Source organism: Rhinolophus sinicus, chromosome 15 (genome assembly GCF_057876585.1).
Source record: "Rhinolophus sinicus isolate RSI-liver-muscle chromosome 15, RSI-T2T, whole genome shotgun sequence".
Taxonomy (NCBI): domain Eukaryota; kingdom Metazoa; phylum Chordata; class Mammalia; order Chiroptera; family Rhinolophidae; genus Rhinolophus; species Rhinolophus sinicus.
Window position 1 is genome coordinate 42631185 of NC_142515.1, and position 72089 is coordinate 42703273.

At 41.7% G+C, this 72089-nt stretch overlaps 2 protein-coding genes across 4 annotated transcripts; one reads left to right on the forward strand and one right to left on the reverse strand.

The window, feature by feature from the left end:
* Window positions 1-15342: 15342 nt before the first annotated feature.
* On the forward strand, window positions 15343-19745 carry ADO (2-aminoethanethiol dioxygenase). Its single transcript, XM_019731851.3, has one exon. It carries the CDS (start codon window positions 15704-15706, stop codon window positions 16514-16516), a length of 813 nt encoding a protein of 270 aa, XP_019587410.2. The 5' UTR covers window positions 15343-15703; the 3' UTR covers window positions 16517-19745.
* Window positions 19746-22178: 2433 nt separating this feature from the next.
* Window positions 22179-28869, reverse strand: EGR2 (early growth response 2). 3 transcript variants are annotated; one of them, XM_074339492.2, is made up of 3 exons: window positions 28649-28869; window positions 25994-26102; window positions 22179-24638 (listed from the first exon to the last, which is right to left on the reverse strand). In XM_074339492.2, the coding sequence occupies exons 1-3, from the start codon at window positions 28745-28747 to the stop codon at window positions 23386-23388; spliced, it is 1461 nt and encodes a 486-aa protein (XP_074195593.1). In that variant the 5' UTR covers window positions 28748-28869; the 3' UTR covers window positions 22179-23385. The 3 variants fall into 3 exon arrangements, with proteins under 3 accessions (XP_074195593.1, XP_019587474.1, XP_074195594.1); XM_019731915.3 differs by lacking the exon at window positions 28649-28869 and adding an exon at window positions 27991-28113; XM_074339493.2 differs by lacking the exon at window positions 28649-28869 and adding an exon at window positions 26203-26814.
* Between the last annotated feature and the right edge of the window lie 43220 nt (window positions 28870-72089).

A 72089-nucleotide genomic window follows, 5' to 3' on the forward strand; every position in this document is an offset into this window, starting at 1 on the left:
TACCAACAGTGTTTCTTGCTATCCCAAAGCGATTTTAACATACTAAAATCTGAGAAGGGTCCCAAATTCTACATCTCGAAGCACCAGAAGATTAGTGCTATATTAAGCTATTTTCCCACCAACAGTATTTCTTGCAATCCCAATGCGATTTTAACATACTAAAATCGTCACCTGCTAAAATGTGAAAATTCCACAACCAGTAAGAAATACCAAAAAGACTTTTCTTCACAGACAAAATAAACATTGCAGTATGAGGTGTACTTTAAATAATTAGAAACTGGATGCCAAAGGACCAAGATAAAAATAGTTGCATCCACCAGGCTTCCTAAATTCTTTAGGATAGACTAAATCATACAGTGGGACTATGGTTAAATGGAATATTCATTTTCACTAATCCTGTTCCTTTAGGCAGATAATTCTCTGTTGTAGCTTTAGACCAAAATAACCGCACCACCACCTGAAGACTATTTTGTACATTTTAAATAAAACGTGTCAGATACGGGTTTGCTGCCTGTCCCTGGCTTTCTGCTACAGTGCATAGCTGGGGACTTCCCCAAGCAGGAGAAGAAATGTGTGCATGGGAGAGAACACACACACGGCTGCTACATCCAGGGGAGAGGCCATAAAAGGAGAGACATTCTTGTTGGAAAGTTCAGACAGCATTACCACAAGGTTGGAGAGAAATGCATTTGGTAACGCAGACTCTGTGCCTCTGTGCACACTCGGCCAGACAAATGTGTGACTCTTCTGCAGATGCAGAAGTGGGAGAACACGGGCTGAGCCTTTGCTCTGTTTTACTTCCTGGAGCCCTCTGCTCAGTCCTCCCCATCAAGGTTTCTCCCCCTTCTTTCATGGAGACCTGGGCGAAGCTGCACCTCCTCAGAAAAGCCGTTTCTAACATACCTTGTGGAGGGTTGACTTGGATGTATTTTGTGAGCCTCTGCTTGTCTTTATGAATATGTAATGGGTGCTATTAGAAATCCCTGTCACCTGATTCTGTTCTCATTCTAGTGACCCTGCATGGCCTGTCTCAAGGCAGATTACAATCTCCCCATCAGCAGGGAGGTACGTCCGCTACTCTTCCCCCAGAGTTCAGCACAGTACTTTCACAAAATGGTTATTTAATAAAAGCTGGAGTAATGACTTAGCAAATTATATTCTCATAGAATTCATTCCTGAAAACCAGTGGGTCCTCACATAAGAATTGGAGTTTGGGGGACACTGAAATGTGATAGGAGGAACAAAAAGGATCAAATATATTAGGCTAAGAACGAAGAGGTAAATAACAACTGACATCCCCCCAGGAGAGGGCAAGGACCCTCCAGACCAAACATCACTGTCTAAGGGCTGAGCAGAGGAGAGGAAGCACCAACAGGACCCAGCAGGAGCAGATTCCTGTCAGGAGAGAAAGGTGGCAGCAAAATGGGCAGAGGCTGTGTCGTGTGGGAGACCCTGCTCGCTCCACCATTTGTCGTGCGGGGCGGCCTGCGGGGTCTCTGGTCCCGCTCCCCACATAAGAACGCAGGATATGGTGACGCCAAAAAGGAACACCCACAGAGCCGTAGGTAGGGGAGTCATACCACTATGGTCTCACTGGAGGCTGGGCCCACCGGACGCGTGACCTGCCGTCTGCCTTTCCGCCAACCGACCGACCGACAACTCTCCTCCACTCTCCCCGACTCTGTTCCTCTCTCTCGGCTCTCCTCTTCCGCTCTCTTCGGCTCTGCTCGGCTCGGCTCGGCTCCTCGGCAATCCTTCGTAGCCACAGCGGTTATACCGGCGGCCAATCGGCTAACTGGCCACAGCCGACAGCCAATCAGCCACAGCCGACGGCCATCTACCACCCGAGCCAGCACCCTTTCACGTGAGGCCGAGAGCCTGTAAACTACTCTCTGGGGCTCTGTCCCCACAGGCTGTCTAAAGGAAGTGCGCCAAATGTTGAGCCAAGAGTACGGTAAAATGCACACTGCTGCGTGTGTGTGTGTGTGTGTGTGTGTGTGTGTGTGTGTGTGTGTGTAGAGGGGGCACTAAGGTAGAGGAAAGGTGGAACAGGGGAATAGATCATACTTGTAGTCACAGCACAACCAAGTTCATTTGCTAGACACTGAAGGAGAAATGTTAGGCAAAGGTTGCCCCCAAACTCCTTTCTTGTCCCAAATGCAGTCCCACGGTGGTGTGTTCCCAAACTACACCCAGCTCTGATGATATGTGACAACTGAAACCTAGTGATTAAGGTATCATTTCCATGGTGATACTTTTTGTCACTTCACCTAATTCTCTTTTAAAGATAGAATAAGGACTAATTAGATAATTCCCTCTAGTTCCAAAGTCTCTCAGGAAATCAAAGTGTCATGGCTTGGCTCAATTCTCCCAGTGTCAGAGTCCACTACTGGCCACTCCAGAGCAGCCTTTCCAGACGACCTGACCTAATCAGTAGAGGGGCATAGCAGAGCACCCAGCTGCCCTGTGGGTCCGAAGGGACCAACAGAAAATATGAGACAGAAGGAGCCTCCTCCTAGGACCTTTTCCGGGCTTCAGGTAAAACTTGTCCCCTAGGCAGTAACACACATGGAGCAAGGGTGCTCTCTTCTTAGTCAATGTGTGTGTGCAGCCAGGGTCAGACGTGCTTCCTGGGGGGGGTTAGGGGGAGATCCTTTACCAGGGAAGGAAGAGGAGGGGAAGTGACAGTACCATCACTAATCACAAATTCTCAGATAGGCTTATTTTTTTTACAGTTCATTTTAATGCTTCACACCTGATGCTCAGAAATCTAAAATAAGACTGTTTTATCTCCACCCCACTCTTCTCTTAATGGAGACAAAAAAGAGGAAAGCGATTCAGAATCCATTCTTCCATCAATTGGGCAAATTACACATCTAAGCAGCAATTCTGCGCCAGATTTTCTTTCCTCCTCTGTAGTACTTTCCTCTCTTTCCCCAATTACCATTTCTTCTAGAAGTGTATTACAATATGTGCCCTGCTTGGAAGAGAGCGAATGGAGCAAGCCCCATAGTCACTAACATGTGATAAGATATTCATGGTATCATCCTTTGTTTTGCTAAAAAATACAACAATTAGATGTAGTCTTTGTCCTCGAGAAATGTCTAACCCAATACAAGAATCCCATCTCCCATCCCTGCCCCCAATGATGAGGAAATAGCCCAGGTGGCACTGTCTTGGATTCCCATACTCTGTCTGAACTCCAGGGCTTCTGCCATTTTACCTGTTATAGGTTTGGTGACCATATTCATCAACCCCAGTAAGACACGTAGCCTGAAACAAGAGTTTCTCAAGGAACTAAAGTGTGCGGGTTCATTTTTTGCAAGATTTTAAAGTAAATTTATCTCTGTCTTATGTTGCCTTGTAAAATGTTTGTAGGAAGTAACTTTGGTCAAGAATTTATTAAAGAAAGTACTTTATCAGTAATATTATGTAGGGAATTGCTGCAAAATCTATGGAGTTTCAAGACAGTAAGAGATCACTTTTTCTGGTCTATGGTATTTCATAATTGTTCTGTTGACCATACCAAATAATTTCTTTAAACACACTGTGTATGTTTAGAGAAGTGTAATCTAAGGAGAACTATATGGCATGATTCTGACTGCCCTGAATACAGTCAAGATGGCTTTATTTAATTTGGGTCACTAGCTTTCATATTCAGCCCCTGGATTTCTGTTCACCTTTTTTGTTGGTGGTAGTTTATAAATATCTATCTGAATAAATAAGGGCCAGGGTAGCCAATAGTAAACAATAAAAGGTAACTAAAAATGAATTCATAATAAGTAAGGATTTTTCCTAGTTACTATTCCTTTGGAACAATTTAAAATTGTATTCAGCGTTTTACCTTGTCTATAATTATCACTGTCACATGCATAGCTATTAGATTTGGAAAAGCCATAGTATATGTTCGGTATTGTTAAAAAAAACAAAAAAAAACAAAAAACACCTTAAGGGAAACAAGGAAAGCCGGACTGGGATCATTTTCACATTTTAAGGAGAAAAAAGGCTAAAGCAAATTATTAAATTTGGCCATCAGTATCAGTGTACTATTGTTACTGTTATCAATAATAAAACACTATTTATCAATAATAAAAAATTTTATGTGAAAGTTTGAGGGAAAGTCTGAGTTGAGAAAAGGTAAAAACATAATGCTAGATTGGAAAAACTTAGCAAGAGACAAGTGTGAAATCTGTCACTCAAGTATAATATTAAGACAATTACTTATATAATATATATAAGTCAAAACAAAAAAGGGGAACTATTTAGTTTACTTTGAGGCAATAAACCTATTAAAAAAAAAAAGTGTGGCCAATGCAGAATGTTAAACTATATGAGTATAGCTTGAAAGTAAGAACTGGTGAAACAAATAAGAAAGAATATTTTACTTTGTTCAGTTGGACTTTTGAAAACAGGCTCGATTAACCACTAAAAGATATAAGATCAATAACTAGTCAAGGGGTCCAAAATTTTACATAGTGAGTGGTGAAATGTTTACATAAATAAGTCAGATTCTGTGCAGGTCCCTGCAAAGGAGATGCCTGTTGTCTAAATTCAGCTGTGATCTGTGATGTATTTTGGCTCCCTTACTTTAGGAAGAAATCAGGAAATGAAGAGGCAAGTGACAATGGATGGGAAAAAGAAAAAGAAACAGAACCTATACTTAGAGGTTTGGTCACAGTATGAGTGCTGTGATACAGTAAGTCCATAAAAAAAAGCCAATCAGACAAAAACCCAGCATAAATAACTGAAATCACACAGTTATGTGGGAGCTCTGTGTGAGGAGCCTCTGAGGCCGTTATGAAAATATCATAGAACCAGGTTTGGCATGCTAACCATAGATCTTCATGTCTCTCCTATGTTTTAGAAAGTTCCTTTAACGGAGCATTATTTTAATCATTACAAAGTTTTTTCTTGATTGAATAGCATCCTGAACATCTTACTTATGAGAGGCTGTGAATTTCATAAGCTGGAAGATCCAGGCAGCCACTCGAGGTCTGAAGCTGACATGTTAGACAACAATGGAGGAAAAAGCAGACTCAGCACTGCTCAGACCTCCTCCATCAGCATGGATGACAGGCTAAGACATCAGGTAATCTAGTCAGTACTTATCTACGCTTTTAGATTTACCCGTAACTTTTGAAAATTAACTTGGGCAATTAACCTGGGGAAATCAACACCGAGTAGCAAAGAAATACATTAAAAAAACAATCTACTAGACTGTTTCCTGCTTTTAGAAAAAGAAAGAATAGGATTTAAAGATACAAGGAGTAGTAGAAAAAAAAAACATGGCAAGAACAACTCAGGCTGACTCATTAAAAATGTGGTCTAAAGGATCATTTCAGTGCTTTCCATCTCCCTTCCGTCATCCCTTTTCCCACACATGGTGCTTCTTTCCCATTCACCCACCAACTCTCAATTCCCAAAGTAATTCTCTTCTAGGTCCTCTTCCTGAAGGACTTTGTCATAAGTAAAAAAAAAAAAATAGGTATATGTTTACAACATGCTAGTTTTTAGCTGAAAACTATAGTTTCAGCTTTAGTGTAAAGGGATGCTCCTCTCAGGAATATTTTTGCATTTGAACAAAAGGAAAAAAATGTCTAAGGGTGCAAACTTCCAATGCTATAGCAAGCCATTTGGGAAAGTCAAGTAGAATTTGAGAGCAGGAGTGTTCTTGCAGTGACCCCCAAAATGACTCCAAACTGAAAGTGAGCAAGGCTCTGATTCAACTATTTCTATTAAGAGTTCTTATGAAAGACTTATGAAAGACTACGTAGACATCCAAACCCAACACATCTCTTTTTCTTCATACTGAAATGCTTTTAAAGGAAGAAATTACCAAGGTCTCATTCTATATTATTGAATATCAACCGGGGGTGATTTTGCCCCGCCCCACCCCCCCACCCCACCTGGGGACTTTTGTCAACATCTGGAGAAGTTCATGGTTGTCACAAGAGGATTGGGGATGGGGCGGCAGTTGATGCTACTGTCATCTAGTGGATAGAGGCTGGGAATGTTACTAGGCATCCTACAACGCACAGGACAGCCCCCACAGCAAGGATTAGCCAATCCAAAATGTCAATAGTGCCGAAGCTGAGAAACCCTGCTTTGTATGAACTAACTGTTATAACTCTTTTGCTGCGACATTCGGATATGTTTTTGTGTGGCTGGCTTGCACTATCAACAACAAAGATGTTTTGTATGCCATATTGTGTAACTGTAACATTTTGTAATAAATTTTTTATGTCATCAATGCCATTAGATTCTAATTTATCTATACTTTAATTGATGCCACTTAGTATGTTTTGAGTATTTTTTGCTAAAATTCAATATAATGGTAAATTTATTACCACATAACAAAGGCTTAAAATAAAAATAATGTCATTTATGTACAAAGCAGCTCAAAATGTTATTAAATGCATAAAATAGTCAAAATATCAACTTTTATTTTTTGTGAATTTTTGACACATTTTGAAAAAAACCTTGAAATCAATTAACACAGTGAAAGAGATAAAGTCAATGTTTGGATGATATAAACACTAATGCCAATAAAATGCCCCTGGTAAGAGTAAAAATGACCATAATTTGGAAGGATTTACACTATTTTCTTAATATTTTTGGAACATCTTAATTCTGGTTCTAAATTATTTAAATTACTATTTCAAAACAGTCAATCGAATAAAACAAAGAGGCTTTATATAGTTCATGTAAGTTATGTTGGAAATGAGAGTTTTGATTAAAATTGGCATTTCTGAAACTCTAATTGTTAGCTATTGCTGGGGGTAAAAAAAGAAAAATAAATATTTCTAAGACCAGCAAGATGGGAAGTGTCAAGATAAGAAATTATAAGCCAATGTTCATATTCCAATCAGAAGAAAATGTGTTTATACATTTTTAATTCTACTTAAATAGTAAACAACACATTTTTTAATTTCTAAACTGCTATAAATTGGCTAATTTTCTAACAAATCTCATTAGGTTATTAATAAGTAAAACAGAATTTTTTAAGAATACTCTGTATATTAAGGACTCTAAATTTTATTGGAATCTAACTGGTTTCTGATATGGAAAATGATATCTCTTGTAGCTACATAATCTGTAGAAACTTAAAATATTCAGTTTTTCAAACCCATTTCTGATTAAAATATAATGAAATGTTTCGGTTTATATGCCCAGAACCAGAGCAACACAAATGTCTTCTTGAAATTAACACTTAATAACATTAAGTCATAGGAACGTGACCTCCGCGTCTTTGGTAACTTCTTCTCTTTCACATCTGAAAGCTCTCCCTCCTCCCTTTACAACTATCCTCTTCTTTCTTTTCTCTTCTGCCATTTCCCCCACAAGAAATGGCAGATGGATGGGAAAGACTCACAGTGGAGGGATGTGAGGAAACATAATGGTTCTTGCAAATATCCATGAACTGGAAACTGTCCCCAAACAGGAAAAGTGCCCAAGTGAGGGCTTTCACTTACTAAAATTTATCTCAAGCCCTTCCAAACATAAGAATCTTCAAGCTACACATGCAAAAAAAAAAGCCTCTCTTTTGAGGGTCTTGCTTTTGGTACATTTATGGAACTGTTTCCTTTTATTCAAGTCTGCTAAAAGCCACTGAGAAAGAACTCCAAATTGAGGTACATCTCTTGCATGTTGCTTGGGTTTGACAAATAAAGCAATCATCAAAATCAAGCAGTGTGCACTGCTTTTTAAAGCCCTATTTGTCTGATATAATATAGCAGTGGGATGGCTAGGCAATTAATGGCATTACTTAACATAATCACTTAATGTTGTGTAACTAATGTCAGGTCTCATTGCTTTATCGCTTGCAAAGAGTTTGATGATAATAAAGTTGATTATTAGTGTGAAGATATAAATTGTTCAGTAGTTAGAGTTGTTAATGAAAGCAAAGGAATACAAAAGAGAAAAAATAGGTTTTAGCAGCCCAAATTCATTGCTAATTGTTTGTGCATTCATTATAGGCTGACCATGGCTAATTATCTAATTAAACTAAAGTTCTGCTGCTTTAGAGGAATTTCTCGGAGCTCCAATGTTGGTTGTCAATTACCTCAGCAGGTCCTATTGAAATGTGTAGTTAACTCAAGGCATGTTTTGCTTTTCCTTACAGCAATACATGGCACTCTTGTTACATGATAATTTATGCTTAGAATGAAAAAAAAAAAGCTTTTCCTTAAAAAGTAATGTGGAAACTTAATAATAATGGTAAACATTATTTTAAACAAGAGCTCTTGCTCATTTTGTTCAATGATTTATATTCAGGAAATGTCAATATAATCTGCTTTATGTAGAAACAACACAAACGCAAAAGAGAAATCAAATACCATTGTATTCACGTTACGGAGTGTTCTCTTCACATCTTGTTTTTAAAAATACATTTAAAAAGTGTCTTTTGTGATGTTTTGCAGTAGTTCACAGTATCAAATTATATTACTTAATGTCATATAACTACAATTTTTTAAATTCATAATTTTTTTTCAAAAAGCTGAAAGGAAATTAGTACACTATCTAGACTAAACTCTTTATAAGTAAGGGAACTGAGGTTCTAGGAATTGAAATGACTTACTCAAAGTCATACAGCAGGTTCCTTGAACCAGGAGTAAAACTGGAATCCTCTCAGTCGATTGTTCTTTCTTCCCTAATTCCTGCTGTTCCACTTTCAAATTGTATTGTCATTTATCATGTTCCCTCTAAAGTGCTGTAACAGAGCATCTAGTTGGACAAGGTTTTTTTATTTTTTTTCCCCAAAGAAGGCTTTGATTAGTAGCATTTCACTCCTTCCAAGGAAACAGGCATAGTACTGCCCCTATCTATTTCAAGTCAGTCAAATGCCCCATGATGTATTCTAAGATATACAAGGGAGCAGATTAAAAAAAAAAAAGGCATCATTACCTTGTACAGCTAAAAAGGAAAATATGATAAACTTATAGTGTATTTTTATTAATCAGAGTGTTCAAGCAATTAAATTGCAACCTGCTATTTTGTTCCTGAGGAATTTGATCCTAAATTGGTAGACCATAAACCATCAAGCAATATTTACTAAGCATCCCTTGAGAAAGGCATATACTAAGAAAACACAATTTCATTCTGAAGAGTTTTTCCCATCTTTACTTCCTGTGACCCTGGAATATGGTATCTGTTCCCCGCAAGGACACAGATTCTGGAAACTTCCTCTGCCCCTTTGGCAGTCATTTTTCAGGCAGACACCAGCAATGAGCATACAGTTCTTTTCTGCCAAGTTAAAAAAGATGATTTTTCCTTTCACTGCCTCTTAAAGATGAACATCAACTGTTTCACCACTTGTAATTCAAATCCATTAATTAAAATAAATATAAAATAAAAATCTTCCCACCAAGAGGACAAGGACAGATGGAGAAGCGGAGGAGGTGGAGAGCGCTGATGTCTTCTTAAAGAAAAGAAAAAGAAGAAGCATGAAATTGGGGCCGGGGGGAAGTTAATTAAGAGAGGTAAAGGGTGTTTGGATTTAATTTACAGTTCAGAACTATTTTGGGTCTCATAATAATTGCACGACTTAAAGGAGAACAGGGAAACCTCTACCACCAAATTAGTAGGAAAGTGTTAGAATCAAATCACCTCTCAAAATGGTAATACCTGGCCTTTGGCAGTGCTTTAGACCCAGCATAGCAAAAGCTTCTCTTCACTGCTGGCTTATGAAAGCTACACCATTTTTTCCCCCTCAACCTCCCCTGCATGTTCCTAATTTTTAATTTCTTCCTCCCTTGCCTGAAATAAGACACTGGCAAGAAAGAGAAAGAAGAAAGCAACTGAAGTCCTTCTCTATCCCAACCCTACACGTATGGGTACATAGTTTAAAAAAAAGACACAGTTAAAAAAACAATGTCTGCAGCTTATATCACACAACACAACCTCTGCAATTTCTTGGTGCAGTGGGTACATCGAAAATCTAACTTGAACACTAAAAATTCCTGCGCTTAGCATATTTAACTGAATAGCCCGTACACCAAAGTAATTTGATTTCAGATAACCATAAAAGTTAAATCAGAGTAGAGTGGAGCAGAGTTACTTTATAAGATCTTAGTGGAGACAGAGCTAAGAGTCATGGTGAATAATTTGAGGTAGGAGAAAATCCATGTTTTGTTTTGTCTGAATTCTCCTTATAATTGTCTCCATTATCCATACTGGCTATGAGATGCTGGAAGGAATCTTAGAGATCGTCTCCCTGAACCATGAAGAAACTGGTTTCTAGTGAAGTCAAGTGATTTGCTCAATAACACACAGCTAGTTAGTGACAAAGCCATGCCTGGAACCAGCTCTTTTGCCTATGCAACTATTTATTTTACTCTTATAACTTGACATTCATTCACGATAATGGATGTATAGAAATACATGCTAACTTCTTTTAAAACTGAAAGGAAATCCACAATATAATCCCAAAATATTTCAAAGTTAGTCTAAAAGTAGGAAAAACTTTTTTTTATCAATTTATTTACCATGTTCTATACTAACATGAAAGGCAGATACAGGAAGGAGTAAGGTGGCAAGAGCTATTAGGAAAAAAGAAAAATTCCTGCCTACTTAAAAAACAAACAAAACAACACTACAAGTTAGTAATCCTGAGCATTAGAGAACATCAATACTTTCGTATTGGGTCCCAGTGTGATCAAAAGAGATGGACAAAAGGAATTCTGAAGAAAGATTTGAGAAAGAGTCAGATGGTAATCTAGCTTGTGAATTAAGAAAAATATAATAAGTCCTCATAAAGAGGAGTGCCAGGGGGAAAAAGGTGAAAGCCTATTTCCCAAAGAATAAAGAAATCATATAAATGAGCAACTGGAGTTCAATATATATGAGATGTGATCAAAACATACAGTGAATGCTGCTACCGAGTGCCATCCAACGGAAAGGTAGGGATCTTCAATACAGGAAGTAGCGTGCCGAACCTTAGGAATAGTGTGTGACAAGTTTCAACTTGTTTGGTGCAGTCAGTGGGGTACGAGCTACAATTGAGAGAAGGTGTGTTTTAAAGTGTGCCGTAAATTATCCTCCATCATGACAATACTCCGTGTCACACATCACTTCTGGTATATGGCAATTTCTGCCCAATAAAAATATTACAGTGTGTCTTCATCCACCTTATTCACTGGATCTGGCACCATGAGACTTCTGGCTATTCCCCCAAGTCAAAATGACCATAAAAGGTAAATGTTTTCAATCGATTCAGAACACAGAGGCACCCACAACAGCACAACTAAAGACACTCACAAAAGAGGACTTCCAGAACTGCTTCAGAAAGTGGCAAGAACGATGGGATAAGTGTGTTCAAAGTGACAGGGAGTATTTTGAGGGGGATTAATGACAATGTGTCTTTTACTGTAATAATTTTTTTTTAATTTAAACATTCATCGTATTTTTTTTATCACACCTCATATATACCGGAGTGCCAAAGAAATGTATACACGTGACTTGTATTTATCTTTTCTTATTGATATATATTCAGTATTACAATTTTAATACAGTTTTTTTCCTTCTTAAAATGTGTATTTTAAGAAAGTACTAAATGTATTTTTAAATGTATTTTTTCTGGCACCCTCTCTCTCTCTCTCTCTCTCTCTCTCTATATATATATATATATATATATATATATACATACATATATACCGTGTTTCCCCGAAAATAGGACCCAGCTGGACAATCCGCTCTAATGCGTCTTTTGGGGGAAAAATTAATGTAAGACCCGGTCTTATTTTACTACAATATAAGACTGGGTCTTACGTTAATTTTTCCTCCAAAAGATGCATTAGAGCGGATTGTCCGGCGGGGTCAATTGTCCGGCTGGTTATTTTCGGGGAAACACAATATATATACATATACACACACACACACACACACACACACACACAAATATACAATATGTATATATATGTATATGTGTATGTGTGTGTGTGTATATATATATATATATATATATATATATATATATGCTGGCGGCGCTTCCAGTTATTCTTGGTTCATGGTCAATTAAGCCACTAATAAAATAAATCTCAGTTTTACTCAAACTTCTGTGTTTCCCCCATTCCTAAATTTAATAGTTAGATGTGAGGTTGAGATTTAAGCTTTATCAGTCTTACCTATCTCCACATACCTGTCAACTTATGAAAATGAAAATGTTGATAGCCAAAAAATAGCTCATCAGCAAGCCCTGTCAGCTCCACCTATAAAACAGATTCCTAATTTTTATACTAGTCCTTTTTTCTTTCCTCTGGATTACTGCCTCCAATCAGGGTTTCTCTGCTGTTACACACCCCCACCACCATTTCTGAAAAATGTATAACAAACATATCAAGACATTCTCCTGCCTATGGAGAAGCTCTCCAAAGCTTCTCACTGCACTTATAAAATCCAACTGCCTACAATGACCCTCAACTCCCTTTAACCTCCTACCCATGGCCTATAAGGCCTATATAATATGGCCCTTGCCTACCTTCCCCACTTCATCTCCCTCCAGGAACTCTGAGGGTCCCTGTATACTCCAACCCCACAGGCCTTCATTCTGGTCCTTATACCAAGGAGCTTATAGCAAGCTCCTTCCCACCTGGTCAAAGTAACAGTATCCAATACCCTGTTTAACAACCTTAGGGCTGTTTCCTGGACTAGGAAGGCTCTGACCCCAGATTTTTCCATAGCTGACTCCTTAATATTCAGTAGCAGCTCGGGGCGGCCAGTTAGCTCAGTTGGTTAGAGAGCGATGCTCTTAACAAGGTTGCCGGTTCAATCCCTACATGGGCCATTGTGAGCTGCGCCCTCCACAACTAGATTGAAACAACTACTTGACTTGGAGCTGATGGTCTTGGAAAAACACACTTAAAATAAATAAAAGTTAAAAAAAAAAAAGCAGCTCAAATGTCACCCCTGACAACCCCATTTAAAAGACCACACACACACACACACACACACACACACACACACACACACATTCTTTGGAAATGTGGATACTCCTTGCCTAGATATCCCCAAAGCTTAGAACAGTGCCTGGTACCTAGTGGATACTCACTATTTACTGAATGATAGAGTCACTGAATGATAGATAGAGTTCATCTATCCCAAACTTTCCCAAATCTTGTTTCTGCCTTGTATTTCTAGCACTTGTTCACTATCACTTTTCTTTGGTCTGTTCCCTTTTCTGAATTTCTTTTGGTCTTCATTCTGCTTACTGTAACACAGAGGACAACAGAACAAGGAGCATAAAAAAAAAAAAGACGTTAATGGGCATAGAAATCTACTCAGCCTATGCCACTGGCAGTGGGGCAGAAGACCAAGTAAAGTACTTCTTAAGGGCAAAGCCCTTAGGAATGATCTCATCCATTAGTGCAGCTCTGAAGGGCAGCATCAAAAGGAATTATGGATGTAGCCTGTCTGTGGCCTAAAAAAAGTACTACATGCCCTGTGGATACTCAGCAGTTCTTAAACACTTTAACGAGCAAAAGATTCAGATGCAGTAGGTTTCAACATGATCTGGGAATCTGTACTTTCAACAAACACCCCCCAGGTGGTTCTGATACAGGCAGTCTTTGGAAACTTTGAAGTCTTTGGCCAAACAAAGAATAGCAAGGACCCGAGGGATGGTATTACCAGATAGATAGTTTAACAAACAAAACCTTGTTTTTATCTCTACCTTGAAACTGATTCTCAAAATGAGTCAAGTTCCATTTTAATTTTTGCTGAATATTATTTAAATTCATAGGTCTTTACAGCTTTTAGCCGTTTTAAAACTATAATAATAGCTACTATAATAGGACAACTGCTATATTCTACATGCTATCATCAGTGTTTTACCCATGTATCTTATTATCCCATTTATAGATGAGCTTCAGTTAAATAAGCAGACAATTACTAAGAAGTGACAGATTCAGAAATCAAACACATCTGTATGTGTAAAGTCTGTTCCATGGAGTCTATACTTCCCACTAATTATACCTTAGAAGTAAAACCAATAAATAGAAATCCAGATTTGTAAAAGAAGAGAGGGGATTTTCTCTTAAATAGTCTTCACTTTAGAAAAAGATTGCCTGGGATTTCATTATATGGTGAACTTTGACAGTATATTTAAATACCTTAACAATGGTATGGCAACCTCTGAAAATGAATTAATCTTTACGACTGTTTTTCAAAAACAAATAATCAATCAAAATTACCAAATATTAAAACTCGTTCACTATTTATAGATCTAGCGTTGGTTCTCAAACTGGTCTGATAATCAAGAATCATCTGAGGAGCAGCTTAAAAACAAAAATTCTAGGCTTCACATCAGTTCTGAATCAGAATCTCTGCGGTGTGACCCCCAAATCTTTATTTTTATAAGGCTCCCATGGGTTTCTGATTAGTAACCAGGGTTCACAAAGACTGTTACCCTAACCCCAGTGTTCTACAAGTGAATAAACGAGGACCTTAGAAGAGTAGCATCTGTCTAAAGACATAAAGCAGCGCAATAGGGTGGAAAAACAATATCTTCCACATTTGTGCGTTTAACACCAAGCTGTTTTTGATAAAACTGTTCTTATTTATGCTCTGCTGTTTATGACCCGCCAATTGCAATCCTCCTGCAACTTATTCCCGCATCTGAAAACTGGGAATAATAGTACCTAACTCATAGGAGTTGCTGAGGATTAAATAGTTTAGTATCTATAAGGTAATGTACTTAACACAGTGCATATACTTTGTGTTCATTATATACTATACAGAATCCGTGACCACAGCAAATGGCCTCTCAAGTCCCAGCAAAAAACTATTGTATTCTGTAACGAGAAGAGCCGCGTCACCAGACCCTGATGCAAACAACAGCTGGGGACGGCTGTGCAAAGCAGTCGTTGTGATCACCAGGGAAGGCCTCGAACCTCTCATCTCCTAAAATACTTTAAAAATTATGAAAGCGCCTCCCACAATCCCCATGGCAAACAGTGCTGCCTAGGAGGCCACAAGGCGCTAAAGTTAAGTCAACAGTCTCCTTCCCAGGGGTGAGGCCAGAGGAAAACGACCCTGTATAGCTAACCACGCCAAACCGGCGCCAAAGGTTAATGACCCTCTTGCCCTGTTCCTTGTGATGGTCAAAATCTTCCACCATACCACAGGTCAGCTGCCGGAAGTGCGTCACCCAAGCCTGCTGGGGATGCCGGGAGTTGTAGTTAATTGGCTATTTCTCTTGTGCCCCAATTCGCCTTTTGTCAAATAAGTGAACACCTTGGAACCGTAATAAAGGTCTCTTTATGGCCAACAAATCTTATCCTTCCCTTTTCCAGCTGACAAAGCGATCTCTCAGAGAGCATGCAAAATATTGGACTACAAGTCCCAGCATGCTATGCACCGCGGCCAGAGCGTCCGAACACCATCGTAGGTGCGGGCCGCATGAATGGAGTGTCGAGCGTAAGGCAAAACCTGCCACGGTCCATACAGCCTGTACCTGCTCCCGGAGCGTAAGTGCGGAGTGTGGGCCGTGCGCGTGCGCGCTCGGAGGGGGCGTGTGGCAAACGCGCCGGGCCGTTGTGGGCGCGTGAGTGCTGAGTTTGGCGGTAGCGGTGCCGCGCGCCCGACTGGCCGGTAATTGCGGGGCCTCCCGCCTCGCCCGGGGCTGCGCGCAGCGGTGGCGGCCGCGGGAGACCGTAAGGGGCGGAGGAAAGGAGGGGGCCGGCCTCGGCATGCGGAGGAACGTCCGAGCATGCTCGGAGAGAACATGGCCTCCCTGATCCAACGGATCGCCCGCCAGGCGTGCCTCACCTTCCGGGGCAGCGGGGGCGGCCGCGGCGCTTCCGACCGCTGCGCGCTGCCAGACCCTGAGGCGCCGATGCCGCAGGGCTTCCCGGAGAACTTGAGCAAGCTGAAGAGTCTGCTGACCCAGGTCCGCGCCGAGGACCTGAACATCGTCCCGCGCAAGGCCACGCTGCAGCCGCTGCCGCCCAACCTGCCACCCGTTACCTACATGCACATATACGAGACGGATGGCTTTAGCCTTGGCGTGTTCCTGCTCAAGAGCGGCACATCCATTCCGCTGCACGACCACCCGGGCATGCACGGCATGCTCAAGGTGCTCTACGGCACCGTTCGCATCAGCTGCATGGACAAGCTGGAGGCGGGAGGCGGGCAACGGCCGCGAGCCCCACCGCCAGAGCAGCAGTTCGAGCCGCCGCTGCAGGCCCGGGAGCGGGACGCCGTGCGGCCCGGCGTGCTGCGCTCGCGGGCCGAGTACACCGAGGCCAGTGGCCCCTGTGTCCTCACGCCACACCGGGACAACCTGCACCAGATCGACGCTGTGGACGGGCCCGCCGCCTTCCTGGACATCCTGGCCCCGCCCTACGACCCCGATGACGGCCGGGACTGCCACTATTACCGGGTGCTGGAACCCGTCAGGGCCAAGGAGGCCTCCGGATCGACCTGTGACCTTCCCCGAGAGGTGTGGCTCCTGGAGACCCCGCAGGCCGATGACTTCTGGTGCGAGGGGGAACCTTATCCAGGTCCCAAGGTCTTCCCTTGAAGCCGCAGGCGCCGGGGAGTGGTAGGCCAAAGACGTGCCCAACTCAGATCTGGGCCTGGCTGCCAGCGACCCACCACAAGGGCTCTCTCCCTACCCTCAGTCAGGCCTGGGCATTGGATCTACTAGAATGGGTTGTAGCTGTTTCTTCGAGAGCCTTGGGAAGCGCGGGCGAATGGACTGCAGCCACCGGGCACGGTTATGGGGGCGGGATAGGCGGGGAGGCTAGGTTGTTTCCTGACTCTGTCACTGCCACCAGAGTTTTGATTTGAGAGGAGGGGATCGGGACTATCTGAAGCGCTTCCATCCTAAAGCCATAAAGAAAATATTCGTTCCTCTGTTTCCCATCCTATACAAAATAAACTGAAAGGTTTTCTCACCCCCACCCACCCCGCCTTGGGTAAATAGGGTTTGTTCTGCACTTACATCCTTATGCCCTTTTATTCCTTATAGTTTTAACTTAATGACTGTGCATGATCCAGTGGTTTGAATTGTTTTTAGTTCAAGTCATTGGTAAAAACTAGATTTAAAGAGATGAGCTACTGTTTAAAGTGAGCTGTTCTGCCTGATTAATTTGTTTGAAAAATTAAATCATTTTTTCCAGAGTTAGGAGTTCACCCCCAAAACATAACTATGCATGTAGAGGACAAGATTTATTTCCTTTCCTCCCCTTGCCCAGTAACCACTTCTGGTTTATTCGGACAGCATCTACTGAGAAATTCACACCTGCATAGCTCAGTGACAAATAATCACACAGAGCTTCTTTTCCCCATGAGTCTCCAGATCTGTGGGTTGAGCAGATTTGTTTTCGTAGATTCACCTTTAATGCAAAAACTATATTCTCCTCAAGTGACTCTTTTTGTCTTACGGTACTGTAAGAGGTGATAGGGTGATTCTGTATTGTCTAACCAGGAGAGTCAGAGGGGCTGAATCAGCATGCTTCCAAACAACTGAATGTAAAACACCCCTAGCCAGCTGTTGAGTTCCATGTCCCTATTTACTTCCAGCATTTTTCTGCAAAAGGAGAGAAAATGTTGATGACTGTTTCAAATTCTCTCCGCTCTGATATGCCAGAGGGCTGGTGGTTCCAGCTGTGTTGTTGGTGGCACTGTTCTCAGAACCCTCCCTCAAACAGAAGAGAGCCAGTGCTTCGTCTAGTGTGGTTTTCTATAGGAAGAAAGAGAAGGCACTGGTGATCAAGGCTAGAGAATTGAGAATTAACAATACTAGGGCACCAAAACTTGGGACAGAACACTTCCCACTCCCGGCCTCTCCAAATAACAGTTGTGCTATCTATGACTAGTTTTATTTTTGTCCTTTTAATAGGCTGAACAGCTTGACCTTGTTTACAGAGGCATTGACACCATTTGCTTCAGGCCTTGGAACACTATTGTTTCCCCTTTTATTATTTATAAGATTCCTTTTTTCACAAACTTTCAATAAAAACAAACTAGAAATAAACACATTAAAATTTTCCCAGCTGTTGTCTAAGCCCTCTTGATTGACTTGCCCATGTGGCAGTCGAGTTCCAATATCTGCAATAAAGGGAGAATTTGCTATTGGTGGAAAGTGTCGACCCTGTAGGGAAACGGTATGTGTCTTTGCCTCTGTGCACACTGGGTTTCAGAGGCCCAGAGTGAAGGAATATTTGTTCCCAATTTTTAAAATAGAATGAAAAAGCAAATTCTTGGTTGTTTTTTTTTTCTTTTTACTAAAATGATGCTTATTCAACGTGTAAATGCCACTATTTATAAAACCTGACAGGCATAATACCAAGCATTTAACTTGCATTGATTTATTGTAGCTTCATGTTCTGGTGTGGTTTAATTTACCTTGGAGGCAGTTTAAAGCAGTCTTTCATGCCATTCAGTTTGAAAATAAGTTCTAGATATGCAAATGATTATTTTCTTAGAAAAGTGTTCACCAAATGGGTTTTCCTCTAACACCGTCATGAATGTGTATGGTTATCAATCACGTATCTATCTACCTGTTTTGAAATTGTACCAAAAAGTTGATTAACTTATGAAGATTGTCAATGATGTGTATAACAACCTGGAGTACGTTAAACTAACCTATGAAAACTCTGGCACTAGGACAGAAATAAAGGAGGAATTGTTTTTCCGCATTTCATTATGAAAAGTTTTAAAGTTCTCAAGTACAAGCAAGTTGAATGAACGCAACTAAGGTGCTTTTCAAAAGAATAAGTGAAATTGTCGCAGGCCAAAAGAGCAATATAATATCTTGCTAGTTCAATGAGAATAGTGAAACTTTTGGTTCACGAATAAATTCTGAATAACTTAATGGTGAATCCTGTTTTAGTGAGCCACTGAGGAAAGAATATTAACTACAAAGGTAAACGTAGTACAGAAAACCTTACGCCTTTCTGCATAAACTTAATCACGACCATGTGCTGCTATTGTGTTTCCTTATATTCTGGCAATATAGACGGTGTTTTAGTAACAACTGTGGGAAAAAGTTGTCTTCCCCTACAAAGGCTAATGAGCACAATGATACTAATCACTTAATTTTTCTGTTGAATAACAAATGCAATAATTGCCACTCATGGGTGAGAGTTGTCTAAATACTTCTAAAGCTTTTTAATTCTCTGGTTATATCAAAGGCCACTTATATCAATGGAGAGTATTGTGTACCTACCTACCTACTATTTTATGAGAATTGAATTTTTACTAAGCCTGATTTTAATGGATTGAGTTTATACCAATTGATGTTTATTAATGAAAATGGTGGCTCTATTTTTAAAGTAATACGTGTTTGTCAACAGGAGTGGGTCGTCTGACCTTTTAACATAGCCCTTAACTTCTCCCTAAATCCACAACTTTCATTCCTCCCTTTGCATTGTCCCCTTGTCAGGTGCCTCAGTCTTGGCATCTCAGGACTCTGTCATCACTCATCTGTTCCAAATGATTTCGAATTTTGTGCTATGGCTCTACTGCTCAATGAAGAAGCAATATATCTTTAATTCAGGGCTCTGCCCAGTGCTATTCAACTCTAACCTGAGGGCAGTAACACTCATGTAACTCCTGGTCTGAATTCAGAACTTCTGGTTACAAACAAGCTGACCACTGACCACTTCAGTGCAATGCAGCATCTACTGTCAAGGAAATAATTTGTTAGTACCCCATAAAGATACTGAATCTTCAGGTCCAGGGATGTTTACATTTCTGGATTAAAGTCATTGTACTTATGGAAAATAAAGGCATGTTTGAAATTGTTTAGAGGTAAATCTTATTTGATTATTGCAAAATGGAGAAGGAAAATATTGTTATAATGATTGCATTTTAATTACTGTTAAAGGTTCACTCTATATTGTAAGATTTATGTTGTACTAAAAACTGGTTGCCTTCTGCAGATTCTAAAATGCAGTAATAATATAAACTTAAAAGTTTTTTCCTTGAAAGTGAGTTTTGAAACAGTCTGATTAAAAACACATCTGAAACTGTTTAATCATACTATTTTGCTACAAAAAAAATATCTTTTATTTTTTAATAATAAGGAAAATAAGCTAGTGCAAGAAAAACAAAAATACTTTCATCCACAATAGAAAGACTCTTTGGACTTAAAGTATTTTCTTGTCTTTCCTTTTTCTATAAAATTTGTTTAATTGTTTGGACTAGAGGCATATTAGTCACTTGTGATGATGCTGACCATTCTTTCACACACACACACACACAAAATTATATTGGACTCACTACAGCCATTTTTAATATATATACCAAACAATTTCATTAGCAATTAAAATATTGAAATTAGCCTAGTTTATGAATAATTGAAAACCTTAAGAGGTTTAATATAATAGACCTGTTTTTAATGTGTACTAAACCACTTCAAATGCATTATGTTCTTTAAGGAATTTACTCTCCAGAAGTTTAATAAGAATTCCCAGTAGCAGCTGAAACATCAGTATTATTCAATAAAGCATACTGAATATAAGGAGCAGACTTGGTTTCAAATGCTTTATTTCTTGAGCAAAGTAAAAAATGAGACACCTGTGAAAAGTACCTGAATGTTTCAAGCAGAGAGTAAAATCTGATTAGAGATATACCTAACATATTGAGATCAAGAAGTAAAACCCAGAAAGTTGACTGAAAAAACACCGAGGTGGGTTTCTTATGAGTTATACCACTGTCAAGATGTAAGTGATTATGTAACCAATTAGACTATTTCATAAAATTTAATCTTACTCTAAAAACTTTTAAAAACTTTTTTAGTTGGTTGCTTCGTAAAAAATCTTTTACATTGTCTTGATTGAAAGTGCTCTGAAATTTAAAATTTGGCAAGACAATTGTAGGTCTTACAAAACTTAGGTGTACTATATTTTAATATAATGAAATTTTGGTAGGAGGAAAGTATTCATTAAAAACAATTATCAAAATGTGGTATTGTTTTATATGTATTAAATTGGCCAAGCAAGAATAGTATGCTGACAAGCTAGGAAATATGAATCCAATGGAATAACACCAGTCACTAGAACAATCTGAAGCTAAAGTTTAGAAACTCTTATCTTGTAGTTATAGAAAGAGGTATTCTGCATCTTTGAAATTTGGACAGTAAGAAATAAAAGGGTTAATTATCTCCACAAATTAGATCTCAAACTCTTAATTTGCTGGTTAAGGGCAAAAAGTAGTTTCCAGGAGTAGCTGTCGCTGTCTGCTAAAATACAGGCCATTAATTATCCGCCAGGACAAACACGACAGGGTTTTCACATGGTGTAAATAGTGCAGGCTCCAACATGTTACACTTGTAAGGATCCAAAAGCATTGGGTGAACTTAAACATTTAGGCCCCATTTTAGAGGAAAGAAAACTTCACAGAGACACAATCATTTGCTCTGTATGATAGGTAGGTAACTACTTTTTGAATTTATATTTTTAAATCACTACCAAAGGCTCTCATAAAATGTATTTACTCTTGAAACCATTATCCAATACCGTAGAGAACTATCTGCCTATTTCAAATCGTCTTTCTGTGAGATTTTAAGGCTAGTGTACACTGTCTTAATGAGCTGGGTATTTTGATGTTCTCTAGACATCTATGGCAGATTAATGATCTTTCTGAATAGGGGCAATTGGGGAGAGAAGGCAGGAGAGAAATGAGTCCTGGGGTAATTCCTTTGGCAACCCATTAATGCTGTCATCAGCAGTGTCTGAATGCATTTTTGATTTGAAGAGGTGATAGCGCTTTTCAAAAAGTTTTCTGTGGTCATGAGACTAATCTTGGAACCTGAAAGTCATTTCCAGCTTGACCAAGCCACCACACTTTCCACAAAGCCACATCTCCACTAAGTTCCTGGCCCTGGTCAGGGTTCTAAAAGGAGCCGCAAATGTGTAGTCTCCGAGTGGGCACTTGTTTGTAAGTGTTTATTTTCCGGAGCCCACTCAGGAACGGAGAGAAGCTATAGGCTGTTACAGAGGACGGAACAATGAGTCAAAACAACGCCTCCCCATTTTTACACTAATGCCTGGGGGAAATCCCCGGAACACTACAGTTTGACTATCAATGGAGATTTCTTTGGGGTGAGAGGGTTGGTGCTGCGAGACTTAGCAAAGAAAACTTGGAGATCCTGGCTTGGTCAAAGCACTAAAAACCACTGGATGACTTGAATTCCCACCCAGTAAACCTTTCAGAAATGATTTCTGCTGCAAAAGTATTGTTGGAAAGTTTATTTACACTACAGTCATAAACCATCAATTATCTGAACTTCAGTTAGTGGTGTTGTGTTAGAATAAATCATTTGTATTTCCACAACTATTAAGAGCTAATAACCAAACAAGTCAGCTCCAGTAACATTATTTACATTCTTATCTGCAATTTGACTACAAAGGTAACACTTAAGTCACAAAACAGAGCATACAAAAATATACTTTCTAAAAAAAATTCCAAATATTAATAGGCAGAAATATACAGCTATACTAAACCAAGGGAGTGATTTTTTTTTTCCATAGTAAGGCAACCCATTTACATGCAGACCCTGTAACATTGTCTACATCACACAAGGCACCAAGGACACTTCCATCACAATTGCATGCATCCTAGTTTCAGAGAATATGTACATCCCCTTTTAAATAAGTTAACCTCTGACTCATGTCAAGAGATCATAAATGCTTTACTTTTTTTTTTTCCCAAAGGTTCAGAACTTGGAGAACAGTGCACATCAAAAATACACAAAATCTGAGTGGATATACACTGCAAAAATAGTCTTTACGTTTCTCAACTCATAAAGGAGCAGATATTGTTACGTCCCTCCCATCACATTGCACTTCTGTTCTCTGAGTTTATAATACATATTGCTTAAAGGGTTGAGACGACTAGATAAGCTTTGATTCACTGTTCTAGGGCCACAGAATGCAGCATAAAGACCATGCTTCATTCACTATACAGTGTCCCCCAAATGAGCCCCAAGCCATAAAGTGCACATCAGTTTCACCTCTGTCTTTGCTGTCCCCACCTGAAGGGATCAGCGTCTCCCAACCTACTGTAGAAAAAGTCTCAGATCAACTCTGACATTCAAAGTCAAAAACGTGTAATTGGTCAAAGTAACGGGGTGGGGAGCAAAACCTAGTCAAACAACCCTTTAAAGCAGGGTCAGGACGCAGCCCTCTAGGCCAGGGACCCCCACCCAACCCCCTACAGAACCACCCCATTACCCTGGGGTGACAGTCAACTCACCAGAGAACCTAAGGTGGGCTAACTTAGGAAGGACCTGCTTCTAAGTGTAAAGGGGGCAGTGCTGGGCTCCACCAAGACCCTATGCCCAATGGAGAGAGGGGCAGGAAAGGGTGGTAGTGTTTGTTGTGCAGCTCCAGTGGACATAGGGCCTCCTCAAGGAGCTGGTGTGTCAGCCTGAGTCTCATCTCAAGGTGTCCGGGTCCTAGAAGAGCAAGGGGCCAGGGACCCTCCACCAATAGTGCTGCTGTTGCTGCTGCACAAGGGCACCCCAGCCTGCGTGCCCCCCGTGCATGAGGCCGTAGAGGCTGCTGGCACAGATGAGGAGGGGGCACTGCTTTTGCGCTCCTTCTGTCTCAGGTGGATCTTGGTGTGGCGCTTCCTCTCATCACTCCGGGCAAACTTGCGGCCGCAGTAGTCACAGGCAAAGGGCTTCTCACCAGTGTGGGTGCGGATGTGGGTAGTGAGGTGGTCACTACGGCTGAAGTTGCGCATGCAAATCCGACACTGGAAGGGCTTGTGCCCCGTGTGGATTCGGATGTGCCGTGTCAGCTCGTCAGAGCGAGAAAAGCGCCGGTCACAGCCTTCTGCTGGGCACGGATAGGGCCTCTCATGCACAGGTGTCTTGCTAGGCCTGTTGGGGTACTTGCGAGGCCTCAGGATGGGCCGCAGCGGCAGGTGGTGGGGGTTATAGGCAGCAGCAGCTGCTGCTACTGAGCTGCTGCCAGGCAGCCGGGGTCCCTCGCTGCCTCCACTGGCCCCTGGCCCTGTGGCCCCAGCACTGGGGCCCCCCAGGGTAAAGTTGCGGATAGTGGAGAGTGGAGTGAGTGGAGGGGGGACTCGCAGGGAGTCTAGGGGGCAGGGGAAGGGCTTGCGGTCGGGACCAGCTGTACCATGTAGGTCTCTCTGGCACTGTGATGGAAAAAATCCAGGATAGTCTGGTATCATGGGGAAGAGACCTGGGTCCGTTGCTGGCTTGGGGGACGGGTAGGAAGGAGGTGGTGGGTAGGCCAGAGAGGAGGAGGTGGAGGTGGTGGCTGCCGACAGGAAGGCTGAGGGGTCCTGGTAGAGGTCTCCTGCACAGCCAGAATAAGGAGGAGGTGGCGGCGGTGGAGAGTAGAGGTGGTCCAGGTCAGGCTGGGTCTGGGACATGGTGCACACACCCAGCGGTCCTGTGGCCAGTGGGTTGGGGGAGGCAGAGGTGACGCTGGATGAGGCTGTGGTTGAAGCTGGGGAAGTGACCCCTTGCAGGATGCCTGCACTCACAATATTGATGATGCCTTCTGGGTAGCAGCTGGCACCAGCGTATTGAGGGTCAATGGAGAACTTGCCCATGTAAGTGAAGGTCTGGTTTCGGGGTGCAGAGACAGGAGCAAAGCTGCTGGGATATGGGAGATCCAAGGACCTCTTCTCTCCAGTCATGTCAATGTTGATCATGCCATCTGAGGAGGGAGAAGGAAGAATGGATGTGGAGCAATGTGAATGCAGCCAAGAATCCCTTCTCACCATTTCTCACGTGGGTCCATTCCCAAGGCCCACGATGCTAGCACTTTAAGGCTAGGGCAGAGTCCAATTGGTGGAGAAATCACTGCCCAGAGACAGTAAGAAGAGGCTAGCCCAAGATCTTACTGTGGCAGCCAGCACAGTCTGGGATTCAAACTATCTCCAGGAAAGCAGGATGAGCTACTCCAAACCCCCACACACAGCCATCTGTGACTCTAGTCCCCAATAAAAACACCCAATAATAGCAACAACATTAAAAATTCCCGAATCTACCCGAAACTTTTCTCCCTCTCCTTTGTCTGGGGGTCCCACGGCTGGGGCGACCTATCCCAGCCAGTGCCACAAAGGTGCCAGGCCCTAGAGGGAAGCCCGAGGAAGGGGTCTGAGATACCGGCTGTTCCCCCATCTCCGGTGCCTTCCCTCCCTCCCTCTTTCGCTGCGCTTCTGCTGATGGCTGCTTGAGGGAATCCAGCGCTGCGCGGAGGTGTGAGTTTATAGTAGGTTTCCTTTCCCTCCCAACCTTCTCAGCTTTGCCCCATACCCGCGCGTCCTCATCCCAGCCCAAGGCCAGTGGCAGGGCTTCGAGGAAGGCGCTGGGGCCGCGGGAAATCCCTTTCCACCTCATCGCCAAGAAAACCAGCGGCACTGATGCCCCCGCGGGCCTCCCTCCGCATCCAACGAGCCGCTTCCCGCAGCGGCCCGCCCTCCTCCTCCTCCTTCTCCTCCTACTCCGCGCATCGATAACCCCCTCAACTTCGCGGAGGGCGCACAGGTGGGGGCGCTCCTTCAGGCAGCACTGGTTGCGCGTTCGAGACTTTCTCCGGGTCTACTCTGCCCGGGAAGGGGCTGGGGGCGCTTTCCTTTGGAGCTTTGCTGCCGCTCGGCTCTCCAGACGCGCAGCTCTCCGACAGAGCCCCGAACTTTCCTGTCACTTTGCCCTTACCCCAGGAGGGGGGAGCCCGGGGTACCGCCGGCTGAAGGGTTCGCACAAGCCCCGAAGCCTGTTGGTACACCTCTTCTACTTTCATTCCCGCTCTCGTCAGAGGCTGGGCACGCGCGGCGCACGCACGCCGGCTCGCTAGCGACCTGGTGCATCTGCCCGCGCGCCCAGCTCGAGTGTCCGGGTCCCAGCTCCCGCGGGCTCCTCCTGCACCCGATTCCAGTCTTCAAAGCCAGTCAACACCATCCACCTCGCGCCCCAGCCCTCTCCTCCAAGTCTTGCACACACACCGCACCCCACCCACAACCTCGGAGCGGCGTTGGTCCCTGCCAGCTAAGGGAGCGCGCAGCTTACCTCCGGCCACTCCATTCATCTGGTCAAAGGGGCCTCCCAGTTCGGCATTGGGAAAGATGGTCACCGACGTGGCGGCGAAGTCCTCCACCGGGTAGATGTTGTCAGACAGCTGGTGCACAAAACCACTGAGAGTTACTGGGATTTTGTCTACGGCCTTGGCGGTCATCATTTGCTCCTCGCACAACCTGGAGACCCAACTCCCTCGCTACCTGGAGTGTCAGAGAAGCCGTTTTGGAGAGGGATTGGACTGAGCCTAGGTTGGTATCTCCTTTTGCCCTCCACACTTAAAAACCACCAAAAAAAAAAAAAAAGAAATAAAAAAATCCAACAGAAATAAAACTAGCAAACAAGTTGCTATATTTTTAAGAAAGAAGAAAAATGGCTATTTGCCACTGACTCTCTCCTGTGTTCCGGCTGGGAAGCCAGGAGTTGCTGGTGTAGTGTTATTATAACAGTCAGTGTGTCCCCTTGCCGAGCTATTAATCAATTGCTGCTCTCTCGGTTAGACGGAAAGTGTTGCTCTAAGTATTTATGGACAGGTCCTCAATGCCCGTGACGTCGCTGCCCATATAAGGAGTAAGGAACAGGGCTGGGCCAGGCGGCTTTTGCCGTCACATGGCCGATTTGCATACGGGCTCGGCTGCGCGGGCTCCGCCGGGCTCGCGATCCCTGCTCGCAACCTGCATGGATCCGCGAGGATCTGGGGCGCGCGGCCCGAGCCACAGCTTGGGTCCAGGGCGCAGGGTGCGGCGGGAAGGGGGACAACCGCGGGTCCGGCTCAGGCCACTACGTAGAGGGAGCCGGTTGCGGCTGCTACGCGGCCTCCCGGGGCGGGGAGGAATTCCGGTTCTCCCGGACTTTCCAAAAAAGGCGAAGATCCGGTGCCGGCGGCTCCGCCTCCCCAGCCCTTGTTTGGGAGCCATTCCGGAAAATTAAACTTCGGAAAGAAACCGAGCGGAGCCGAGACACTACAGTCAAACCCCTACTCACTTTCTTGGCAGCTCAAAACCGCAACCAAAAGAAGGCAGCAAAGAGAAAAAAAAAGCTGCATGCATTCACGGAAGCTGACTGCTTTTTTCTGAATTACTTGGTGGAAAGAAGTAGCTGATGATAAGAGTGAATGCGGTATTGCTTTTTTGGAAAGTCTGTTCTATTTATACAGGAGCGAAAACGGAACAGGTTTGGGGTTGTTTGTTTGTTTAAGTATTCTGGGCACCCAGGGGCTAAGGGGCAGACCCTAGAAGAAGCAGAATAACTGCGAGAGCTTCAAGAGAAATCCTCAGCCGGAGACACCCCCCCTTCCTCTGCCCGCGCGCTCCCCGCCCCACTTCAGCTGCCGAGCGAAGTGGGCGCCCTTCCCGGCGTGTCTGGGCGGTCGACTGTGTGGGGGCGTCCAGATGGAGTCTTGGACACTCACTCTGCCCCGCCACACACACACGCGCGCGCGCGCGCGCTCCACTTCCGCTACACACACTCCCGCCCCCGCTGCCTACTTCACACACCCACTTGCACACCTTACGCTACACACACCTCTCTGTTGACTGCGAGCCCTTGCGCCCGCCTCACCAACAGTGCCCTGCCAGCAGAGCGGGAGCCGGGGCTTGCTGGACAGAGTGCTCTTCAAAGACACCCATCCTCACCTTACTGCCTGTACCAAGCGACCGCCACGGCAGTCCCTTACCCCAGAGAGCATACATTCAGGTGGTGTACCCTGTCCGCACCCGAGCCCTACTCCATAACACAAATACTAGAAGAAATATTCTTCCTTTCCTTCGTCAAGAGCCACCTTGGTGAGCTCAGAAAGGTCCTGAATGACCGCAAATAACGTGGCTAATGCCAGTTTGGAGCTACCATCACCCCACACGCGTTTCCCTTTGCGAGTTAAAACACTGATCCCGATGTAAACCTTTCTGTTTAGTTCCCAAAACAATTTTTTTAAACTTTTCAGAGGTCCAGATAACGGCAGGTTTCTGGCTTGCTGAACGCACCGCTCCTACCTGCCGGCGCGCCCTGGCCCGCACCGCGAGGGCTCCAGGCGTGGCCCGGGCCCCGCGGAAGGCTTGTCCCAAGTGCTGAAGCCTGGCGCGCCGCTGCCTGCTTGGCCCCTTCCCGCGCCAATGCAGCCAAGGCCTGGCGTGGAGTGCGGGGGCAGCCTCTAGGGCCGGGGCCGGCCCTTTCCCGCCCCCGGTCGGGGACTGCACCAGCTTCTTGGGGTCCCGGCGGGCGAGAGCCACGGCGCCACGCCGTGGAAGAAGCGCGGCGCTGCAGGCGGCTCTCCGGCCGCTCACCTGCCCCGGCCGCAGCGAGCCTGCTCCTTCCTGGCCCCTCGCGCGGAGGTCAGGGTCCCGAGGCGGCCGGGGGCTGTCTGGAGCGCCCTCCGCTCCTCCACCCGAGCGCCATTTCTCCCCCTGCCCGCCGTGATATCTGTTCTTCGGAGGCCGGCCATATTCCTGACTTCAAACGCCCATAGAAATTTTGGGAAAGTTTCTCGCTCGCGCTGCGCGCTCTTTTCCAATTGGAGATAAAAATAAAAGGGAAACGGAAGGAAATCGCAGCAAGGTTAGCCCCCTTCTAGGTACCCCACCCTCGGCAAAAACGTGCAAAGTCCCGTTTCTAAAAAAAAGAGAAAGGATGGAAATAAAACCGCGTTCTTACCACGTGCGTCAGCCCGCTCCGCCTGCGGTCCGGCGGGTCTCGCGGCCCCCGCGCTGACCACCGGCAAGATGATGCCTCGGAGGGGATCCCGACTCGCATCTCCAGCCCTGAGTCCGAAAAAGAGAGCGCGGGAAGACCGAGTTATGCAAATGTAAGTCGTGGCAGTGGGGCTCGGGTTACGGCCCCCGCCAGCCTCCGAGGTGAGGCACCCACCCGCGGCAAGCGCGGGCGCGGCGACTGCTAGCGCTTCGTTCCTCTTCATGCACGTGGGCGGGCAGGCAGGCGAGTCGCAGGGGCCGCCCCGCGGCGGGCGCTGCTACCAACCCCGCCGGCCGCCACAGCGCGCTGTCCTGAGAGGGAGCTCCTGGACGCCCCGCATGCAGGGAATAGCAGGGCGCACAGGGCAGGACGCAGGCTGGGGACGACCGGGGCGCGCGGGAGCCGCGCGTCTTCTACTGCTACCCTTCCGGAAGGAGGAGGCTGAGTGGGGGTCAAATGGGGCAAGAATCCCCACCGAGTACAGGCTGACTTGCCTGTTTCGTCTGAAAAGCAAGTTGGAGTAAATGGGAGTGACTGACCCTCCGGAATTATTTGGAGCTTTCCAACAACTCACACACCTCCCCTAAGAGATGCGCCTGGTCAAGCCCACCTTATGCCGGGGTGGGTTGGGTGCAGGGGCAACTAACAGCTTCAGGGAGGCTATGCGGGATCCCAGGAGGGTGCCTGGGGCCAGTCCTGGGAGGCCTTCCCCAATCTCCGCTGGAAACGGGTCAGTAAAGACTTCCTGTTGTCTCCTCCTCCTCCTTCTTTCTTCTCCTTCTCCTCCTCCTCCTCCCCCTTTCCTGCTCCTTTTCCTTCTTCTTTCTCTTCTTTTTTTTAAGAGTGTAGTGGAACAACGTATAGGCACACTCATTTCAAGCCAGCCACCCTGTGGGTAGGTAATAAGTTCAGAAAGCTAAAGTGACTTGCCTAAAGTCACAGGGCTGATTAGTGGCAGTGTCCAAATTCGCAACCAGATCTTCTGAATCCAAGTACAGAGCTCTGGTGGCTACATCTTTCTCTTAGATGAGAAAGATCTTGAAATGGAACAGTTCTTTGAGGATTGGGAGCCTGGCTCAGCCCACTAGGGAAGAAACACGTCACCTTCGCCAACTTCGTCTCTTTTCTTTGGCATTTCTGAAGAGAGGAAAGCTGAGGTCAGGGCTTTCAAAGGGCAAGGGACTCACACACACACACAGTGGGAAGGGAGAATTAGAATTTTGGGGCTCTCCAGATCTATGTTATGGATGGGGTGACCAGGTTGGCACAAAGCCAGCATACTAATAAGCCCTGTAATAAGAGAAGCCAACCCCACAGTATCCTTCCTGAAGTGATCAAAGAAATAAAGACAGATAAAAACTCCAAAGGTTTTTACAAAGTAAGATCCCCGTACTGTGCTGGGGAGGGGATTGGGAGAGGAAGGGGGATCTGGTAGTTGAATATAGAGACGTACCATGGTCTCTACTTTCAGGCACTTGAACTTATTCTGATCAAAAACGGAACAAATAAATGCCTTTCTTTAAAATAGAGTTGTCAAAATGCCCAAATAAATGGGGGCACTCCAAGAAGTATCAGGGTTATTAAAAGAATAGCTCATTGATGCCAGATTCTGATTTGCTTTGTCCTGATTCCAGCCAAGAAAGCAGAAGAGGAAGGAAGCAGAGGAGCCCTTTAGTAGGCTTGCCCCTGCAGGTGGGGGATTAGATGGGGGTGAGGTCCTCGCTGGCCCTCAGAGTCCCTTTTCTGAGTGGTTTTCAGTTTTTTCTCCCACCGCAGGGACTGAGAATCACAATCAGCCATGAGGCATGTACAAATAATTTGTTAATATTATTAAGAAACATTTTGAACATCATTATAGACTATTCCTATTGTAATGTCATTTTCACCTACTTCTATTCTAATGCTGCTACTGGAGTGGGAAACAAAGGAGTGTCAGAATTTCCTTAACTGTGGACACATACTTGAGGGTGTGGATCCTGTACTCGAATGACATAGGACATGTGCATCTCAGTAAGAATCCGGCTAATTGCCAACCATGCCATAAGCAAAGCCTTTCTTAAAGGCGCTCCTGTGTGCTGAGAAAAATGATCAATGGTTCCCTACATTCAGCATCTCACTACAAACCTGGTAATTCCAGAGGCTATAAACCAAGCCCAGATTATGCCAATCAAAGTTGTTGTGAAGCCTGAAAGAAGCATTGCTTAACACCAGGCGAATGAGCAACCAGTCATGTTTCATTGGCACAAATAATCTGGGAGGGAGGAAATAAGACCCCATGATCTTATTTTGTAGCAGCAGCAGCATGGGCCTAAGCAAAGGGTGCCTTGGTTCCCTTTAAGGTGAACTATCATTAAGTCAATAGATACTTCTTGAGCATCTACTATGTGTCAAGCACTGCACCAAACCTTGGGCATTCAGTGGTGCCTAAAACAAGGCCTGGTTCCTGTCCCCATGGAGTATGTAGTCAGTGACACAAATACACAATTGCAAACAATGGCAATGTTTGATCCCAATGAAGGAAAAAGACAAAGGGCCCAGTCGAGTCTAGGGAATTGAGGAAGACGTCTCTAAGCAGACAGAAATCTGAAGGATGTACAAGGATTGGGGGCAAGTCAGTGGATAGGACATTCCAGGGAGAAAGAGCAGGTGTGGAAAGGCCCCAAAGTGGGAGGACGCAAAGTGCATTCCTTGAATAAAGAAAGTGCAGTGTGGGTGGAAACCTCCAGGCCGCCTGCCATGCCTAGTGCACTGGGGCTGAGGGTAGCAGTATAGGCAGCCTCCTTGGTAGCATTGAGCCTGACCCACCTCCCAAGAGATTTCAACCTCTATGACTCTCCGTTTTCTCTGTCATTATCTTTTCTGGCTAAGGACAATGGCATTATAATTTTTACATTTAAGGTTTTTGTTTTGTTTTGTTTTTACCACTTAGCTTCTGAGAACACTCCAACAAGATTTCAGCAAGAAGAGAACATACACAAATATGCTTATTGACTTCAGCATTGTGTTTCAGTGACAGTCTTAATGAAATAACATTCCTTAGTTGTCTATTTCTCAATAAGGAAATAACAATGTGAATTTTGTCCCGTTTAAAATGGATAGAGAAACACGGCTTTCTAGTAGAAACTTATCATGTAAAGCCTACAGATCGCTTTACCATTGCTGACAAAAAATAAAAGGTAAATCACTGCGTCATTTTCCACTATTGTTTAAGACAAGGTACATATCAACCTGGTGTCTGTAAGTGATAATCTGTCAGGCTGGTCATAAAGGTTTGCAGCAAAATATCCATTGCAAATCACACCTTTCTGTGCCTTTAAATTTTAAATCTTTCAAGCCATACATTTAACTTACGCAAAATGAAATTCACCATAACTAGGGAATTCTTGGATTTTTTTTAATGTACATATCACTAGCCTGCTTACACTACCAGATTTCAGGAAGTCATTTTTCTTTTTCAAAATAATATCAGACGTCCTATAGAAGCTTTGTTTTTTATTTAGAAAAGGATGGGGACAGTCAGTGTATCCAGTCGTCAGAGCAGCATTTAAAGAAAAAAGAAAAAAAAATCATATATTTCGTATTTCAACCAAATAATCTTGATCAGAATAGTCACCATTTTTGTGATTAAGATTATGAGCTCTGGAGGCCCATATGGCCTGGGGTTCAAATCCTAATCCTGACACTACCTAGCTGTGTATTCTTAAACAAGTTATAAAGCTTCTCTGTGTATCTATGAAGTGTGCGAACTGACTATACATATCTCATAGGGTGTAATGAGGATTAAATATAGTGATACATGTAAAGCACACAGCATACTATTTGGTACATAGTAAGTATTCACTAACTGTTAGCTATTAAATTGTCACTATTACTGAATCCCCTCTTTGAAGACCAACATTATACTGTTTCTCTGGGTTCAATGTTTTATACCTGAAAACCACCTTGAAAAAGGGGGCCGTTAATTCCTATTTTAAAGATGAGGGAACTGAGGCTCAGAAAAGATACAGAGCTTACCCAAATTCACACAGCTAGAAAGTTGCAGGGCCAGACTATGAGCTTTTATTCTCTCAATTGCCAAAGCCCACATCTTTCAAGTACATCATGTGATGCAGAGCAACCTAGAGCAGATAAAAGCAAAAGAGTAGCTGTACTTCAAATATTAATATATGAAGTATTCATAATATTTATTCCCTAATTCTGAGTTTCAGCTTCCAAGAATAATGATTATAGTACTACTGAGGAGGCTCAGGTTTAGATTGTAAGAAGAAAAGCTAATCCAGAAAACAGTGGTTATTTGCATGTAATTTATAACAGGCTATATCCTTGTGGAAAATGTCATTTAAACTTTGAAAGCCAAGCTCCACAATAATAATAATAATCTAATTGACATAACACCTTATTTTCCCAGAAAGATCAAAATGCATAACGATAATACTGTTGTTTTTCTAAAGAGGTTTGAAAATGTGGAATAGAAATTGAAAATTTAGGAAGAATGGGTTAGTAAGTGGCCTGCAAAATCTGGAGACAGTGCTCTATAAGAGACTTTTTTAGCCTTAGCGTAACCCATTTAGGGGACTTGCCTTCTATTAATACTATTGTCTCACATAGTCTCTATGCCAGTATTTTTTTCAACTCCATTATACATTCCCTCAATGCACGGTCCTAGAAGTATGATTCCTGTTTGTAGCCCCGCAAGCAAAGTTCTAGATAGGAACCCAATATACATCTGCCCAGCAGTGAGACAGAATAAGGCCTGACCCATCTGAGATTTTCATATGCTACCTTGTCAGAGAACTCCTAAGTAATTAGTTCTACCCAGACCACAGCATATTATGTCTAATGATTTCTCCAGGAGATGTTGGATTTCAGAGCAAGGTCACAGACCCCAGAAAACATCCTCCGAAGGACTTGTCTTAAGATATGCCCTTTTTTGGAGATTTTAATCATGAAATTCTGAGCTGCCACCCTCTGCTCTTAGCATAGCCAGTGCCACTGAGGTCGTGGCAGCCAGCAGTGAGGACTACTACAGAGATACCGTGTTTCCCCGAAAATAAGACCTAGCCAGACAACCAGCTCTAATGTGTCTTTTGGAGCAAAAATTAACATAAGACCCCGTCTTATTTTACCATAATATAAGACCTGGTCTTTAATATAATATAATATAATATAATATAATATAATATAATATAATACCTGGTATAATATAATATAATTAATATAATACCAGGTCTTATAAGACCTGGTCTTATTTTACATAAGACCTAGTCGTATAATATAATATAGTATGATATAATATGATAATATAATATAATATAATACTGCATTAGAGCTGATTGTCTGGCTAGGTCTTCTTTTCGGGGAAACATGGTATCTACCTGGAAGCCCTATTTGGGCCACCTCTCCCTCCTTCTTGACTCTTCCTCCAGCATACTACTGGTCACAGATACAGAGCAATGCAAGCAGCTGAGTAATGGAAAGGACTCAGGGCAAGGAGCCCCAAGACCCCCTTTTCAGTTCTTTCTCTGTTACTGATTGAGGATATTATCTTGGGCTGGCAGTTAATTCTGGGAGGAACCAGCTGTGCTTTTTACACTCACATCACTCAAGTCTTTGGTGGCAGCCTTTGGAGACAGGCTATTCTTTCCCCATATGTGACGATAGTTCTTAACTATATGCCACAAAGATATAGAGACATCATGTCCCCTCATGCCTGCCCAGAATTTTAGATGGCAGCCGAAAAGGCCACAATGTTTAGAAAGAGAGTTTAAGTCTTCACTATTTTGAATGAGAGAGATGGTCAGGGCAGAGGGGAAAAATTGGGTAGAAGGAAAATGCCAGAACCCAGTGCTGGGTGCAGCCTTTGTAGTGGGAAAAGCGCTAGATCAGAAATCAGGGTCAATGGTATCTCCCCTAATAATAATTTTTAATAATAATTATGTCTAATATTTATTGAGCATTTAAGAGTACTAAGCACTCACTCTGCTGACTATGTTGCCTTATCTCTTCGTCTACCAAGCACCCAATGAAACAGATTTCATTAGTTTTTACACTTTACAGATGAGGAAACAGAATCACCAAAGCCCAAGTCACAGAGCTAATTAAGTGGAAGTGCCAAGATGTGAAGCTAAGCCGTCTGACTTCATTGCTTGTGCTTTCAGTATCTCCCCAAGCCTGTGGAACTAGATAAGCCACTTCACCTCTGTGAGCTTCAGTTTCTTCATCTTTATGATGGGGCCGGATATGTCTGCCTTTGGCCAGAGTATTGTGATGAATCAAAAGAAAAGGATTAAGAACATGGTCTGAAAAGCAAGACACGCACTGCAAATCTTATTGTCTCTCAGAGCAATTGTTTGGGTTACTGGACCTTCAGCAACAGCAGTGAATGTAGATTGGGATAGGAAAGGAGGCGACGTTTATGATTCCAGGACAGGGACAAGGCATCAACAATTGAACTGAATGTCTAATCTGTTTGCTTGCTGACCAACCCTAAGGCCCTTCAAAATGGTCTCTTTCCCCCACCTCACACCAGAGGGTGGTCCAGGTCAGTGTACTCCTTTTCATCTGGTGATGGGTTTGGGGAAGGTGTCCTCCAGAGGCTTGGGGCCTTTAGAACAAGCCCTTGGCAGGTCTGCTTCTCCTGATGCTAATAACAGACCTAGACACATGGTCGCACTCCTTCTTGAATCCACATAATTAACTAGAATGCGTGTTTCTGCTCAAGGGCTGTTGTACCTGAGAGAATATTGTGGTTGCAATGCAATCACCACTATGTAACAGAACAATTTCAATCAATGGCCTTGTAAGCACACAATCAGAGCCCTCCTCAGAGACCTGGCAACTCCCACCCTTTTAGAATTTGAAAGTTTGCTTTTTAAAAATATTATTATTTAGGCAACAGCCTGTGGAAACTTCAAAAAGAGGAAAACTAGAACAATTTAGATCCTTTCTTCTCTCTGACTGGATTTTATGAAACAAGAGACACCAAAGACATGACCAAAATGACCATTTTAGTCCCTTCATCTGTTACTCAGAAATCTTAGCGATGGAAGTTGCCTTCACAAGACACGTTTTTTCCTTGCCTTTCCTGTGTTTCAGGCTTTTCATCACAAAGCTCTCTCATATAATGGCAACTTGAGTGGAATGTTACCTAAAAAATGAAAAACAGTATCTAGAAGCCCATTATGTATATATATTAGGTAAAAGTGTATGGCTCCAGTTAAACGAAAGTAGGCTTGACTCCCTCCCTTGACTCCATGAAAATTCCCTGGGGTCTGGAAGCCACTGCTATAATTTATGGAGCAAGCTCATAGCATGCTGTGGCCGTGGCTGGGGCTGCCTAGGTAGTAGAACCAGAGAGCAAGTGAATACATAGGGATGGGCCTGCCTGCCTCACTTCCAAATGCCAGGACAAGCTCATGATATTCTGTTAATCCATTTAGAGAATATTTATTAAGTACCTACTACATACCAGGTACTGTGTTAGGTGCTTGGGATGCATCAGGGAGCAAAACTCCCTGTCTTCATGTAGCTTACAGCCTGGAAATTCTTGTAAATTTAATTCTAAGAACCACAAACAGGGAAAGTCAGTGTAGTATCTCCCCTTGTCCTCGGGCAGAATCACTTTTAAGCCACCCCCTCTGATGTACGCATCTCTCCTAAGGTCATTATAGAGGCAATGCTAAGCTTGCTTTAGTAACACACTCGGGTGTTTAATACTCTTGCAAGACATTCTTCAGAGAGAGGAAACACCCTTTTTTTATGTATTTTATTGATTTTTGTTTTTTGGTGTTTTTTTCCCCCTCAAAACACATGAAAGAAGTTAGTCATGATGTTCTGAGTAAGAACCAGTCCCAGGCCGGAATATACCCTCAACTTTTTCTGTTTAATGCGGAAAAATCTCAGTTCCTGCAGCCTGACCTTCGAATTCTTACCTTTTGCTCCTTTCACCATCCATGTCAGCTCTTTGAGGAACTTCCTAATTCCTCACACTTCCACAGTGCTGGTAAAGCCTAATAAGACAGTTTTATGTTGCACTCAATCCCTTTCCAAGTCCCTTTTACACACATTACTTCCTTTGGACTTAAAACCCCGTGATGCTGGCAAGGCCACATTCACCTTTCCCACTGCCTGCAGAAGCCAAGTGAGACCCAGAGAGGCCAAGTAACTTACCTAAGTTCACATGGCTATCAAGGAGGCAAAGCTGGCATCCCTAGCCAAGTCGCCCAAGTGCTGATGTTGAGAGCTCTGTCGTTTCTAATGTGAGCCTCAACTACTGGTTGGGATGGCTCAGGCATGTGAATGCTTGTGAAATCTCTAAGACACTTTGATGGCTGATGGCCAGTTAACATTTAGGTCATGCATTTTCTTCCCCAGGTGTGTGCTGACCCTGTTCTGTACCCTCATGGTTTTACCCCAATGGATAAAGACTGGTAGCATAAAGTTAAACAACAACAACCAACTAGCCAGACCCCAGCCTTCTAGGTCATCAACATAAATTTGGGGCCACCAGTCCCAGGTCCGTTCCTTATAGTCCTCATCTGTCCCATTTCTGTGAGGTTGGCACTGACTCACTGATTACCATTTTCCGGGTTATCAGCCTCTGGTGCAATCAGAAGAGATTCTCATCTGTGTGGGGTGGCTTAAGTGCAGTTGGGTCTACCCTCCTGGGGTGACCAGCCTGGCCAGGGGGAGGAAACAAATTCACCAGCTTCACCTGAAGGCCTTGAGGGTTTTGTTTTTTCCAAACTTAGCTAACCTATGCCATAGTCTGCTAAAAGACGATCACAATAGAATTTTTAGGTGAAATCTTTTGTGTTTGTGGCCAATTTTAACTTGTTTGTCTAATGGGTAACACCGCCCTGGCTTTCATTCTTGCCCAGAAGGTTGCCAGAGGGTAGTTAATACAATGGAAGGAGCTGAACTGCAGACCCAGGAACTGGCCAGTAACCATGCTGGTCCATCTTCAGATCTGACTCATCGGAATCTTATTAAAACAATAACAACAAAGAAAATGCCCTTTTAAAAAGTTAAATTTGATGATGAGCTGACTGGCTTTTATATGTATATATATTTTAAATCTAGACTCCGTACCACAATCTGTAAGTGTTCACATGACCTGGTCTTGTCTTATCCCTCCCACCACAGCTCTTCCCTCTTCCCCCATGTCACCAAGCTCAGCCCACCCATGTCTTAAACATCTCAAGCTCCTTTTCATCTCAGAGCCTGTGTGCCGCTCACTACTTCCTTAGAATGATCTAGAATGGTTCCTGTCCTGACCTTTTGATCATCCCATGTCTAGACCTCCTATAGACCAAATGTTTGTGCCTCCACCCCCAAAATGCATATGTTGAAACCTAATGCCTAATGTGATCGTATTAGGGGGTGGCGCTTTGGGGTGGTGATTAGATCATGAGGGTGGAGCCCTCGTGAACAGGATTCGTGCCTTTATAAAAGAGAGCCCAGAGCGCTACCATGCCCCTTCTGCCATGTGAGAGTACAGTGAAAAGATAGCTGTCTGTAAACCAGAAAGCAGGCCCTCATCAGACACCGAATCTGATGGTGACTTGATCCTGGACTTGCCAGCCTCCAGAACAGTGAGAAATAAACTTCTGTTGTTTATTAAGTACCCAGTTTGTGGTATTCTGTTATAGCAGCCCAAATGGACATCTTATTCAGCTCTCAGTGCAGGCCTTTCCATCCTGGTTCTTCCCACTCTTCCCTGATCACCCTGTCCATTCCTATGCTTAATTTTCTTATATAAGCTAGTATGGTTAGTGAGTAGAGGTGCCACAAGGGTAGGGACCTCACTGTATGCCCAGTACCAAGAACAGTGCTGGCATAGAGGAGTGTGCAGTAAGCATTTGTTGAATGAATGGAGTGAATGAACAATGACCAGCCAAGTTTGGGACCCACTATGGGTTCCTTTTCCTCCCTGGGTCCCAGTTGACTCATTTGTAAAATAAGGGTATTCGCCTATGTGCCATCTAAGGCCCCACAAAGCTTTGACAGTCTGTTATTAACTGGCCCTGAGGACCCATGAGGAGCCCAAGGGCTGCAGCGTCATCACCCCCAAAAAGGACTGTGATTTTCTAGGTAAGGCAGCATCTCAAGTCGTGATAAAGCAAAACAGATTAGGCCCGTAGAAGGGACCTTCCACCTTCTACAAAGAAAAAATCAGCCAATGCTTTTTCCTAAGAAAAGATCAGATAATTCTGATAAGAATTGTTCTCCATGAAATCTTTTTGATTGAATCCTGTTGCCTTACAAATGGATGGGGCAAATCAATTTTCAGATATAAACATGAGTTATGCTTAGAAGATACCCTTAACTAAGTCTGCAGTTATTGGAATCTTTCTTTATTTTTATAAATAAAGGTGATTTATCCATTTTCAATCTCCAGGTAAGACCCCAGGATTCTATTAATTCTTTCAAATGGATGTTCTGCTTAAAATAAGATGGAATATAATAGAAAAGACACAGTTAATAAGAGTAAAAGAAATTATTTTTCTACCTGATTAGAGTACAGAAACCTAAAGTAAGTTGTATTCTTTGGTCTGAGGCAATTAAGGCGGCACGTTGTTTTTGAATGAATACTGCTAAATTTCAGTAAGTAAATACTATTATTATCAACATTTGGCTTTGAATACACTAATGGCACTCCTGTAGGCTTACTTTAATTTCAACGATGTATTTTAATTTGGGCTATAGAAATGAAACTATAGTTTATGTAATTTTTAGAAAATCAAGAATAAGTCGATCAAGAATCATTTGACTTAATTGGGGCCAGTTTATTTTAAAACACACACACACACAAAACAATAAATTATATAAAGAGAAAAACATATGTACAAAGAAAGAAGTGAAAAAGGTTTATTGTCGTGTTTCAAAAGAATAAAAATGTCAGGTATAAATTATAACTGACAATTATACAAATATCATCTGTTAGAATTGGGGAGGGAAGCAATGCTGACAAAATAATCTGCCAAGTATTTTTGAGACATGTGGGTGCTAGGCCCCATGCCAGAGGTTATAGAGAATGGAAGATAAATTAGATAGAGTCCTTGCCTCTTGGAACAGGTAGTCCAGGAAGGCGGTAAGGCAAGTGCACAAATAAATAGAGTGCATGAAGGACATGGTAAGTATTATCAGACATGTTCCAAAATGTTGCTATGAGGTCCCAAGAAGAGGAAGAACAGTCACAAGTATGGTTGGTACTGGGGATCAAATGAGGCAAAGCACATGAAGGTCACTCAGTTTTCAGATTTAGGTAGAGTCGTGTCCTTCCTTGCTCAGTATACCTGTCTACCTTACACCTAGTTCAGTGGCATGGCTGTGGGAAATAACCAATAAACATGGATAGATTGATAGATTGACACTCAAGAAAAGACAAAGGAAACATATTCCAAACATATACTATACCAGTCAATTGGTAAAATTAATGGATCCTGGGGACTTACTTGAAGATTGATATAAAATTTGGCTACTGTACTTGCAGACCTATAAAACATAAGTTCTGGATGAATTTATCATTTTTAGTTTTCTGGGCAAAGATTATTGAACCCAACCAAGAAAGGAGAAATATGCATTTGTGCAGCCTACTCAAAAACGAAGAAGGTTTCATCTAGCAGCAGCTAAACTTTCTTTTCCCCTCAGAATGCTCTGAGAATTACTTCACAGGTACCTCACCAAAAAGTGGTTATGTGGCTCTGTGAGGGGAGGAGGTGGGCCCTGAATTGTGCCAGCTTGGTTTTATATGATATATAGATAGAAATAAAAGTTAGCTTCTGGTGCAGAGCTGGCAGCCTAGAGGACACTCCCACCTCAAATATACATATGGCAGGCCCCTAAAGACACCAACCTTAAGCCTCGGTCCCTGAACCCTCCACAGTTGCTCTCCCCGTCAGCCGATCGGCTACAGTCTGTGTGCGCTGTGCAGACAGCTCCCAGGATCCACAGCCCCCACTAAAAATGAGCCACGAGAAACAACCTGCACATTTTACTTTGTCACCACTGCTTGTACATCCGCAGGGCTCCAGGATGGAATGGGAAGTGAGAACTCACTTGAGCTGCAGCCACTGAATTTGAAGATCCAGGGGGAAGCCCATTTCATAGTAGGTAGCCCTTTACATTAGGATGAGGGACCAGAAATCAGGAACTCAGGGGACACAGGGACTTAGCTCCTACCTCACCACTGAGTCTCATGTAGACTCTGTGGCAGTGAGAGCCAGGGGAAGTTTAGCAATGAGTCTCATGATACGGCAGTTGACAGGAAAAAAAAGAAATGTGTCTCTGGCCCTGGCTCTCAAAGTTTCCATTTGGAATAAATTTTCAAAATGGAATATTGACTATTTAAACTTCAGTGAATTAAAAAAAAAAAAAAAAAAAGGAATGGACTTCTGCTGGTTCTGTCTTAATGATGTTAATTAACTTTCAGAAGTCTAGAGCAATAATTGTTACCTGTGATGCATTATAGATAAAATTTGATGGGCATAGATAAAATTAAATGTTAATTGGCGTAATTACCCAGTTAATATTTTAAGATTTGTTATATACATTTCTCTGCTTTTGCTTTACTGTACATGGCAGCTCAATATAAAGATTTTAAAAACAAAAACTTTCTCTTTATCTCCACTGAGTTATTTTTCACTTTGAGTTCGCTAGTTATTAGTCAGAGATGATAATAATAATTTTTCTTAAAGCACAGGCTGAAGCTGAGAATTTCCAAATTTCAGTGAGTCACCTCTGGAGAAGTCAAGTCATTTATCCCCAGACCTCAGACTCAGACGTTGTGCCCGGAAGGGGATTCAGGATTCCCCAAGCATCAGTACCATGATCCCCCTTGCCATGTGGGGTGACTGTCCTTGGCTAATCAGTGTGAACTTCTGTGGTCCCTGCAAGCAGCAGGCCTCTGAGAAGGTCTCTAACTTTCATGTCCCTCAAACCAGTAGCTCCCATGTTCACTGCCGTAGCTTCATTGGACGCAAGATGCCCCACACCTACGTCTTATTGCCAAATAGTCACAGACATTCATTAGTTACACAGGAAAATCTGTACAGGTTACTCTTCAGAAAAGGCCAGGAGAGGAGCCTAGACCATTAGGAGATCCAGCTTCTAGTACCTGTCCTGCCAATAACATTTGAATCAAGGAATCTCAGGGTGGCTCAGAGCTAGGTCTCTCAAATGTCAGTCATTTTTATTTTATTCTGTACTATTATTTACTTTTCTTTAAATTATTTATTTTAATAAGTGAATATATTTTAAAGGAAAACTTCATATTACTACTACCAAGCAGAACTTGTATCATTTGACATAAATAAAAATAAATCATAAGAATAAATATATTGGTGTTTCCAGCCAACACAGTACAGAGGCTGCTGAAGGTCAGCTTCTGGGAGTTAAAAGGATTAAATATGGGGAACAAGAATTGGCTCACTGCTAAAGTCCAAGGGCTGAGGTAAGCTCTTCACTACCATTTTATATAATGTGTATTTACAAAATTGATGACCCATTGCCTGAGGTTACAGCTTAAAGAAATGTAAAAAGGTAGACACAGGAATTTAATCTATTTATAGATATGTACACCAAAAGATCTGTACTAGAATGTACGTAGAAACATTTTTCATAAGAGCTAAAAAACTGGAAATAATCCAAACATCCATCACAAGAAGACTAGATAAATAAATTTTAGCATATGCAAACAATGGACAACTACCCACCAATCAAAAACCATTTGCAATCATATGAATAAATCTCAGACATAATGTTGAGTGAAAGAAGACAGACACATATGAGTGCATGCATATTGCGTTTATGTATATATTTCCAAAAACAGCCCACACTTACGTGTGCTGATAAAGATCAGAATTGTGTTGATTTTTGGTGTTGGAGGCAGTGACTGGGAGGGGACATGACCGAGGCTGAGATGTTGATAGATCTGGGTGGTGGTTACCTAAGTGTGCTCACTTGGTAAAATTAACCAAGCTATAAGCTTAAGATTTGTGCACTTAATGTATATGTAAATAAAACTCTTATGTTTATAGACATCTATATATGTATACATATATAGATGTAGAGACACATATCTATATATGTGAACATGTATCAATGTGTACACACACACACACACACACACACAACCCATAGCTTTCAACTTAGCAATGGGAAAAAAAAATACAGAAAGTGTAATGAATCTAATAGAAGTCCATAATGGAGATAAAAAGAGAAAGAAAATTTATGATTAACAGCACACCAAAATGCGATGGTAGAAATAAGCCCATATGAATCAAACCCTGCAATAGCTGTAAATAGGTCAAATTCCTGATCAGATGCTAGAGATGATAAGATTGAAAAAAAATACAAAATCTAACTAAATACTGCTTATGAGTCCAGCTAAAAACAGATTCTGTGTTAAAGTCTAAGTCAAATGTGGTAAATGTTAACATTTGATAAAGCTATGTAATGGGTACCTGGGTATTTAATTATTTTCTATATGCTTATGTATTGTTAAGAAAAGGAAAGTATATCTTTTAATTGGAAACAAAACAATTTTTTCAGATTGAAACTAGATCCTGTTGCGTATTGAAGGCTTTGAGCTTGAGGCCCTTGTTATAAAGAGAGATTGGCAAATGCAACGAGCACAGAGGCTGTTTCTTTGATGCAAACAAATGGATGGAAAGATAATGTAAAAGAAAATACTTTTCTTGTTCTGTGGAAAACTGTTACCATCTAAAGTCATGTTGTGCAGCACTGTAGGGGCATCCCACACTGAGGGATCCTCGAGCCACAGGGATCTGAATGAATCCTGACACCAGCATGTATTACCCTATTTTCCCATCTGTAAAATAGGTCTTTCACTCCACCCTGAAGGATTCGAGCTTCAAATTATAGACCAATCTTTTTAAATTACCAGTCTTACTACATAAGCATTTCAAAGTTCATACCTCCAAATAAGTGGTATTTATTTATAAATCATGTAAATATACTAGCATTATTACTAATATCCAAGGCACAAATATAGATTTAGGATGATGATGTTTTTCTTGAATTACGTGTAAATTCATTTATCAAATAGTCTTTGTTTAGGAACACAAGATAATTGTTAGATAAGATATAAGATTAGTGACAGCAGATCACATTTAGGAGTTAACATTTAGCTATTCTTTTCAACTTATAAACAGTTAAGCATCTAAAGGCATTCTTCAGATATCAAATTGAGTGCAATTAACTACTGAAGGGTCACAATTAACATAGTTCTAATAATTAATGATACCCAGCTTTTTGCAACACCATATTTTAGGGTAGAGGTTCCTATCTAGACTATAATAAATGATTATTCTGTTGAACAAAAATAAAGGGCACCTGTTTTTCCTCACAAATTCAAAAAAGTCTTCAGTTCCCACGAGAATTAACAAATTAAGTTAAAACTGAGCAATAATAATGTAATAGCAACATTTATTAAGCCTTTACATTTTGCCAGACATTATTATAAGCAGTCTACATACATTACCTTATTTAATGCTCCCAACCATCCTATGGACTGCTACGTATTATTGTCCATACCCTACTAATAGGAAACTGAGGCATAGAGACCCTAAGTGTCCAAGGTCACACAGCTTGTAAGACGGGATCCAGTATACGAACCCAGGCAGTTTGGTACCCGAGTCTGTGCTCCTAACAACTCTATTACAAGAACGCCCATACAAGAATTGTTTAAAATAGAGGGAATCCAAATGGCATTGTCCACAAATTATGGTAAATTTCCAATATAGAATAATGCATACCCACTAAAAATATGTTTTTTTCCAGAAAAATGTAATAATATAGTTCATGAAACTATCAAACAAAAAGCTAAATATAATAAGTGACATTTATTAAGTGATTACTATATTCCACACTCATTCTAAATGATTTATAATGGATTATTTCGATTAATTATCACACTAATTTTATGAGATAGATACTATATTCATTGCTATTTTACAGACAAGAAAAAACTTCCAGAAGTTAAATAATTTGCTCAATGTTATACAACCTTAGATTCAAAAGCAAGTAGTCTGAGTCCAATGTCCTTAAATAATACTCTCGGCAACTTCCCCTTTCTTCTCCTATAAAATTGAATGTAATTATGAGTGTCTATTAATTCATTCAACCCATATTTATTAAACACCTCAGATGCTTAGCGAAGGGTTACAACAGCGAAAAGGCAGACAAAGTTCCTACATTATATTCTGGTGGGAAATAGACATCAAACTACTCATTACAATAAAGTTTAATGAGCATTAAGACAAGGAAAGTTCCAGGGTGCCTTGGGAACCAGTAGTCTAATTAATTCTTGGTATGACAAATCTCTTCTAAATCCCATTATGTTTACATATTAGACTGGGCAGGGCACAGTTCAAATGATCAATTAGCGCTCAACACCTCATGAGAGAAGCAATCTTTAGTTCTTCTTTATTCAATGGTGACATAACCAGCTACCTTGTTCCACCAATTGGACTAGGACCTGCCAAAAGTCACTGTCTTTTGCAATGGTTGTCATACCCCTGGTACCCTGAGTGAGTGCAAGAGAGAAAGAGAGGAAGAGGGCACTGAAGGTTCACATAGAGATATTCTAAAAAAAAAAAATGCAAAGGAAATCCACCAAAATGCTACTTTTAGATAACTTGATTAGTTATCTCCAGATAGAAGTTAGGTGCTGTCATTTGCTTTTTGTATTTTTACATTTTCCATATTTTCTACAGTACATAATGTGTTGCATTTGTATTTTTTGAATTTACTATAGTTGATAATATTTTGTATATGTAGGTTTCAAAACTCCAAGCAACTTGTACAATGATGGTAACTTGTAGAGAAAAGGAAATAATCAGTGAAAGACATTTATCATTTTTCTGACTACAGGAACCAAAATTCTATATCCCACTGTTGTTTTTTGTTGTTGTTGTTGTTGTTGTTGTTTTCAGTTGTGGTAAAATACACATAATATAAACTTTACTATCTTAAGCCTTTTTAAGTGTAAAGTTTAGTGTCATTAAGTATATTCATACTGTTGTGCAACCATCACCACCAGCCATCTCCAGATTCTTTGCTTCTTGTAAAACTGAAACTGTACCCATTAAACAATAACTCTCTGTTTCCCTCCCCCCAGCCCCTGGCAACCACCATTCTATTTTCTGTCTCTGAATTTGACTAGTCTAGGTATCTCATGTAAGTGGTGTATCATACAATATTCATCCTTTTCTGAATGAATGATTTCATTTAGCCTAATGACGTCAAGGTTTATCCATGTCATAGTATGTGTCAGAATTTACTTCCTTTTTAAAGCTAAATAATGTTCCATTGCATATATGTATACCACATTTTCTTTACCCATTTACACTTGGGTTGCTTCCACCTCTTGGTTACTGTGAATAATGCTACTATGAACATTGATGTACAAATATCTCTTCAGGTCCCTATTTTCAATTCTTCTGGGTATATACCCAAAAATGGAATTGCTGGATCATATGGTAATTCTAAGTGTAATTTTTTGAGGAACTGTCTTACAATTTTCCACAGTGAGTGTAGAATTTTACATTCCTATCAGCCATGCACAAGGGTTCCAAACTCTCCACTTACTCACCATCACTTTTTATTTTGTTTTGTTTTATAATAGCCATCATAATGGGTTTGAAGTGGTATCTCCTTGTGGTTTTATTTGCATTTTCCTGATGATTAGTGATATTGAGCACATCTTTTCATGTGCTTGTTGGTCATTCACATATCCTCTGAAGACTGTCTATTGAAGTCCTCTACCCATTTGTGTGTGTGTGTGTGTGTGTGTGTGTGTGTGTGTGTGTGTGTGTTGACTCATAGGAGTTCTTTATATATTCTGGATATTATTCCCTTATCAGATATATTTTTTTGCAAATATTTTATCTTATTTCATGGACTGTCTTTTCATTCTGTTGATTGTGTTACATCCCACTGTAAATTAGATATCTTCTTGATGTGTGGGGACTTGAAGGAAACTGATTCTATTTTTGCCCAGGCCAGCAATTTATGCTAGGCCCACTGAAACAGGAATGGCTTCAGTGTGTGTGATCAACCATTCAGAGGGCTAGATCTGATGCTTATGCTTTTTGGTATGAAGGAACATAGCAGAAGTAAGGAAATCTCCGACAGTCTTTGACATATCTCTCTCTTGATCCCACTTCCAAACAACCTGCCATGTCCTCCCAATTCCTCCTCCTCCAGTACAGTTTCACCCAACCTTCCTTTCCATTGTTTTACAGCCACCTCCATTTGGACTTTCATGATTCTGCTGTAGAAGATTTCCAAAGAGCTTGCTGTTGTTCTCAATACCATTGTGTAAAAAGTATTTAACTTCTGCAAACTAAATGTTCCCGTTTCAAATGAATTTGACAAATACTGGGTTAGTAAAAATTAAACAAATTTTTATTGCTGGACTTCGCAGAGCCTATACTATGCTAAGAACATTGCACATCTCCAAGAAGAGATTTGATGCGCAGGTTTTCCAAGATTATTTACCTGTTGAACATATTTAGGCAGGCAGGTGGAGGAAAGCACTATCAACTTTGAATAGGACCTAGAAAAATGCTAATATGTAGTGCTGGCTTCCTAAATGACCTCTCTGCCTCCAGTCTCTTGTCCTTCAACTTTCTGATCTCATCGCAGTTGAATTAATCTACCTAAGGCACGACCCAGGGGTATTCCCCAAAGCTACTAAAGGAAACACATCAAAGTCTACTTGAGTTCTAAGCCCTCTAGACTTTTTCTGACAGTGTGTCACATAAACCCTACTCTTCCAACAAACTAGACTGAATGTCCTATCCAGAGAAGGTGCAGCCTTTCCCATCTTCCTACAAAACCCCCCTCATGCCATCTCCTGTTAAAACCCTGCCATCCACCGGGACCCACCTCTTGATCTCTCTTCTCTCCAGGCAGGGAGACTCTCCCTTTCATCCCAATTCCCCAACACCTGGCTTGGAGTCATGCCATCACTATATGTGCACTGCGTTATCCCTCCTATTGGATTTTATTTTTTTTGAAGGATCGAGACAGTGCCTTCTTCATCTTTGAATTCTTGGTCTTTCCTAATATTTGTTTGGGGTTTACTTTCTCTGTCTTCTACAAAACTATTAGAAAGCACACAAGTAATAGATGAATACTTATAAAAACACCATCAAAATATATAGAGGAAAAACAAAATCCATTTTCTACTCCTATCCTCCTCTTTCTAACTCTTCCAACATGAAACTTCCATTAATTGTTAACTGCGTATTTTTAGACCCTTATTTATATTGAAATACACATAGAAATAAGTTTTTGAATGTAATTGGTTGTTAAAACACAAATAAAATTACAATATACCTACTCTGGTATGACTTGAGATTTTTACTTTACAATATATTTTGAAGATCTTCCTGTGTCATTATATATAGATCTAATTTATTAGTTTTAATGGCTTCATGATATTCTACTTATGGAGGTACTGTACTATAATGAACTATTCACTTTGGAAATTGCGTTTGCTTATTTTTTCACAATTAAAATTAATGCTGGAAATAACATCCTGTGCATATGTCTTTATGCTCATTACAGGACTGACCTGATCTATAAAATAAAGGTAAACAGTTAGGCAAATGCTAAGAACATATACAATTTTGATTGTGACAAATTGTCCACTAAAAAGCCAGTACTAACAATAAGTATGTGTTGAATGAATAAGTTCTGAATTATAATTCTGTAAAGGCCTCATCTCTCTAGTCCAGTGCCCAGCACAGGACCACACACAAATAAACAGTCAACACATATTCCTGTTTAGCGACAGTGATAACCAGTTTTACAAACTTCTATCAGTTAAATACAGGATGGTTAGTAGCTTATGTAAAAGCAATCTAAGGATCTTAGCTGACTACAAATTAACGTAAATCAAGATGAAGCAGCATCTCAAAAACTAACAAAATAAACCTCTTTGGTTACAAAAATAAAAGGATAATTTCCAGATCCCAGGATCAGTTAATCAATTCAATTCAACAAGCATCTATCCCATAAACTTCTATGAGTCAGATTACATATTTTTTTTAATTTGTGGCACTGGTCCTAAGACAGTCACTGACAACCTGGGGATTACTCAGGATGATAAAAGCTCTCATGCCATGTCACATGAGGCAGAGTCAAAAAACTGAGGTATTTAGTCTAGAGAAGAGAAAACTTAGGAGGCCCATGATAGCCATCTTGAACAACTTGAAAGGCTGACACGGGGGAAGAGGAAGCAGACATGTTCTATGAACCAGCACTAATGGGAGGATTTGTCAAGCAGAGAGATTTCAACCCAGTGTGAGCTGACCACTTTCTAACCACTTAGGTCATTCAACAATGAAATGAGCTGTCGCATGAGGTAATGAGGTTCCCATCACTGAAGAGGTTGAAGAAGAGGGGTGTGGACTTTTGAGGATCTTGCAAAGGCTATCCTGAAGAGTAAGGCATCTCCAGGGTCCGGTAAGCATGGACAGAAACCAGCTTCCTCAGGGCAGAGGAATGAGCCCCTGCTCTGCTTTCCATTTATTCCAGCACCTCACCCCATCGTGCCCTGAACAATTCTCCCCTAACATTCAAACTGTGGTAGGGAGTGGTAGAGCACAAGCCAAGAGTTGATAAGCTTGCACTAAGATGTTAGTAATAGCAAGTCCCTGGGGAGGAATGAGATATTATTTTTACAAAAGATCTGTGGGAAGAGGGCCTCGCTTAATCTAAAAAAGGGGGCTTTGTCATAGTGGACATGACAAGCACTGTGGCATTTTAGTGGAGGTCACATCTGAGGGCAAAGAAATCATTCCTGGTACTGTCCTATAACCCTATAGGAGGCCTCCAGTTCCATCGCTTGTTGGGTAGGCTCTGGGGGCTAAAGAGAGAAGGTGGACATCAATATTTACTGCATCATCCACCTCTAATTTAAGGTCTAGCAATAAGGGCAAATCGATTTTTGCCTAGAGATGACCGTGCTCATCTTCCCTTCCCATCTATTCTAAGACACAAACCAAGGAAGTGGGGATAAATGATGTCCCAAATTCTACACATTTTTTTCCTGTCTTCCCTTATTTATGGCTGCTTGTCCTCTGATTCTGAGACAGTCCATGAGCCTCTCTCAAGTGTCCCTGTCACTCCTCGGCCAGACTCAGGCTCTCCATCCCTTCACCAGGTAACTCTGCCCACTCCCTGAGGCTCCCACCCACCTCTCAGAGGCCTGTTCCAAGTATTATGGTGATGTCAGTGGTTTCTGGCTCCCTGCCTACAACCCACACTTTCCTCCACAACAAAAATACTTCAATTCACTGTCCCCATCGCCTTTCAAGTTGTTGGTCCCCAGCCGACCACAAAGGGCTCTGTTCTCCTGGTGTCTCCTCAGTACAGACTCACGACTGCCCTAGGGCAAGAGTTGGAGTGGTGGGGGTGGGTGGGAGATACTCAGGGACTCTCACATACCCTTTTCACTGCATGTTGAGGAAACTGAGGCCGAGAGAGGAAAGGAGACATGCTCAAGGTGATACAGATTTGGTGGTGGAGGTGAGACCGGAGCATACATTTACCCACATGGCATACAGTCTTTCTATCCCATGAGCCTCTATGTGGCAGGCTAAGCTGGGACTACTTGATTCAGTTTTCACTTTATATATTTTAAATGCAATTCTCCTTCTCCTCTTCCTCCTTCTTCTTTTTCTCCTTTCTCCTTTTCTCCTTCTGTTCCTCTTTCCTGGCTCTTCCCCACTTTTCTCTCTCTCTCCATCTGTCTTTCTGTTCTTGCCTCAGTTCCTCCTCCCTTCTCTTCTCCTCACCTCTTCCCTTTCCTTCTTCACATTCTTTCTCTCTCTCTCTCTCTCTCTCTCTCTCTCTCTCTCTCTCTCTCTCTCTCTCTTTCTCTCTCTCTCTCTCTCTGTCTCTCTCAGAAGACGAAGAGCTGCTCTCCCACACAAGTGTGGTGTACCCCATTGGCTGGGGAGAGGGGCATTGACCCGAACCAGAGGAGAAGGGCTGAGATAATCACCCCACCCTTGGTTAACAGGTCACATTCCTTTAGGTTTCATTATCTGACCCTACAATCTGGGTAGTCAGTTTATTTTCTTTTAAAGGGGTGCAATTCCAGTGTCCCTTTTTATTTCTTTTCCTCGACTGGGTATAGAAACAGTCATATCAAGTAAAGGAAGGGTGTTTTGCAGCTAATTCAAATGTTGCCCTGTTGAATTTTTTTCGGGGAGTGAGGAGAAGGGTAACTGAGAGGGAGGGTGGAAGTCACCTGGGAAGGGAGCACTCACTGAAATGCCGATGTTATCTGATGAAGCAGGTCAGTGTGTTCTGCTTCAAACGTCGTTAACAATGAGAGAGGAGTAGGAGTGCAGGTTTTGCAATCAGATACCTGGATAATGTGTAATAAATAAGGAACACAGATGAGATGGCCTTTTATTATTTTTCTAATCTCTGCTGTCAGGTTTCACTTATGAAATGGAGGAGAGACAAAGCAGACATATTTCTCTAAGGGGTCCTCAGCATGTCCCGTCAGGTGGGCCTGGGACTGTTCTTCCCCTTGAAGACTCACCATTTACACTAGGCTGAGCCACTGGGATGTTGACAAGGAATCATCCCCAAACCCACTAGTGTTGGGAGCATGGAAAGAACACCAGTGAAGGAGTTAGGAGACAGGGGTTCCTCATCCTGGCACAGCCTTTTCTATTCTGTGTGGTCCTGAGTAAACCATTTTACTTCCCAATGCCTGGATTTTCTCATACCTGGACTGAAGGAATTGAACTAGGTAAGTGGTTTTCAAATAATACTCCATGCAACCCCAGGGTTCACTACAAATGTGTTTCTGGGCTTTTACACACAGAAAAATAGTGTCTGCCAAACAATGAAGGTTGGCACTTCCAGACAAAACTGCCTGATGTTTTTTTATTTGCCTAATGTTTTGGGATTCCAGGTAAGATACAGCTTGAGAAAAGTTTTCCTAAAGTATGAAAATCACTAAAGTACATTACTCTTTCCCTTTTACAGGGGCTGTAGAGAGGTGTCCAAACCTGATAAATAAGATGGTCCTCTGTGAGTGAAAAGATAAGGCAGCCTAAATGGCTCAGAGCAGAATTATGCAGTCATCTCAAAGACACGGGCTCGCTTTCAGACCTTAACTCTGACCTGACTGAACATATCCACAGAAAGGATGGGCTGGTCAGAAGAAAGATCCATCACATAGGGAAGCACTGAAAGAGGATGTTTGTGGTTGCCAACCAAGCAGTGCCCCAGGGTGCCTGAGCCTCCCGCCCTAATGATACCTGTACGTGCGCGCGCATGTGTCTGTCTGAATTCAGAAGGCTATCTTTGTCTGATGACTTTACATTAGGGATGGCTCATATATACCACACATGTCACTTCCTCTTCATCCTATGCCTATGGCAGACATCGCTAAACAACAGTCACTTCCCACCAAGTCTAAACACTCCAGACAGCCCTTAACAATCAATAAGAGTTGCTCCTGAAATGAAATTCTGTCTTTTATCCCTGCATTTAAACATTTGAACCTGCAGCATATAAATAACTCCTTTTGTTTAGGTCTCTCACTCACCAAGCAACCTTATGACTATAACACAGTTTCCCATGGAGATTACAGAAACCAAACGGACTTCTCTGAAGACAGAGGTGTCCGGTCCTCTGGATAGTTATGTTTTTCACTAGATGTATACATACGTCTCACTAATTCAGTTCTTGATAATCCGTTCTCTAAAACAAATTCGCTTACTTTCAATAAGATGACTAACTAGGTGTCTTGATATTTTAAGGTCTGAAGACCAAACCCTGGACTCTGGCAGGTCTCCCTAGACAACATCCCTCAGTGAAGAGCAATCGGAAGAGCCTCCTCCAGATAGCTTACTCATCAACTCTGCTTAATATAATAACATGCACCTTTGTTCCTTTCAAATTTATGTGATGACTCTTAAAGTAACTTCAAACTGAGGATTCTATGACTTAAGACACATTGGCCACTTGCAAAGTGTGTTGAGGTCAGAGAACAAGAGTGATTGCCTCGTATTCATGAGAATATGTCCAGCCACCTTAATAGAAAAATGGTGAGAATGTGGAAGTCTAAACACAAACCCATCCCCCCTTTTGCAGGCCTTGTTTGTCAGACCATGCTCAAATTCTAAAGCAGAATTCCTATACAGTAGCAACCACAGAGCATCTAACCATAAATGTCTTCTTTCCTTGCCTGATTTCTGAGATCATCTCAGAGTCATCATTAGGTAACACTTACCAAGTGAGACCCTTTCAGAACGTACCATACATTGGCCAGGGAACCATTTGTGTTTCGATCAATTTTCCTACTTGGCTGCGTCTATTGAGTCAGTTAATTAGAGAACCAGACTAAGGACAAAGTTGGTTCAGTCCTCCAAGTGAGTGAGTTCTACAGTCACAGTCTACACTCAGGGGCTTGAGTTAAAGGGTACATAAGGCCATTCTTTCTTTTGGAAACCTAACTCAAACCTGGGTGCTGTCTACCTCCAAGTCTCATATTTTTGCACAGAAAGTCAGCTGCAAAATACAGAAGCTTCCCTTGTGGAAATATCTAAATGCTCCCAAGATATCAATCTTAGACTTAAACAATGAGACTACCCTACCTGTTATATGCTGCATTGTGTCCCTACCCACCCCTGAAATTCATATGTTGAATTCCTCACCCTCAGTCCCTCAGAATATGACTGTATTTGGAGGTAGATGTGATTAAGTTAAAAACAGGCCATTAATCCAATCTGACTGGTATCCTTATGAAAAGAAATTTGAACACACAGGTATCAGGATGTACGTGCATAGAGGAAACTCCATGTGAGGACACAGGGAGAAGGTAACCATAGCAATTAAACCTCCCTTCCTTGATCTTGAACTTCTACCCTCCAGAATTGTGAGAAAATAAATATCTATTGTTTAAACCACCCAGTCTGTTGCATTTTGTTATAGCAGCCCTAGGAAACTAATATACCATCTGTTTCTCTTTCTTGTTAAAGTGGTTTACACCAACCCCACAAAAATTCTTAGACCTCTAGGTCCCAAGTTATGTCTATTGAATACTCTGAGCACTACATATCACTCCTGGACTTGACTTTGCTCTTTAGGTATAGAGATAATGGATTAAAAATGTGATATTTTCTATTTAGATACCACCATTTTCTGTCCTCTCCCTTATAGTCACACATCCCTCTTGGAGGATGATGGATTGAGAATCCCGCACTTTATCGAAATGACAATTTAGAGTTCATCTGCTCATCACACAGTGACCACAACAAACTGAACTCTACGTCAGGCAAGGGTCCCCAACAACAGCAACAAAAACAAACATTGATTATCTCAAGAAAAGAGACAAGCATCTGACATACAGCAGAGAAATATATCATCTTGAGATCAAGAATCTAAATTTTCTCTTTGAGAACTCTAGGAGAAGACAGGGACCACATCTTGTCAACCTTTGTATCCTTGGCTGTCATATTCTATGACTAGCATAAGATTTTTGCATAAGAAGGTAACTTTTCATTTTAATGGCATGGATGAAGGAGAATAACTCTTAAGAAATTGTGGAGAAATTTTTTTTCTGTTACAAATGTGGATACAACGGCTATTTCAATCAAGCTCATGGCAGCACACCCACAGGGACATTCTGGAAGTAGAATCCAAATGCTTTTTTTGAAGGCGGTATCTTATGAATCTTCTCGGAGAAGTGTCCTATTATCAGGGTCTGCCTGATCAAATTTACCACGCAAATTTGCCTGTAACATTATCCATTCGCTACACTGAAATCAAAGTAATCTTTTTAAAACATACACAAAATTGTGTCACATCTTTGTGCAAAACCCTGCAATGGCTCCTCTTATCACTTAGACAAGCGTCCCAGACTCCCCATGCTCTTCTTCTTCCTACCTCCCATGTCTCTCCCCCACCTCACTCTGCTGCAGCTACCCTGGCCTGCTTGTCATTTTTCCTCAAACAAGACTGGTACATTCGTACCTTCAGATCTTTGCACTACCTGTTTCCTCTTCTTGAAATACAGTTCTAGATATCTGCCTGGCTAACTCCCTAACCTCTTTCAAGTCTTTGTCTCGGTGAGACCCATCCTGAGTACCCACTGCTATCTTCCTACTCCCTGCACCTTCCATACTCAATTCCTTTTACCATAATTTACTTGACCTTTTTCCCACAGCACTTGTCATCTTCTAACACATTAGACAATTATTTACTATGTGTATTGTTGACTGCCTGTCCTTTTCCTTCACAGAATGTAAGCACCGTGGAGGCAGAGATCTTTGTTTGCTTCACTGATGTACCTCAAGCACCTAGAACAGTGCCTGGCACATAGTAGATGCTTCTTAAATATTTTTTTATTTGAATGGTTTGTGTTTTGTATTTAGTCATTTTAACCTAGTCTTGGAAAACAGAAAATTTAATAAAACTAAGTTAAAATTACTAAACTCAAGTTCTCCCATCGGTCATCAAAAGTAAAGTAATATCTCTCATGGCTTTATTCTTATACTGTATAGAAATCTAGATGAGATAACTGACTGCTATAAGATTCTGTCAGAACACTTCATGGTAAACCGTCCCCTAGTGGACTGACAGCGCAAATGCACCTCACGTTGTTGGCAAGTGACCCCAAGTTCTAAATGCCAAAATCACCAATCAGTTCAGTCACAGTTTTGAAAAGTTTAGCAAATAGGTTGTTTAGTATCATATAGTCAAAACAAATATAAAGTTGACGATATTTTCCACCTCACAGTGTAAGGTCTGTGGAAACTCTGCCTTATCCACTAAGAGGACATGAACCAGAACTTTTGGAGGTTTTTGAGATCCTTGAGGAGTGTATGTACCAAGCCAAGACCCCTGCTGACAACCAGGCTAGTTGGGGACAGACTTCCTGTTCAGCAGAGATAATACCCTGATTTTCCTGGCTGCACCACTCCCTGGCTAATCCCATGGCATCTAATTCTCAGACCAGATTGTTTTGCCCAAAGCAAGTATTACTGATTATGTCTACGCTGAGATTTCAGACAACTCCCTTATCCCAGAGAAAAAGCAATTCTGAATGCAGCAATTTTTTTATGGCATTATTCTCTGGGGAATTGTAGAGACGGGTTCTCTCAGAACAGAAAACCATCTCTTCTAGGTATCTAACAAAGTTAAAGTCATTACATTTCCCCCTCAGAATCTCTGCCCTTCCTAATGCACAACTTTGAACACCGAAACACAAGTCACAGAGAAGTCAGGTATGGGAGAACAAGAGAAGGCAAACCATTCAGCAATACTCTGCCACAATTGGTTTCTTCTTACTTCACTGTCAAAGATGCTCATACATTTTCTATGAAGTATGTCATTCACTCTGAAAATATGTGGAAGGAGAGAGGATTGCAAGCATTTGACAAACAAAAAATTCTTTCCTCTCTCCTTCCCTCCCTCTGTCCATTCCTCTTTTCTTAAGGAGCCCTCGTTAAGCAGTTACTATTATAGGCAGAAATACACAAGAACCAATTCTCTGATCTCCAGGAATTCCTCCTTTAGCCGATTCAAATAACTCCTCTACGAGGTGATAAACACCAGAAAAGAGATGGGTGCACAATGCCTGAGAAGCCCAGAGAAGGAGGAGGACAAGAGTTAGTTCTATCTAAGGAAGCAGTGTCATCAACAAATGTTTTCCAGAGGAGATACTATATGAACTACACTTTAAAGTCATGAGGCAAAGTTTGCCACGCAGAAAAGAACTTAAAGACACTTGATTTAAGTGGTCTTTGCAGAAAGCAAACATAAAATTACTTTCCATAGGCTACATCCATATGTGTCAATAACTTGTTAACGAAGGGAGAAGTTAGCAAAAACCATTATTTGACCTTGGGCAGATCGAAAAGGAAAAGCATTGGACTGATTTTTTTTTTTTTGCACACATGTTGACAGTTGGAGTCAAGTAGAACGGAAACATGATCTGGGTAATCTAGCCAAACTCAGAATGATTTTCTTGGCCCTCCCAACAGTACAATCAAATAGTGGAACATTCCACTTCCTGCCTTCGGTTTCCCATACGACACGTCTCCAGAGAGAGTGGCTGAAGGAGGATGAGCTCCAGAAAAGTGTGATCTCTGGATCTGGCATCAGTTGTAGAGATCCGAGAGGGCTGGAGGCACTGGAACCTTATTTTTTCTCTGTGACACAGATTTCAAGATCTAGAATGAAAGGGCCTTGAGAGTATAAACTGTTTTGTCCAACAGGCAGAAAGTTCAAGATGGAAGATGCTGTCATTTAGTCCAGTTCTTAAGAGGATCATAGAATCTGAGAAACGGAAGTGACCTCCAACATCATTCTAACTAGTGTTTTCATTTTATTCTGAGGAACCTGAATCCCAGAGACTTGAATGAGGTCACACACAGTGAGTAAGAGAGTCAAGACTAGAACAGTTATTCTTACTGCTAAGGAACAGCTCTATTCAGGAAACTTCCCTCTATATTTTCATGACTTTCCTCATACTCCATATTCACAGGGAAAAAAGAAGCACATGGGAATGAATGAAGGTAAAATACCAATATGTAAAAGTTATGTTCCAGTGGAGTCAGTATATAAGGTGAAAACTCTGCCTTGGTCAACTTTTCCTTGAAAATATCTCAATTAGACGTCCCACTGGAAGCCAGCAGACTGCCTCAATAAGTCCAACATAGCTAGTTTTTCCATCTACTATGGGAAAGATGTGCTGCTTCTTTAGCTGAGCACAGGTAAAGTATTCAGCTTACATTTGAGATGAAAAATACACATCTCATAAAAATCACCGGAGTGGGTTAACTTCAGCTGTTGCAGGACCGAAAGCTACAACCCCAGTTGTCCTAACCACACAGGAACCACGTCGCCCTCCTACTTCTCTAGACAGTTCCACTTTTTGCCCCAGTCAAATTTCACCTTTGCAAGATTTCCTGCAGAACTTCTGTAGAGTCAGCCTTTCCCCTTTCTGTGGTCCTCATTACTCATACTTTGATATTCTGTATCTAATACTTCTTCTTCAATGTATTTTAAAATATTTCCATATAGCTTGAGCACGTAGAGTCATATGTATTTCCAACACAACTTATGCATTTGGGAGTACAAGGGAAAGAGCACTGGACAGGAGTCAGAAGACTGGATGCAAATGTGTGTGGCCAGAGCCCGCGTAGGAAACCCATGACTTATTCATCAGCTATTAAAGCCAAAGGGACTATGTAGCAAAGGCATGTGCAGGGTTAAGGGGAGCCAGCAAAGTCTGATGAAGCACCCTGAGGCTTGCAAGAACTAGAAGGCTTATCACCTCTAGCTCTGAAAGGGAGGAAATGGTTACTAGAATTGAGAGAAGGCAGCCAGGAGCGGTGGCCTTAGGTCAAAAAACAACCCAGCCAACATGGCCCAGCAGGAAGACTGTTGAGGGAATAAGTACCCCAGCCTTGCCCTCCTGTCATCCTCCAATCTCTTGCCCTTGCCTCCCACCCAGCGAACACAAGGGGAAGACAGAAGACAAGAGGACTTGATCGTAGTTTACAGGACAGAGAGGAAAAGGAGGCAAATAAAGATTATACAGCATAGGATTTGAGTTCAATCCCTTTAGACAAGTCTCGTTACTCTCTGATCCTCAAAATCTTTATTAGTAAAAATGAGTGGGTTGATTATTAGACAGTCTCTGTGTTACTTCCCCATATGGCACTCAATGATGCTATGACTCTAGATAAAATAATACTCATATATTAATATTTTAGATTTCCAGAGGCAGATATTCTCAATAGACCAGGATACAGGCGCTGCTATAAAATACTTCTTGAAACAGTATGTGGAATTAGAAATCCATGCCTTTGTAACATAATTCAATGCTTAATAAATTTCTTAGAAAAAGAAGCTATTACTATTCATCATTTCTTAGTTTTAAAAAATGTTACCTTATGCAGCCCCGTTTATGCAACACACAATGTGAGTCCTGAAAAATTACTCAGCTCTCTTTTATGGTGAGGCTTCTGCTTGGCCCTTGGTCTCTAAATGACCTCAGTGACCTTATCTGACCTCTATGGAGCTTCTCTTAATCATTTGTAAATAGATATAATTTACCCATCAAAGCATTCTGTTTTGCTATGGGAGTCAGGGGCAACCTTTTCCCAAAAGGAATACTACAGAGAGGTAGCAAAACTCTGAGATCCTAAGAAAACTTCACATCTCCCAATCAAGGGGCTTTTGTGGGTGTCCTAGTTCTGAAGATGGGGACTGCCATGGCAGCTCATCAGATTTATTTCCCTCTCCCAACCAGTCCATGCTGAGCGTGTGCTGGCAGTGTTCTGAACACCTGGGAACAGCTGTGAGCAAAACAAATCCTCTGCTTCTGAAGGAACAAGTATCCTAATCCAAAAACACATACAAAATACATAGACAGGTAAGCTACATTTATATAATAAATGCCATGAAGAACATAATACAACATGTTCTAGTATTATGGAAGCCAAGATAATGGGATAGACTGATGGGGGTGGGGTGGGGTGGAGGGATGACCACTTGAGCCAGGATACACAGGCTTGGGAGGAGGTTGATTTTTGATGTGAAATTTTCATTTCACATATTTTGTTCCTTTTTTTTTTTTTGCATAAATATAAAAATGTTCCAAAATGTCCGAGACCTTAGAAGATAATGATTGAAAGAATCAAATCAGTGATATTCAGTTTAAAGGATTAAGAACTATAAGACTCAGGGACCGGCCCAGTGGGTCAGGCGGTTGGAGCTCCGTGTTCCTAACTCCAAAGGTTGCTGGTTCGATTCCCACATAACCCAGTGGGCTCTTAACCACAAGATTGCCAGTTCAATTCCTCGACTCCCGCAAGGGATGGTGGGCTGCGCCCCCTGCAACTAGCAACGGCAACTGGACCTGGAGCTGAGCTGCGCCCTCCACAACTAAGACTGAAAGAACAACAACTTGAAGCTGAACGGCACCCTCCACAACTAAGATTGAAAGGACAACAACTTGACTTGGAAAAACTTCCTGGAAATACACACTGTTCCCCAATAAAGTCCTGTTCACCTTCCCCAATAAAAAAGAAAATAGACGAGCTATAAGACTGAGAACTACAAAAGATAAAGCATCCTAAGATGAATAATTTGTTTCAATAACTCATAAATGTTTGTGTAAAATATCTTGTAGGATGTATGGTTGGGTTCATGGGCACCTGGGGGTGAGGGTGGTAGCAAGGAAGCAAGAGGCTAGATCCCTCTAAAGGAAAGAAAGACATTATGAGGGTGTCGAGGAAGAAAGAGGAGCAGAGCGGGAGCTGGCTCCTGTGAACATTGGGATGGGTATTAGTCCGTGTTATATAAATCCGAAGCTACGTACATGTTTATAAGTGTGGGGTGATGATCAGGCAAAGCAGATTCCTGTGATATGGGATGAAAATTACAGTGGCTATTTCTGCTGTTGCCTGTATTTCAGCACTTTTTGAGGTGTGCTTAAAATTATTTAAACTACTTTATTTTAGTATCAAAATGATGCAGAGGTGGGGTCAGGAAGGAAAGAAAACATTTAATGAGGTTTGCAAAAGGAATACTCCTCTATAAAATAAAGTGTCAACCCACATGTAGAATTTTGATTTTCATGTGGTAGTGAGATAATGTTGAGGCCAAATCTGTCATGTTTTTTTCATTTTCAGTTCAAGGAAACAGCAATTATCTGTCATATCTGGAGCTTCCATGATTCCGTGATGAAATAGCTGAGAAAAGATGCTCAGAAAAAAAGCGGTAATTCCATACAACCACAGAACATAATCATGGCTTCAGATCTTTAGACTGCGTTGCATCTCTGAGCTCATTTCCATGGTATTTAAACTGAAATATTTCCATTAGCACGAACCAAAGGTATAATGTTAAATTTTTTTTTTTCTTGCTTTAGTACCTCAAAAGGTTTGACAAGAACTGGGGTAAAACCTTTATGTCTCAGCAACATGACAGCTTCAGCTAACCACAAAAATCAGAAAGTTGTCCCTATATTAGTAAGTTATTTTAATGAAGTTCCTGGAGATAATGTAAAAGTTCTTGGACTTGATGTCCTGCCAGGTGCAACAAGTGACCAATTAAATGATTATACTTTCTCTGCTCTGAGCGCAGTACAGGTTGATAAGATGATTAGCATGTCAGCTGACAGCATTAATATTGACTTCAGACATGGAAAATTCTACCAGTTCAAAGACTTTTTTTCTAACAACTGATGACTAACTTCATCAAAACATTGATGAGGATTAATTCTAATAGTACACTCATATGAACTCTATAAATAACACATCTAATGATTTTCCAGTTTTTGAGGAAAATTGTTCTTGTAAAAATATTTTTATATTCGTATGGTATAGTCACTATGATAATTTGATGATTTAGTCAAAGTGAAATGCAAATAGTATTATATTAAATCCAAGATACCTGAGATGAATACTTTCTCTTGAAAGAAGACCAAAAATGTTTCCAGTAGTTCATGAGTCTAAAAAAAGTTAAAAAATTAAAGATTCTAATTCAAAACATTGGTCCTAGTTTTAAGTAAACTGTTTCTGCTATTTTATACGATGCTCTTTCTAAAAGAAGCAAAACATATCAACATTAAAGACTGTGTGCTTTTCTAGCAGCATGCAAAAGTCATAAATAATTCAAAGTTTTCACTTTCATTTCAAACTAAGAGAATTGGGAAAGGACATCACTAACAGTGGTTCTCACTCTGGTTTAGATCTGATCTGCTGCTAATAGATGAGTTATATACAAACTGTCTAAATCACAAAACTTTGGGAGAGGTAAGTCTGAATAGGGTCTATCACTAATGCTGGATTCAAATGGGCGAAATTATAAATAAAATCATTCACAGGAGCTATAACTCCCTTTCAAAGTGCTGCTCCTTCTTTATCATGCAATGACCTTTTTTTATTGAAAACTATGCCCTTAAATTATAGTTTAACGAGAACTTAGGAGCCTAATGGGCAGGGAGAAAGTTTCTACAAAGGAGAGAAAACTGAATATGCAGAAAGATGTTTTTGTCCTGTGTATATTACTATTCTAGCCTTATTTTAAAGTGCAAATTCATCCTCTCCACTGGGTACACCATGATGGAGAGGCAAATTTCAGCAAATAACAATTTTGGACATCATGAAACATCTTCGGTGAACACTGAACCTGCAGACTTAGTCATTCAAATTAAGTACTCAGTGACTTGGTTAGAGATATTTGAGAAAATTAGGCAAAATACACAACTATTGAGCAAGCTGAGTTTTTCAAAAAAATGCAAGAAAAATAATTTGCTGTCTACCTCATTACTAGATAAATGATAAATCTGAGAAAGCAAATATTGCATTAAATTATATGCATGCACATATATGTATTATATATAATATACATAATATATTATATATAATATATAATACATATATATGTGTATGCATATAATTTAATGCAATATGTAATACATATATTCCCAAATAAATTATGACTTGAAAAAATGTTCTCTGTGCTTGTTTTCAACACAGCAGTCATGCCTTTTATTTTATTTTAATTGATAAACTTTATTTTTTAGAGGTTTTAGGTTTATGGAAAATTGAGCACGTAGTGTAAAAAGAGTCCCCACATACCTTCTTTTTCCCCTGTTCATAGTTTCCCTGTGATTAACATCTTGCATTAGTATGGTACATTTGTTATAATTGATGAGTCAGTATCAATGTACTATTATTACTAAAATTTATACTTTAGGATTCACTCCTTGGGTTTTATCATAGGTATTTTAACCAAATTTTGTATTCCTCCTTATCTAAATTTTTTCTTTTATATAAAGACTAAAGATGCATAAATATGTATAGTGAAATGTAATGTAATGTCTATACTTTGTAACACTTTTCGTATAATAAATTCTAGGGAAAAAAAGTCCCTAGTTGATTCCTTAGTTTTGGTTCAGAATAGGAAGACACCACAGACAGAAGGCATAGGAAAGAGCTTGACTAAGTATTTCAAGGAAAAGAGACTCCAGAATGTGAAGATAGGAACTACTTTGATCTCAGCCTTGAGCAACAGTGTCACACCTTCTTAAGTTTCAGCAGTTAGCATGCCTCGCCTTTTAAATGCACCTCTGACACCAGACAGCCAGGCCATAGGAACCTCTGACTGCCTGCCTCGGCCACTCCTAACCAGTCAGCCTTGCCAGCTCCCGTTCTGTAGTGGAGACTCTGGCACTCCTCCCACTTTGCTCCAGGGACCACCCTCAGCTTTGCCGTTTGCCTTTCTCTCCTGTTACCTTTGTGGTACATGCTCCAGCCAGATCTTAGCCACTTGGCTTTTACCCAGTAGAGATGGAAAAGACACATTTACTTTGCTTAGGGAATCCACAGTGGAGTTAGTAGCAGGGGTTACAAAGTGGTGACCCATGAGCTTGCCCCCAACCTCAGAATGTATTCAGTTTTGCAATACAATGATGCCTCACGTACTGCTTTACATTCGAATTTGGTTGCCAACAATTAAAAATTAGAAAAGTCCACACACAAAAAAATTTTGGTTTCTCTTGAATCAATCACACAAGTTGTGTAAAAAATCAGCGCAACCCTGTATTCACATTGCTGACAATCAGCTGGAGATAAGTGGCATTTGTCTTCCTTATTTGCTCCCTAGTTTGACACAGCCCCTCCCCCCACCCCCACCCCCCCACCCCCGCTATTGTTTTATACTTAGTCACTTACTGCATTTACATTATCTACCTGGTCTCTGTAGACAGTTGAGTTTGCAATCCTTGGAGTGGCGCTCTATTTTTGTGTTTCCAATGGCCAAAGAAGCCCTCAAGGGTCTAAAATATAACCCTAAACCAATTCTACCCCTCACCATCCATCGATGGAAGAAATAAATGTTCAAATATGACCACTCCTGCCTTTTTATGCCAAGAAAACCACAAGGCCCCACTTTTCTTCCTCATTGTACCTCATAAAAACAAAACAAAATGTCAATCTGATTCAATGAAATGCCCCTTTATAGAAAAGGAGCTTCTGACCACCGAGCCAAATTTATCATATGGAAGCATTATCTGAAGGTTTTGTCAAACTTGGAGGTTATCAAGATTGACTCACCATGCTTGGACTTGGAGTACCTTGGCCCCCTTAGGGGATTCTTTGTTCCAAGGATTTTATAAGCTCTCAACCCTCTGACCCTACAAATTCTGATTTGTGCCTTGAGAGAGTCTTCATCATTGAAGATACCCATAAGCTACTGGAGTAGGGGGTCATGTCATTTCCTTGCCTCTCAGACTTACTGAAATGTAGCAGAAAGTAGTAAAGATTTGTCTCCATGCCTACCCTCCTCACCCTAGGGTTCTCTGCCACTTGGTCCCAGCATCATGGAAGCACATGCTTCATGCCCAGCTGGATCCACTTTACCTAGCCCAAAAGGACCATCCCACCATTTCCTGTTTGGCCTCCATAGTAATAATCAAGGCATCAAAAAGATAATTCAAAGCATAGACTTGCTTGTCTCTTGCACCTGGTAATTGGGACAAGTTGAAGTTGATAAAGGGCTTATCAGCACCTTGCAGAACTGAGACCTTATCCAGTGTGAAGGGCAGGGCTACGTAAGGGGACAGGAGGTCCAGCAGTAGCACCTGTAAGGGATAGTTCCATGTGAGCATGCCCCAGGAGCAGCCTTTAATAGGCTTTCTTCACCTCTGTATTCCCAATGCCAGGAATGGTGTCTAACACACTGTAGACATTCAGCAAAGACTTGAGGAATAAATGAACAACCTTTGTCTTCTGTAGCCCTACTTGCCCCTGATCCTTGGTTTCCGGTCTTTCCCTCACATTCTGCCTTTGGCATCTTTCACTTCCAGACTGACTCAAGTCTGACCTCCCAATATTTTAGATCTGACATTTACTTGTTCCTTTGCCATAATGGCTCATGAATACCTCTGTTTTCAGTCTTTTATGCTCTGTATTTCTCCAGGCAAATGAAAAGCGTTTGGGAGGCCATATCATTTGGCTTCTGGTTCTAGTTCTGACTGGAATTTCAGTCTCGTAACCTCTCTGGGCTTCCCAGGAAAGTGGATTGGGTGGTCCAAGTGTGGGAAATGGATGTGATATCTCCTATTTTCCATTTAGGAATGTTAAAAGTTCTGGGGAGTCTTGCAGTAAAGAAAACCTGTTCAATATTGTTTTGGTGTAGCATTTCCCAACATTCTTTTGATTAAGGAGCCTCTCCTTCCCTGCTCCCATAATATCTGCTCACATATATGGAATTAGGATTCTAGGGAACAGAAATGATTCTAGAAACATTTAGGGAATGCTGGAGTAGATACTCTGGAGTCTGTTCAAGGACTAACAGCTGATTAAATTTATTTGTTTTAAGGTAGAAGGCAAGGACACTTTATAACCAAGCAAATGGTATAAAATGAAGAGAATGACACATCTGAGAGCTTTCCCTGAAAGGAAACTATAGTGTCCCTCTTTGCCAATTTCCTTTTGTTGGTCCTGTTTTATGGGTCTATCATTTATCAGCAATTCATGAGACCAAGTAGAGTCAAAGCCTCCACCTTCCTTATAGGGGGGATCTAAGTTGGATTGAGGGTGGGGGGTAGGGGAACCAGCTGCAGCTTTTTATCTTTGGTGACAACAAGCAGTTGTGTTCCTTCTGGGGCAGTCACCGGGTTCATGAATAGTGCCACAGTCTTTTAAAGCCAGGACTGCTCTTTTGATCTACAAGTTCATATGACTCCACCATGGGCAAGGCCTTCTGTCCAATTCTACCCTCCCCCTTCCTGTGTTTGTCTCTGCCCTTGCAAGGGGTTAGGCTCCCAGCCAGAACGAAAGCAGTGAGTTGCCCAATTCAGAGAAATAAAGGAAAACAGCCCCCTCCCCAATTTAATGGTCAATAGCTGTGGGGGAGATATAATGAACCTCTTCATTAAGTAAATGCAGCTTTTAGATAAGTGAAGAATTATATCTCTAAAGCTGTTCTTCAAAACTTGTGACAGTTCCACATGGTCAGAGGCTGTCATGCTGCCATGGAGATAGAATTTAAGTATAGAATTTGAGAGACTTTCCACAGCATGGTTTTCTTCCCAGCTCCACCTTGCAGTTTGATACATTAAAATGAAGTGAACCGTAAACTAAATGCAACTGCTGATGCAAAGAGTTCAATACGGAGCATGGATACTGTTTTAGAGAAATTTATGCATTTATTTACTTATTTAGAATCTATCCATTTTGAGTAATACTGATGTACATCAACTTCGCAAAGACTGCTAGGCAAATCCAGGCCTCCTGCCAGCCATAATAGTACAAGGGGGGTGGGGAGGATAATTCCGTCACTGGTGTCGCCTCTACCAAATGGAGCAAGACCTTTGGTGTTTTCTGACCAAAAATCTCTTTCTTCCTTCCTGTGCCTGGACACTCACTTGGTTCTTTATAGAGAAAATTCCACCCATAAGTTAAAAGATGGCCAAGTACATCTCTTTCCCCATGACTAAAATTCCCATTTTTAGGGCCACTCTAGAGAATGCAGGCATTGTCTCCAGAAGACCTCAGTAAAATGTAGTTACCAAGGGGAGCCATCCATTCAAACATGGCAGTTAATTCTTTCCACATATCCTGCTACACACCTTCCCTCCCCCTCATTCTGATCCGTCCCCACTGGCTTCCTTACTGTCGTTCAAACACTCCAGACATGTATCCAACTCAGGGTTTTTGCAATTGCCGTTCCTTCCAACTGGAACGCTCTTCCCTGGATATACACATGGCGTACCCTCTCTTCTCCTACAAGTCTTTACTTAAATGTCATTTTGTCAGTGAGGCCATCCTAATCTCCATATTTAAAACAGCAGTTTCCCCACCCAACAATTCCTAGCCTCCTCCCTTGCTTTACTTTTCTCCATAACTTATCACAAACATACCTTTTGCTTATTTATTTTATTCATGGTCTGCGCCCCTCACTAGAATGCTGGTCCATCAGGGCAAGGATTTTGTCTGTTTTATTTGCTGCTATAATTTTATCAGTAAAATGTCTAGCACTGTGCCTGACCTTGGTAGACATTCAATGACTATTTGTTGAATGAATGAATGAATGAATGAATGAAATGTCTAGCTAACTGCCCCCTAACAGAGATTATAGCCCTGAGACAAGGGGCATTAGGACTGGTAAGTGTTGAGATGTCTTTGGTGAACAGCTCCAGAGGAGAATCTGAAATTAGAGGTCTCTGGCCACAGAATGGGCTAGCACAAGGGTAAATGTGCTGAAGATACTCATTTCTCAGGTTACAAGAATGATACCCAATGGTGTTTTAAGCAGTTTTTCAAGCCCTCCTTTTGACTATCAATGAGTTCCTTCCCTCACCGGGAAGTGGCGACCACATATGCAACATATGCTAATAATGGCAACCATTATTAGCACTCCTGTTCCTCCAGGCACAGCCAGGGACAAATGGTTCCAACAAAAAGGAGCGCTGTTTTGCTTAAACCCATGCAGAGATGAAGGAGACTCCCAAACATTTCCCATAAACCAGCAATTCTGCCTCAATTAGTGGCACTTTTGCCCTCCAGCCTCCACATTAAAGCCATCTTCCAGTTCTCTCTGACCCTCTATATCCAACTAGTTGCCAAACTCTGGTAATTGTATTTCCAGAATGCCTCTTGCTTCTCTGTCAGTCTCACCACCACAGCCGTAGTTTGGTCTTCATTAGCTCTTAACTGGCTATGGCAATAGCTGCCCAACTGGTTTCCTATCTCTAGTTTCTTCCTCCTCCAACCCATGTTTCATTCAGCTGCCACAATAATAGTCCCAAAGCAAAAAATGTAATGTCACTCTCACCTTTCTTACAAAATAGCTCCCTACTCCCCTTGAGATGGGTCCTTTCATCTCCCTTCCAGGCTTGCCACCCTCAAGCTCCCTAAATAAACCCTCCACCATCGCCTCCTCTACTCACGTCCCCAAGCACTTCTTGTCTCCCTAATAAAGCCTGTGCTTTCTACTTTTCACATTTTTGTTTTTCCCTCCTCATTCTATCTACCCTCGTCTAACCATACGCCCTCATTCCTTCTGTGGTGTAATCCTATCTAAAGATCCCTCAGGGCCCATTTGTTGATTCATTCATTCAGTCAGTCAGTCAGAACAGAGATTGGGAAAGCTCAGATGTCTCTCCCCAGATCTCCTGTGTCAGAAATGATCTTCTGTATATCTCCTGTACATTTCTCACACGCTCCCCTGATTAGGGTTATTATTCTTACGTACATCATTACGTATTTCTCCAGCCAGTCTTTTTGTATGGTCCTTGAAGGCAGAGGCTTCTATTTTGTGCCTCTATTTTGTTCCCAGAGTACTTTCCACAACAGTTTGCTCACAGCAGGGACCCACACCTATTCGGGGATGCTGCTAACAATACATCTCACTGGTCCTGTAAGGGTCACTATAATCCTTCCAAGGTCGTGTTGTCGATTATAACTGGTGAGCCATCCACAAGAAATATTTCCCCTTCCCCCATCCCCACAGTCAGAAGGGCTCACAATCCTGAAGGTGGACAGTTGTTATTGAAAGCTGAGTGAGCTAGAAGCCTAGGGTGGAAAATAAATGTTACACAACTTACCCTAAGATGAATTTTAAAAAGGAAATCATCAGGGTGAGAAGAACAGAGACTTGATTTACCAGTTCAGGCTGTTCTACCAGGTGCATACACACAATTTATCTCCCCGATGCCCCATGTGGCACACACCTGTCTATCCTGGGTGCCTTATTCTGGGGGCAGCAATTTGGTGGCATGTAAAACAATCTGGAATTAGAGGGGTGTTATGAGAGACTAAGGATAAAAAGGAAAAAAATGTAATGAGAGAAAGAAGGAAAGATGAAGGGAGGAAAAATTTAGTTTCATCTTGCCAGGCAAGAAGATTGTGAAAGGAAATAAGCAGAATGAGATCAGTAATATGCCAATGTATAGTCTCTGATGTTGGGTTTCATTCTAACTCATCACTATTGTCTGTGATTTTCTGGCTTTTGGTGTGTACCTTGCCCCACCACCAGTGCAGACTTCCCACATTTACCAGTTCACATGTCCTCTCTTGCCTTGACCGTGAACTCTTAGAGGAAGAAACACGTCCCTTTATCTCTGCATCCTTGGTACTGAGCTCATGTCTGGCATGTAGTGAGCACTCAGGATATGTGTATCAATGATGGTAATGTAATTCTGAGTTTCTGAAACTTCCATTACTAGCATTCCAACTTTGTGCTTTCTGTTCTAGCCAACTACCACCAACTGCACAATTATTTGCTTTTTTCAAGATTGATGAATAGCTTATAGTTTTCCTAATACATATTACAATAAGAGCATAACTATTAAACAGTATGCATCCAGGTACCATTTAATCAGTACACCTGGGGTACACAGATCACCTTTGGGAAACACTGATTAGGCTTTGTTCCCTAAAACTGTGGAATAATTAAGTGTATCAATTCTATACTTTAGGTCTTTCAGTAGGAACGCTGCACATAGTCACCACTGCTATATTTCTTTAGAAGAAAGTTAACACTCTGTGTTTAAATTATTTTGTATACCAATTATTTAATTTGTGGATCACAATTCATACCTAAGGAAAGGGGCTTTATCATCTCCCAAGATATGGTAGTTAGGTTGATTCTGATCTTCAGAACTTATTTGACCATTTCAACAATTAGTGATGAGTATTTTCTCAAATCCTGACTTGCCTCCCTCACTCCTCTTCTCACTCTAATGTCTTCCCCAAATCTGAATAATCTACTTGGAAAATGGCTTATAAACCTTCTAGTAGATAAATAGGTGAAGTGCACAAGCAGATAATTCACAAAAGAGGATACGTTATTAATCAACAAGGACATGGAAAAATATGCAACCCTACTAGTAATCAAATGAATGCAGATTAAACTTGCACATAATATATCACTTTAAATCTCTTAAATAAGAGGGATTTTTAAAGAAATAATGCTTAATGCAAGTGAGGGTGGGCTGAAATTGATACTTTTATACTTTGCATGTGCCTGTCTGATGCATAGTGACGGTATGAATTGGTAAAGCATTTCCAACATGCAATTTGGCAACGTGAGTCAAAGGTTCTCAATTGGAAGGAGCCCTTTGATCCAGTGCTAATTCTGCTTCTCGAAGTCTTGACTGTGGAAATAATTCTTTATGTGGAAAATATTATATGCATGAAAATGTCTGTTCCTACATTATGTATACTAGTGAAAAGTGAGAAAGAACCAAAATGAAGATACTGAGTAAAATTGGTAGTCTATATCCATTCAGTGATCACGCAGCCATTGAAGTCAGATTTATGAAAACATCTTAACACATGGCAGGATGCATTGGGTATAACAGGATAATGTTTTATAGCTAATAATGATACATATGTAAAAATATATACATGTAGGAAGAGACTGTGAGGAAATGCATGGTTCCTGGCAGGGCAGTGTGGACAACAGCTAAGCACGTGAACTCAGGCATCAGATTGTATGTCTGCAGCTTCGCTGCTGCACATTAGCTTTGTGACCTTGCTGCTTAACTTCCCTAAGACTTAGTTTTTCTCATCTGTAAAATGTAGTCGCAATCTCACCATGTTGTGGCGAGGATGAAGTAAGATAATTTATGTAAAACATTTAGCACAGGGCTGGCCCACGGTGGCACTGACTAAATAGTTATTCATCCTGCAAATATTTATCAATCATTGACTAAGTGTAAGATAGATAATGTGCTGGTAAATCATAGGGAAATGTCATCTCCTTTCTGTTTTCTGCCACATGTTTACGTTACCTTTATAAGGAAACATTCCAGCAGGCTACCCTAAGAGTATGCTAATCACTCTTCCTGGCATTTCCTCTCTCACCTATTACAAATTAAGGACTTGATCATGTCACACCCTTATTCAGCATCTTCCCTGGGTCCTCCTTGCTTGCAAGATAAAGTCCAACATCTTTATTTGGAGATTAAAAATTGAGCCTCAACCTATGGGTGATGTGTTATTTCTTGCCATTTTCTCTCTACATTCTCTGTTCCAAACATTCTACATCCCCATCCCAAAACCGTACAGGACAGCCATTGTCAGCACACTTGATCTTATGCAACATGACACTGACACTGCAGTTTGCATACTCTAGCCTCCTTTAAAATGGTGATTCTTAACCACACCCCAAGAATTCAGATTCAAAAGTGTCGAGTGGGGCCTAGGAATCCGTTTCTTTCGTAAGCCTCCTGCATGGATCTGAGAAGAGGTTCACAGATACCATCTGGGAAACACACAGTTCTCTTCTTTGCCTGGTGGGCATGTTCTCCTGCCTGGCAGATACTTCTGCACTCTGCTAGACACTGCTGAAAGGCTCACTATGCTTTCCTGCCTTTCTCAGACAAAGATGATCTCCGGTCTCTGTACTTCTGTGGTATTTTATCCAAACTTCTACTAAGGCCATCATTTCCTTGTGCTTCCTTTGCTTACTTACTTCTCTAGCTGTCTCCCCTACTGAATGAACTGTGAGTTCCTAGATTGTTAGGAACTATTTCTCCTTTACCCTCATAGCCCCTTACCTGACACAGTAACTGGCACTCCGTGGACACTTACAGATGTCTATGGAACGTGTCCGTGCACTCACTCATTGGCATCAGTCGTAGATAACTGGACAATCCCATCGGCTAAGCTGAGCTCTAGCTCATTTGTAATTACCAAGGCTGACCTTTCTGATGCTGATTCCTGGCTCTGCTCATTTACCTCCCAGGCTGTGCAAAGCCAGCACATTTTCTCACAGTGGCAACTTAGCTTGCAACACATAGCTAGAATGATCTGAGAGAGAGAAGGAGCCTGCGCTAGACACCACGAGGTTGAACATGGATGGTGTGTGAACTTCAGTCTAGAGGAGGTTAACTAACCTTGGGGATTACACTACAGATAGGTGAACAGGGCACAGACCCAGCTGAGTGGTTGTCCTGTGCCCAGATATCCACAGACTCACCATGTGCTTTCCTGCTTAAATGATAGAATAGCATAGTGGTTACTCGCATGGGTACTGAGTCAGACCGCCTTGGTCAGAATTACAACTCCACCAGCTGTGTGACTGGACATGTTCTAAAACTCTTCGGTGTTTCAGTTGCTCCCTCTGTAAAATGGGGCTAATAATAGTACCTAACTTATAGAGTTCTTGTAAAAAGTAAATAATCTAAATTATACACAACTTTTAAATTAAATTTGGTACAGAGTAACTGTTCAATAAATGACAGCTATTATAATTAGATTTCTAAGCTATAACATGGATTCAATGCACATTTTAGATTAAAAGTTTTGCTCTGGTCTTTTTCTCAAACATGTGCTAAAATTTTCTGTAGTAATCTTTCTCCTTGCTT

Bases quoted from the DNA above. Each gene is read 5' to 3' on its own strand.
- ADO (XM_019731851.3), top strand. From the start codon at position 15,704: ATGCTCGGAGAGAACATGGCCTCCCTGATCCAACGGATCGCCCGCCAG.
- EGR2 (XM_074339492.2), bottom strand. From the start codon at position 28,747: ATGCGAGTCGGGATCCCCTCCGAGGCATCATCTTGCCGGTGGTCAGCG. The intron at 26,103-28,648 runs GTAAGAACGCGG...TTTGTGCACCAG, and splicing joins GGAGCGGGCTGACGCACGTG to CTGTCTGACAACATCTACCC. The intron at 24,639-25,993 runs GTAAGCTGCGCG...CTCCCTCCTCAG, and splicing joins GATGAATGGAGTGGCCGGAG to ATGGCATGATCAACATTGAC.